Below are 71,653 nucleotides of genomic sequence, written 5' to 3'. Positions count from 1 at the left end.
CTCTATCTGATGTCTGTCTCTATCTAATGTCTGTCTCTATCTAATGTCTGTCTCTATCTAATGTCTGTCTCTATCTAATGTCTGTCTCTGGTGTCTGTCTCTATCTAATGTCTGTCTCTGTCTAATGTCTGTCTGTCTAATGTCTGTCTCCATCTAATGTCTGTCTCTATCTAATGTCTGTCTCTATCTGATGTCTGTCTCTATCTGATGTCTGTCTCTATCTGATGTCTGTCTCTTTCTAATGTCTGTCTCTATCTGATGTCTGTCTCTATCTAATGTCTGTCTCTATCTGATGTCTGTCTCTATCTAATGTCTGTCTCTATCTGATGTCTGTCTCTATCTGATGTCTGTCTCTATCTAATGTCTGTCTCTATCTAATGTCTGTATCTGGTGTCTGTTTCTATCTGATGTCTGTCTCTATCTGATGTCTGTCTCTATCTGATGTCTGTCTCTTTCTAATGTCTGTCTCTATCTAATGTCTCTATCTGGTGTCTGTCTCTATCTGATGTCTGTCTCTATCTGATGTCTGTCTCTTTCTAATGTCTGTCATCTGGTGTCTGTTTCTATCTGATGTCTGTCTCTATCTGATGTCTGTCTCTTTCTAATGTCTGTCTCTATCTAATGTCTGTATCTGGTGTCTGTCTCTATCTGATGTCTGTCTCTATCTAATGTCTGTCTCTATCTGGTGTCTGTCTCTAATGTCTGTCTCTATCTGATGTCTGTCTCTATCTGATGTCTGTCTCTATCTAATGTCTGTCTCTATCTAATGTCTGTCTCTATCTGGTGTCTGTCTCTATCTAATGTCTGTCTCTATCTAATGTCTGTCTCTATCTGATGTCTGTCTCTATCTAATGTCTGTCTCTATCTAATGTCTGTCTCTATCTGGTGTCTGTCTCTATCTAATGTCTGTCTCTATCTAATGTCTGTCTCTGTCTAATGTCTGTCTCTGTCTAATGTCTGTCTGTCTAATGTCTGTCTCTGTCTAATGTCTGTCTCTATCTAATGTCTGTCTCTATCTAATGGCTGTCTCTGTCTAATGTCTGTCTCTATCTAATGTCTGTCTGTCTAATGTCTGTCTCTCTCTAATGTCTGTCTCTATCTAATGTCTGTCTCTATCTAATGTCTGTCTCTATCTGATGTCTGTCTCTATTTAATGTCTGTCTCTATCTAATGTCTGTATCTGTGTCTGTCTCTATCTAATGTCTGTCTGTCTAATGTCTGTCTCTCTCTAATGTCTGTCTCTATCTAATGTCTGTCTCTATCTAATGTCTGTCTGTCTTATGTCTGTCTCTCTCTAATGTCTGTCTCTATCTAATGTCTGTCTCTATCTAATGTCTGTCTCTATCTAATGTCTGTCTCTATCTGATGTCTGTCTCTATTTAATGTCTGTCTCTATCTAATGTCTGTATCTGGTGTCTGTCTCTATCTAATGTCTGTCTATCTAATGTCTGTCTCCATCTAATGTCTGTCTCTATCTAATGTCTGTCTGTCTAATGTCTGTCTCCATCTAATGTCTGTCTCTATCTAATGTCTGTCTCTATCTAATGTCTGTATCTGGTGTCTGTCTCTATCTAATGTCTGTCTCTATCTAATGTCTGTCTCTGTCTAATGTCTGTCTGTCTAATGTCTGTCTCTATCTGATGTCTGTCTCTATCTAATGTCTGTCTCTATCTAATGTCTGTCTCTATCTAATGTCTGTCTCTGTCTAATGTCTGTCTGTCTAATGTCTGTCTCTATCTGATGTCTGTCTCTATCTAATGTCTGTCTCTATCTGATGTCTGTCTATCTAATGTCTGTCTCTATCTAATGTCTGTCTCTATCTGATGTCTGTCTCTATTTAATGTCTGTCTCTATCTAATGTCTGTCTATCTAATGTCTGTCTCTATCTAATGTCTGTCTCTATCTGATGTCTGTCTCTATCTAATGTCTGTCTCTGGTGTCTGTCTCTACCTAATGTCTGTCTATCTAATGTCTGTCTCTATCTAATGTCTGTCTCTATCTGGTGTCTGTCTCTATCTAATGTCTGTCTCTCTCTAATGTCTGTATCTGTCTAATGTCTGTCTCTATCTAATGTCTGTCTGTCTAATGTCTGTCTCTATCTAATGTCTGTCTCTATCTGATGTCTGTCTCTATCTAATGTCTGTCTCTATCTGATGTCTGTCTCTATCTAATGTCTGTCTCTATCTAATGTCTGTCTCTATCTAATGTCTGTCTCTATCTGATGTCTGTCTCTATCTAATGTCTGTCTCTATCTAATGTCTGTCTCTATCTGATGTCTGTCTCTATCTGATGTCTGTCTCTATCTAATGTCTGTCTCTATCTAATGTCTGTCTCTGTCTAATGTCTGTCTCTATCTAATGTCTGTCTCTATCTAATGTCTGTCTCTGTCTAATGTCTGTCTCTATCTAATGTCTGTCTCTATCTAATGTCTGTCTCTATCTAATGTCTGTCTCTATCTAATGTCTGTCTGTCTAATGATGTCTCTATCTAAATGTCTGTCTCTGTCTAATGTCCGTCTCTATCTAATGTCTGTCTCTATCTAAATGTCTGTCTCCATCTGATGTCTGTCTCTATCTAATGTCTGTCTGTCTAATGATGTCTCTATCAAAATGTCTGTCTCTGTCTAATGTCTGTCTCTATCTAATGTCTGTCTCTATCTAATGTCTGTCTCTATCTGGTGTCTGTCTCTATCTGATGTCTGTCTCTATCTAATGTCTGTCTCTATCTAATGTCTGTCTCTGTCTAATGTCTGTCTCTGTCTAATGTCTGTCTGTCTAATGTCTGTCTCTGTCTAATGTCTGTCTCTATCTAATGTCTGTCTCTATCTAATGTCTGTCTCTGTCTAATGTCTGTCTCTATCTAATGTCTGTCTGTCTAATGTCTGTCTCTCTCTAATGTCTGTCTCTATCTAATGTCTGTCTCTATCTAATGTCTGTCTCTATCTGATGTCTGTCTCTATTTAATGTCTGTCTCTATCTAATGTCTGTATCTGGTGTCTGTCTCTATCTAATGTCTGTCTGTCTAATGTCTGTCTCTCTCTAATGTCTGTCTCTATCTAATGTCTGTCTCTATCTAATGTCTGTCTGTCTTATGTCTGTCTCTCTCTAATGTCTGTCTCTATCTAATGTCTGTCTCTATCTAATGTCTGTCTCTATCTAATGTCTGTCTCTATCTGATGTCTGTCTCTATTTAATGTCTGTCTCTATCTAATGTCTGTATCTGGTGTCTGTCTCTATCTAATGTCTGTCTATCTAATGTCTGTCTCCATCTAATGTCTGTCTCTATCTAATGTCTGTCTGTCTAATGTCTGTCTCCATCTAATGTCTGTCTCTATCTAATATCTGTCTCTATCTAATGTCTGTATCTGGTGTCTGTCTCTATCTAATGTCTGTCTCTATCTAATGTCTGTCTCTATCTAATGTCTGTCTGTCTAATGTCTGTCTCTATCTGATGTCTGTCTCTATCTAATGTCTGTCTCTATCTAATGTCTGTCTCTATCTAATGTCTGTCTCTGGTGTCTGTCTCTATCTAATGTCTGTCTCTGTCTAATGTCTGTCTGTCTAATGTCTGTCTCCATCTAATGTCTGTCTCTATCTAATGTCTGTCTCTATCTGATGTCTGTCTCTATCTGATGTCTGTCTCTATCTGATGTCTGTCTCTTTCTAATGTCTGTCTCTATCTGATGTCTGTCTCTATCTAATGTCTGTCTCTATCTGATGTCTGTCTCTATCTAATGTGTGTCTCTATCTGATGTCTGTCTCTATCTGATGTCTGTCTCTTTCTAATGTCTCTCTCTATCTAATGTCTCTATCTGGTGTCTGTCTCTATCTGATGTCTGTCTCTATCTGATGTCTGTCTCTTTCTAATGTCTGTATCTGGTGTCTGTTTCTATCTGATGTCTGTCTCTATCTGATGTCTGTCTCTTTCTAATGTCTGTCTCTATCTAATGTCTGTATCTGGTGTCTGTCTCTATCTGATGTCTGTCTCTATCTAATGTCTGTCTCTATCTGGTGTCTGTCTCTAATGTCTGTCTCTATCTGATGTCTGTCTCTATCTGATGTCTGTCTCTATCTAATGTCTGTCTCTATCTAATGTCTGTCTCTATCTGGTGTCTGTCTCTATCTAATGTCTGTCTCTATCTAATGTCTGTCTCTATCTGGTGTCTGTCTCTATCTGATGTCTGTCTCTATCTAATGTCTGTCTCTATCTAATGTCTGTCTCTGTCTAATGTCTGTCTCTGTCTAATGTCTGTCTGTCTAATGTCTGTCTCTGTCTAATGTCTGTCTCTATCTAATGTCTGTCTCTATCTAATGTCTGTCTCTGTCTAATGTCTGTCTCTATCTAATGTCTGTCTGTCTAATGTCTGTCTCTCTCTAATGTCTGTCTCTATCTAATGTCTGTCTCTATCTAATGTCTGTCTCTATCTGATGTCTGTCTCTATTTAATGTCTGTCTCTATCTAATGTCTGTATCTGGTGTCTGTCTCTATCTAATGTCTGTCTGTCTAATGTCTGTCTCTCTCTAATGTCTGTCTCTATCTAATGTCTGTCTCTATCTAATGTCTGTCTGTCTTATGTCTGTCTCTCTCTAATGTCTGTCTCTATCTAATGTCTGTCTCTATCTAATGTCTGTCTCTATCTAATGTCTGTCTCTATCTGATGTCTGTCTCTATTTAATGTCTGTCTCTATCTAATGTCTGTATCTGGTGTCTGTCTCTATCTAATGTCTGTCTATCTAATGTCTGTCTCCATCTAATGTCTGTCTCTATCTAATGTCTGTCTGTCTAATGTCTGTCTCCATCTAATGTCTGTCTCTATCTAATATCTGTCTCTATCTAATGTCTGTATCTGGTGTCTGTCTCTATCTAATGTCTGTCTCTATCTAATGTCTGTCTCTATCTAATGTCTGTCTGTCTAATGTCTGTCTCTATCTGATGTCTGTCTCTATCTAATGTCTGTCTCTATCTAATGTCTGTCTCTATCTAATGTCTGTCTCTGGTGTCTGTCTCTATCTAATGTCTGTCTCTGTCTAATGTCTGTCTGTCTAATGTCTGTCTCCATCTAATGTCTGTCTCTATCTAATGTCTGTCTCTATCTGATGTCTGTCTCTATCTGATGTCTGTCTCTATCTGATGTCTGTCTCTTTCTAATGTCTGTCTCTATCTGATGTCTGTCTCTATCTAATGTCTGTCTCTATCTGATGTCTGTCTCTATCTAATGTGTGTCTCTATCTGATGTCTGTCTCTATCTGATGTCTGTCTCTTTCTAATGTCTCTCTCTATCTAATGTCTCTATCTGGTGTCTGTCTCTATCTGATGTCTGTCTCTATCTGATGTCTGTCTCTTTCTAATGTCTGTATCTGGTGTCTGTTTCTATCTGATGTCTGTCTCTATCTGATGTCTGTCTCTTTCTAATGTCTGTCTCTATCTAATGTCTGTATCTGGTGTCTGTCTCTATCTGATGTCTGTCTCTATCTAATGTCTGTCTCTATCTGGTGTCTGTCTCTAATGTCTGTCTCTATCTGATGTCTGTCTCTATCTGATGTCTGTCTCTATCTAATGTCTGTCTCTATCTAATGTCTGTCTCTATCTGGTGTCTGTCTCTATCTAATGTCTGTCTCTATCTAATGTCTGTCTCTATCTGGTGTCTGTCTCTATCTGATGTCTGTCTCTATCTAATGTCTGTCTCTGTCTAATGTCTGTCTCTGTCTAATGTCTGTCTGTCTAATGTCTGTCTCTGTCTAATGTCTGTCTCTATCTAATGTCTGTCTCTATCTAATGTCTGTCTCTGTCTAATGTCTGTCTCTATCTAATGTCTGTCTGTCTAATGTCTGTCTCTCTCTAATGTCTGTCTCTATCTAATGTCTGTCTCTATCTAATGTCTGTCTCTATCTGATGTCTGTCTCTATTTAATGTCTGTCTCTATCTAATGTCTGTATCTGGTGTCTGTGTCTATCTAATGTCTGTCTGTCTAATGTCTGTCTCTCTCTAATGTCTGTCTCTATCTAATGTCTGTCTCTATCTAATGTCTGTCTGTCTTATGTCTGTCTCTCTCTAATGTCTGTCTCTATCTAATGTCTGTCTCTATCTAATGTCTGTCTCTATCTAATGTCTGTCTCTATCTGATGTCTGTCTCTATTTAATGTCTGTCTCTATCTAATGTCTGTATCTGGTGTCTGTCTCTATCTAATGTCTGTCTATCTAATGTCTGTCTCCATCTAATGTCTGTCTCTATCTAATGTCTGTCTGTCTAATGTCTGTCTCCATCTAATGTCTGTCTCTATCTAATGTCTGTCTATCTAATGTCTGTATCTGGTGTCTGTCTCTATCTAATGTCTGTCTCTATCTAATGTCTGTCTCTGTCTAATGTCTGTCTGTCTAATGTCTGTCTCTATCTGATGTCTGTCTCTATCTAATGTCTGTCTCTATCTAATGTCTGTCTCTATCTAATGTCTGTCTCTATCTAATGTCTGTCTCTGGTGTCTGTCTCTATCTAATGTCTGTCTCTGTCTAATGTCTGTCTGTCTAATGTCTGTCTCCATCTAATGTCTGTCTCTATCTGATGTCTGTCTCTATCTGATGTCTGTCTCTATCTGATGTCTGTCTCTTTCTAATGTCTGTCTCTATCTGATGTCTGTCTCTATCTAATGTCTGTCTCTATCTGATGTCTGTCTCTATCTGATGTCTGTCTCTTTCTAATGTCTGTCTCTATCTAATGTCTGTATCTGGTGTCTGTCTCTATCTGATGTCTGTCTCTATCTAATGTCTGTCTCTATCTGGTGTCTGTCTCTAATGTCTGTCTCTATCTGATGTCTGTCTCTATCTGATGTCTGTCTCTATCTAATGTCTGTCTCTATCTAATGTCTGTCTCTATCTGGTGTCTGTCTCTATCTAATGTCTGTCTCTATCTGGTGTCTGTCTCTATCTGATGTCTGTCTCTATCTATTGTCTGTCTCTATCTAATGTCTGTCTCTTTCTAATGTCTGTCTCTGTCTAATGTCTGTCTGTCTAATGTCTGTCTCTGTCTAATGTCTGTCTCTATCTAATGTCTGTCTCTATCTAATGTCTGTCTCTGTCTAATGTCTGTCTCTATCTAATGTCTGTCTGTCTAATGTCTGTCTCTCTCTAATGTCTGTCTCTATCTAATGTCTGTCTCTTTCTAATGTCTGTCTCTGTCTAATGTCTGTCTGTCTAATGTCTGTCTCTGTCTAATGTCTGTCTCTATCTAATGTCTGTCTCTATCTAATGTCTGTCTCTGTCTAATGTCTGTCTCTATCTAATGTCTGTCTGTCTAATGTCTGTCTCTCTCTAATGTCTGTCTCTATCTAATGTCTGTCTCTATCTAATGTCTGTCTCTATCTGATGTCTGTCTCTATTTAATGTCTGTCTCTATCTAATGTCTGTATCTGGTGTCTGTCTCTATCTAATGTCTGTCTGTCTAATGTCTGTCTCTCTCTAATGTCTGTCTCTATCTAATGTCTGTCTCTATCTAATGTCTGTCTGTCTTATGTCTGTCTCTCTCTAATGTCTGTCTCTATCTAATGTCTGTCTCTATCTAATGTCTGTCTCTATCTAATGTCTGTCTCTATCTGATGTCTGTCTCTATTTAATGTCTGTCTCTATCTAATGTCTGTCTCTATCTGATGTCTGTCTCTATCTGATGTCTGTCTGTATTTAATGTCTGTCTCTATCTAATGTCTGTATCTGGTGTCTGTCTCTATCTAATGTCTGTCTATCTAATGTCTGTCTCCATCTAATGTCTGTCTCTATCTAATGTCTGTCTGTCTAATGTCTGTCTCCATCTAATGTCTGTCTCTATCTAATGTCTGTCTCTATCTAATGTCTGTATCTGGTGTCTGTCTCTATCTAATGTCTGTCTCTATCTAATGTCTGTCTCTGTCTAATGTCTGTCTGTCTAATGTCTGTCTCTATCTGATGTCTGTCTCTATCTAATGTCTGTCTCTATCTAATGTCTGTCTCTTCCTAATGTCTGTCTCTATCTGATGTCTGTCTCTATCTGATGTCTGTCTCTTTCTAATGTCTGTCTCTATCTGATGTCTGTCTCTGATGTCTGTCTCTATCTGATGTCTGTCTCTATCTAATGTCTGTCTCTATCTAATGTCTGTATCTGGTGTCTGTCTCTATCTGATGTCTGTCTCTATCTGATGTCTGTCTCTTTCTAATGTCTGTCTCTATCTGATGTCTGTCTCTATCTAATGTCTGTCTCTATCTGATGTCTGTCTCTATCTGATGTCTGTCTCTATCTAATGTCTGTCTCTATCTAATGTCTGTATCTGGTGTCTGTCTCTATCTGATGTCTGTCTCTATCTGATGTCTGTCTCTTTCTAATGTCTGTCTCTATCTGATGTCTGTCTCTATCTAATGTCTGTCTCTATCTGATGTCTGTCTCTATCTGATGTCTGTCTCTATCTAATGTCTGTCTCTATCTAATGTCTGTATCTGGTGTCTGTTTCTATCTGATGTCTGTCTCTATCTGATGTCTGTCTCTATCTGATGTCTGTCTCTTTCTAATGTCTGTCTCTATCTGGTGTCTGTCTCTATCTAATGTCTGTCTCTATCTGGTGTCTGTCTCTAATGTCTGTCTCTATCTGATGTCTGTCTCTATCTGATGTCTGTCTCTATCTAATGTCTGTCTCTATCTAATGTCTGTCTCTATCTGGTGTCTGTCTCTATCTGGTGTCTGTCTCTATCTAATGTCTGTCTCTGGTGTCTGTCTCTATCTGATGTCTGTCTCTATATAATGTCTGTCTCTATCTGGTGTCTGTCTCTAATGTCTGTCTCTATCTGATGTCTGTCTCTATCTGATGTCTGTCTCTATCTAATGTCTGTCTCTATCTAATGTCTGTCTCTATCTGGTGTCTGTCTCTATCTGGTGTCTGTCTCTATCTAATGTCTGTCTCTATCTAATGTCTGTCTCTATCTGGTGTCTGTCTCTATCTAATGTCTGTCTGTATCTAATGTCTGTCTGTCTAATGTCTGTCTCTGTCTAATGTCTGTCTCTGTCTAATGTCTCTCTGTCTAATGTCTGTCTCTATCTAATGTCTGTCTCTATCTAATGTCTGTATCTATCTGGTGTCTGTCTCTGTCTAATGTCTGTCTCTATCTAATGTCTGTCTGTCTAATGTCTGTCTCTGTCTAATGTCTGTCTCTGTCTAATGTCTCTCTGTCTAATGTCTGTCTCTATCTAATGTCTGTCTCTATCTAATGTCTGTCTCTATCTGGTGTCTGTCTCTATCTGGTGTCTGTCTCTATCTAATGTCTGTCTCTATCTAATGTCTGTCTCTATCTGGTGTCTGTCTCTGGTGTCTGTCTCTACTGTACATTGTATTATGGCTTACATACCGTGTTAGTGTGCGCTTGTTATTACAGGTCTCGTCCCGTGTATCGTCATTACGGGTCTCGTCCCGTGTATTTATTCTAGGTTTACACCTCGCTCTTTGGTTTGGGTTACAGCCCTGTGTGATTTACAGTACGTGTTTGTACGCTATTTTTGGGTAGTGAAATAAAAACAAATAAAAAATCATATTCCTGCGTCTGTCTCCAATCAGTATACAATGTGACACATGCGTCCGACGAAACATGACCCGGCTAACCGCGCTCCTTAACACCCGCCAGCTTAACCCGGAAGCCAGCCGCACCAATGTGTCGGAGGAAACACAGTTCAACTGGCGACCGGGGTCAGCCTGCAGGCACCCAGCCGGCCACAAGGAGTAGCTAGAGCAAGATGAGCCAAATAAAGCCCCTAACCCGGACAACGCTGGGCCAATTGTGCACCGTCCTATGGGACTCCCGGCCACGGCCGGTTGTGGCACAACACAGGAATAAACCCAGGTCTTTAGTAACACCTCTCACACTGCGATGCAGTGCCTTAGACCGCTGTGCCACTCTGGAGGCCCTGGTTTTTCATTATATCTGATCGTCTTAACAACACACTACTTCGTGCTGCTATTTTCCCACAATGGAAGATAACAAAGAAACGTTCAAAGATTTGGTTAGCCCACGCTATCTAATGTCTGTCTCTATCTAATGTCTGTCTCTGTCAAATGTCTGTCTCTATCTAATGTCTGTCTCTATCTAATGTCTGTCTCTATCTGGTGTCTGTCTCTATCTGGTGTCTGTCTCTATCTGGTGTCTGTCTCTGGTGTCTGTCTCTATCTAATGTCTGTCTCTGTCTAATGTCTGTCTCTGTCTTATGTCTGTCTCTATCTAATGTCTGTCTCTATCTGGTGTCTATCTCTGGTGTCTGTCTCTATCTAATGTCTGTCTCTATCTAATGTCTGTCTCTATCTGGTGTCTGTCTCTGGTGTCTGTCTCTATCTAATGTCTGTCTCTGTCTAATGTCTGTCTCTGTCTAATGTCTGTCTCTATCTAATGTCTGTGTCTATCTATCTAATGTCTGTCTCGATCTAATGTCTGTCTCTGTCTAATGTCTGTATCTGGTGTCTGTCTCTATCTAGTGTGTTTCTCTTTCTAATGTCTGTCTATCTAATGTCTGTCTCTGTCTAATGTCTGTCTCTATCTAATGTATCTCTATCTATCTGATGTCTGTCTCTAACTGTTGTCTGACTCTATTCGTGGTTTTGATTGATGCAAGACATGATGCTGCGTTGGCCCCTTCACTTGTGTCAATTTGTCCCTAGCAAGAGCTATTCATTATACAGTAGCCTACCTTGCCTCTTAACATTGTTCCTCTCTAGATATTTTTTTGAGGAGATCAAATTGCTAATCTGCTCTAAGTCGTTGTGATTCAGATATGCTTATATCTGAGCGGGAATGGTCCCAGAGTAGTAGCCAGCGCAAGGACAATCAATACCCAGTCTGAGGTCATCCTATCTTGGGCAGCCTCTGTAGTGCAGAGGCGTGGGAATGGCTGATTTTACCTCAGCCTCATAGAGCTCCTGTTTACAAAGATACAGCCCTGAAAGAACAAAGGGATCTAATTCAGTTTAATTAAGTGTAAATGTTCACCGTAATGATGTTCTTAATGCATTCAAATATGTTTCAGATTCATTATGCAAAAAGTTCAAAGGAAGATGATGTGATAAAGACACGCCTCTTACCTCACACACAATGCTGCTTTTCATGATTATTATTTTATTTGTTGTTGTTGTAGTTTATCTCCTTTTTCTCCCGAATTTTTGATCTTGTCTCATCGCTGCAACTCCCCAACAGGCTCGGGAGAGGCGAAGGTGGAGTTATGATGTTACGGATTCCCCGAACTGCATCATTACCACAAACCCCGGACTGTCTTGTCTCATTACGCACACCTGGTTCCTATTCTCCCGGATTAGTATGTGTATAATTGTGCCCTCTGTTCCCCATTGTCCTTGTCGATTATTGTTCCATGTCCGTTGGTCTTGTGAGTACCTATGTTTACTGTACATTGTATTATGGCTTACATACCGTGTTAGTGTGCGCTTGTTATTACAGGTCTCGTCCCGTGTATCGTCATTACGGGTCTCGTCCCGTGTATTTATTCTAGGTTTACACCTCGCTCTTTGGTTTGGGTTACAGCCCTGTGTGATTTACAGTACGTGTTTGTACGCTATTTTTGGGTAGTGAAATAAACATTTTTTAAAAATCATATTCCTGCGTCTGTCTCCAATCAGTATACAACGTGACACGTGTCCGACGAAACATGACCCGGCTAACCGCGCTCCTTAACACCCGCCAGCTTAACCCGGAAGCCAGCCGCACCAATGTGTCGGAGGAAACACAATTCAACTGGCGACCGGGGTCAGCCTGCAGGCACCCAGCCGGCCACAAGGAGTCGCTAGAGCAAGATGAGCCAAATAAAGCCCCTAACCCGGACAACGCTCGGCCAATTGTGCACCGTTCTATGGGACTCCCGGCCACGGCCGGTTGTGGCACAACACAGGAATAAACCCAGGTCTTTAGTAACACCTCTCACACTGCGATGCAGTGCCTTAGACCGCTGTGCCACTCTGGAGGCCCTGGTTTTTCATTATATCTGATCGTCTTAACAACACACTGCTTCGTGCTGCTATTTTCCCACAATGGAAGATAACAAAGAAACTTTCAAAGATTCGGTTAGCCCACGCTACAAGGCGAAAGCTAACCTAGTGTAACCGGACTGAAATGGCTAGCTAGTTAGCAGTGCGCTAGTAGATAGGATTAGCCCATGCTGCAAGGCGAAAGCTAACCTAGTATAACCGGAGTGAAATGGCTAGTTAGTTAGCGGTGTGCACTAGTAGATTCAGTTAGCCCACGCTGCAAGACGAAAGGTAACCTAGTGTAACTGGTGTGAAATGGATAGTTAGTTAGCGGTGTGCGCTAGTAGTGTTTCAACTGGTGACGTCAATCACTCTAAGACTTTGAAGTAGTTGTTTCCCTTGCTCTGTAATGGCTGCGGATTTAATGGAGCGATAGGTAACGATGCTTCGTAGGAGGCAGTTGTTGATGTGTTCAGCGTTGTCCCTGGTTGTAGCCCAGGTTGGGGCAAGGAGGGGGACAGAAGCAGAACTGTTACACTAGCTAGCTCACTGTACGTGCGTGCATTACTGCCTCAGTATAATTATCACCACTATTCCAAGAAGAAGAAACATACAAACTACTGTAAAATCTAAATTTTATTTGTGTAACCACCAATGTATATGCAAAAGGGGTAGGCAAGAGAATGGTCGTGGACAGGCAAAAGATCAAAACCAGATCAGAGTCCAGGAGGTACAGAGTGGCAGGCAGGCTGGAGGTCAGGGCAGGCAGAATGGTCAGGCAGGCGGATACGGAGTCCAGAAAACAGGCAAGGGTCAAAAACCGGGAGGACTAGAAAAAAGAGATTAGAAGCAGGAGTACGGGAAAAACACGCTGGTTGACTTGAAAAACATACAAGACGAACTGGCACAGAGAGACTGGAAACACAGGGATATATACACCAGGGAAAATAAGCTACACCTGGAGGGGGTGGAGACAATCACAAGACAGGTGAAACTGATCAGGGTGTGACAAATGTGAACCACAAGTTCTAATTTTACCTCATCAGCCTTCCTCATGAAGGAATTGCAGTCAATTCATCACCAAGGAAAAGATCTGGAGCAAAGCTACGGTAACTGAAAATTATAGTTAACGATAAAGTGACACGGCTATAACCCAGTAGTAACCTGATAAAGGTTAAGATAAGGATTAAGATAAGGGTTAGTAGTAGAAGTCAGGAAAATGGATGGGGTAAGACCTTTGTAGACAATTATGAAGCTGTACTTGGGAGGATTTGACCTTTTCTCTGTGACAGGGCGATGACATTGCTCTTAGGTGTTCAGCAGCACTGTAACCTTCCAAATGCCAGCCCTGATCTCATGCTTGTCTCCAAGGGGAAAGGTTGCAGCAGATTCCCTTTTGCATGTGAGGGCATTACTAATGTCTCATTTAGTTTGGGTAAGAAAAGTATATATCCTCAAAATGCAACCTGGCATGCAGCATTTGTTTTACGTCATCTCAGAATGATTACAATACAATACTGATGAAACGGTATCTATAGATAGAGGGACCTTTATGTTCTGAGTCAAAGCCCTTCCTCTCATTACATGACAAAAACACCCATTTAAAATCATTAGTCTTAAAGCTGAAATCTGCATAAGGTGAAACAGCACCACTGTTAGCCCCAGCACATTTGTTATAGTTTTTTTGTTGATAAAATGGAGGAGAGGAGTATTCAGCATTGTGGTAAAAAAAAATAGCTGTTCTATCACGCGTGCAATGATGTCCAATGATGTTCAATGATGTTCAATGATGTCCAATGATGTTCAATGATGTTCAATGATGTGCAATGATGTCCAATGATGTTCAATGATGTTCAATGATAACCAATGATGTCCAATGATGTCCAATGATGTTCAATGATGTCCAATGATGTTCAATGATGTTCAATGATGTACAATGATGTCCAATGATGTTCAATGATGTGCAATGATGTTCAATGATGTGCAATGATGTCCAATGATGTTCAATGATGTCCAATGATGTCCAATGATGTCCAATGATGTGCAATGATGTCCAATGATGTTCAATGATGTGCAATAATATACGAGTGGGAAAAAACGTGATCATCGTTTGAAGAAACTCCTTTGTCGTTGTAATATTGCAAATGGACATGGCAGTTTCACCATTACGGATTCCAGCTTTAAATGATGTAGATGAGTTTGCCCAGAGATTTGCCATGTTTCTAGCCTCATGCTCTCAATCTCATCTCAGTCTCATACTGTCAATCTCAGCAATTTAACTGACTCCGATTGGGCTCTGTTCAAAAGTAGTGCACTATATAGGGAACAGCGTGACACTTGGGACACAACCTTGTTGATGAGCTCACTCTAAACTTCTCTTTTAGTGTAATCGATCCATGATGTTTACCAATGATCAGCCAATCAGAGACTATACGTCCATAATAGTCTGTGTGGATATAATTTCAAGCAGGGTCTTCAGAAGGGAATGGAGGGGTTGAATGAGAAGATATGGAGGGGTGGAGGGTGGAGGGGTGGGGGAAATGGAGGGGTGGAGGGAATGCCGTGTTGGAGGAGTTGAATGGGAAGATGTGGAGGAAGGAGGGGTGGAGTAATGGAATGAATGGAGGGGTGGCGTGGAGGGATGGAGGGGTGGGTGGTGGAGAGATAGAAAGGGGTGGAGGAAAGAAGGGGGATTTGGAGGAATTTATATAGTCTCAGTATGGAAAGTAGCATCCAGAAGAAAAACAATTCTCTCCTTTCATGTTACAGAATTCCACTGCTTTCATGTTACATAAATCCTCTACTTTCATGTTACAGAAATCCTCTGCTTTCATGTTACAGAATTCCTCTGCTTTCATGTTACAGAATTCCTCTACTTTCATGTTTCTGAATTCCTCTGCTTTCCTGTTTCCGAATTCCTCTGCTTTCATGTTTCCGAATTCCTCTGCTTTCATGTTTCCGAATTCCTCTGCTTTCATGTTACAGAATTCCCCTGCTTTCATGCTACAGAATTCCTCTGTTTTCATGTTACAGAATTCCTCTGCTTTCATGTTTCTGAATTCCTCTGCTTTCATGTTTCCGAATTCCTCTGCTTTCATGTTGAATCAAGACCATTACAGAACAGGTGGTGTAGTAAGAAACTCTGTATAAGAATATCTTCTAAATGTAATGTACAAAATATATATTACCTTACGAGAAATGTTCCCTCTAAGCTGCAGATGAAATATCAGCCTGCGCAGAGAAGCACAACTTGCTAGTTTTCTCCATTAATTAACACTATCAACGTTTCCCGTTCCTGTGGGAATTGTGATCGAATCAATGCAACATTACAAAACAACTAAACAAAACTAACTATGCAAGAGATTTTGTTGTGGGCAGAACGCATCGGAGTAGGATTCTACTGTATTGACAGGTAGGACTTGCAGGATAGTACTCCACACAGACCGGTGCACCATAACCAATCAAAGCTGCAGTAGGTCTACATGCAAATAGACCATTGACATATACAGTTGAAGTGGGACTTCCGGTTTGGAGCGAGCAGTCGCACTACGCTTCGCTCTACAGGTAATATTACAGCCTATGCTACCCTCCAGTCCCTAGACTTCCTGGCGCTGACGGAAACATGGATTACCACAGATAACACTGCTACTCCTACTGCTCTCTCCTCGTCTGCCCACGTGTTCTCGCATACCCCTAGAGCATCGAGCCAGCGGGGTGGTGGCACTGGAATCCTCATCTCTCCCAAGTGGACATTCTCTCTTTCTCCCCTGACCCATCTGTCTATCTCCTCATTTGAATTCCATGCTGTCACAGTTACCAGCCCTTTCAAGCTTAACATCCTTATCATTTATCACCCTCCAGGTTCCCTTGGAGAGTTCATCAATGAGCTTGACGCCTTGATAAGTTCCTTTCCTGAGGATGGCTCACCTCTCCCAGTTCTGGGTGACTTTAACCTCCCCACGTCTACCTTTGACTCATTCCTCTCTGCCGCCTTCTTTCCGCTCCGCTCCTCTCCTCTTTTGACCTCACCCTCTCACCTTCCCCCCCTACTCACAAGGCAGGCAATACGCTTGACCTCATCTTTACTAGATGCTGTTCTTCCACTAATCTCATTGCAACTCCCCTCCAAGTCTCCGACCACTACCTTGTATCCTTTTCCCTCTCGCTCTAATCCAACACTTCTCACTCTGCCCCTACTCGGATGGTATTGCGCCGTCCCAACCTTTGCTCTCTCTCTCCCGCTACTCTCTCCTCTTCCATCCTATCATCTCTTCCCTCTGCTCAAACCTTCTCCAACTTATCTCCTGATTCTGCCTCCTCAACCCTCCTCTCCTCCCTCTCTGCATCCTTTGATTTCCTCTGTCCCCTATCCTCCAGGCTGGCTCGGTCCTCCCCTCCTGCTCCGTGGCTCGACGACTCACTGCGAGCTCACAGAACAGGGCTCCGGGCAGCCGAGCGGAAATGGAGGAAAACTCGCCTCCCTGCGGACCTGGCATCCTTTCACTCCCTCCTCTCTACATTTTCCTCTTCTGTCTCTGCTGCTAAAGCCACTTTCTACCACTCTAAATTCCAAGCATCTGCCTCTAACCCTAGGAAGCTCTTTGCTACCTTCTCCTCCCTCCTGAATCCTCCTACCCCCCCCCTCCCTCTCTGCGGATGACTTCGTCAACCATTTTGAAAAGAAGGTTGACGACATCCAATCCTCGTTTGCTAAGTCAAACGACAACGCTGGTCCTGCTCACACTGCCCTACCCTGTGCTTTGACCTCTTTCTCCCCTCTCTCTCCAGATGAAATCTCGCGTCTTGTGACGGCCGGCCGCCCAACAACCTGCCCACTTGACCCTATCCCCTCCTCTCTTCTCCAGACCATTTCCGGAGACCTTCTCCCCTACCTCACCTCGCTCATCATCTCATCCTTGACCGCTGGCTACGTCCCTTCTGTCTTCAAGAGAGCGAGAGTTGCACCCCTTCTGAAAAAACCTACACTCGATCCCTCCGATGTCAACAACTACAGACCAGTATCCCTTCTTTTTTTTCTCTCCAAAACTCTTGAACGTGCCGTCCTTGGCCAGCTCTCTTGCTATCTCTCTCAGAATGACCTTCTTGATCCTAATCAGTCAGGTTTCAAGACTGGGCATTCAACTGAGACTGCTCTTCTCTGTGTCACGGAGGCTCTCCGCACTGCTAAAGCTAACTCTCTCTCCTCTGCTCTCATCCTTCTAGACCTATCTGCTGCCTTTGATACTGTGAACCATCAGATCCTCCTCTCCACCCTCTCCGAGCTGGGCATCTCCGGCGCGGCCCACGCTTGGATTGCGTCCTACCTGACAGGTCGCTCCTACCAGGTGGCGTGGCGAGAATCTGTCTCCGCACCACGTGCTCTCACCACTGGTGTCCCCCAGGGCTCTGTTCTAGGCCCTCTCCTATTCTCGCTATACACCAAGTCACTTGGCTCTGTCATATCCTCACATGGTCTCTCCTATCATTGCTACGCAGACGACACACAATTAATCTTCTCCTTTCCCCCTTCTGACAACCAGGTGGCGAATCGCATCTCTGCATGTCTGGCAGACATATCAGTGTGGATGACGGATCACCACCTCAAGCAGAACCTCGGCAAGACGGAGCTGCTCTTCCTCCCGGGGAAGGACTGCCCGTTCCATGATCTCGCCATCACGGTTGACATCTCCCTTGTGTCCTCCTCCCAGAGTGCTAAGAGCCTTGGCATGACCCTGGACAACACCCTGTCGTTCTCCACTAACATCAAGGCAGTGACCCGATCCTGTAGGTTCATGCTCTACAACATTCGCAGAGTACGACCCTGCCTCACACAGGAAGCGGCGCAGGTCCTAATCCAGGCACTTGTCATCTCCCGTCTGGATTACTGCAACTCGCTGTTGGCTGGGCTCCCTGCCTGTGCCATTAAACGCCTACAACTCATCCAGAACGTCGCAGCCCGTCTGGTGTTCAACCTTCCCAAGTTCTCTCACGTCACCCCGCTCCTCCGCTCTCTCCACTGGCTTCCAGTTGAAGCTCGCATCCGCTACAAGACCATGGTGCTTGCCTATGGAGCTGTGAGGGGAACGGCACCTCCGTACCTTCAGGCTCTGATCAGGCCCTACACCCAAACAAGGGCACTGCGTTCATCCACCTCTGGCCTGCTCGCCTCCCTACCTCTGAGGAAGCACAGTTCCCGCTCAGCCCAGTCAAAACTGTTCGCTGCTCTGGCACCCCAATGGTGGAACAAGCTCCCTCACGACGCCAGGACAGCGGAGTCAATCACCACCTTCCGGAGACACCTGAAACCCCACCTCTTTAAGGAATACCTGGGATAGGATAAAGTAATCCTTCTAACCCCCCCCCTTAAAAGATTTAGATGCACTATTGTAAAGTGGTTGTTCCACTGGATATTATAAGGTGAATGCACCAATTTGTAAGTCGCTCTGGATAAGAGCGTCTGCTAAATGACTTAAATGTAAATGTGAATGTAAAGTCGGAAGTTTACATACACTTAGGTTGGAGTCATTAAAACTCGTTTTTCATCCACTCCACAAATGTATTGTTAACAAACTATAGTTTTGTACTGTACCACAATTCCAGTGGGTCAGAAGTTTACATACACTAAGTTGACTGTGCCTTTAAACAGCTTAGAAAATTCCAGAAAATGATGTCATGGCTTGAGAAGCTTCTGATAGCCTAATTGACATCATTTGAGTCAATTGGAGCTGTACCTGTGGATGCATTTCAAGGCCTACCTTCAAACGTAGTGCCTCTTTGCTTGACATCATGGGAAAATCAGAAGAAAACAGCCAAGACCTATTTTTTTAGACCTCCACAAGTCTGGTTCATCCTTGGGAGCAATTTCAAAAGCCTGAAGGTCCCAGGGTCATCTGTACAAACAATAGTACGCAAGTATAAACACCATGGGTGTCATGAGGTGAGTGTAGCTGGTGCATCGAAGTCAGGCGCAGGAGAACAGAGATGAGTGGACAAAGCACTTTACTAAGGCAATCATTTGCACAGAACGCCACTGCGTCACAAAACAAATGCCCAACAAACCAGTGAGGCAGCACAAAGTACAAAAACAGTACAAAGTACAGGCTGCCACAAAGCACGGGTAATAAAATAAACTCGGCCAAACCAGCCGGAAGCGTGCCAACCTCAACAATAAAGAATTACACACACAGACATGAGGGGAACAGAGGGTTAAATACATGGCATGTAATGAGGGAATGATGACCAGGTGTGTGAGAAAACAAGACAAAACAAATGGAAAATGAAAGATGGATCGGCGATGGCTAGAAGACCGGTGACGTCGACCGCCGAACGAACAAGGAGAGGGACCGACTTCGGCGGAAGTCGTGACAGTAACCCCCCCAGGACGCACGGCTCCAGCAGCGCGCCGACACCGGCCTCGGGGGTGACCCGGAGGGTGAGGTGCAGGGCGATCTGGACGGAGACGGTGGAACTCCCGCAGCATTGAAGGGTCCAACACGTCCTCCACCGGAACCCTGTATCTCTCCCACTCCACGAGGTACTGAAGGCCCCTCGCCCGACGCCTCGAGTCCAGTATGGAGCGAACGGAATACGCCGGGCCCCCTCGATGTCCAGAGGGGGCGGAGGAACCTCCCGCACCTCAGACTCAGACTCCTCCACCAAAGGCCTGAGGAGAGACACATGGAACGAGGGGTTAAAACGGTAATCGGGGGGGAAGCTGTAACCTGTAACTAACCTCGTTCAATCTCCTCAGGACTTTAAATGGCCCCACAAACCACGGCCCCAGCTTCCGGCAGGGCAGGCAGAGGGGCAGTTTTTGGGTCGAGAGCCAGACCCGGTCCCCCGGTGCGAACACCGGGTCCTAACTGCGGTGACGGTCTGCTCTGGCTTTCTGGCGCAGCACGGCCCGCTGAAGGTGAACATGAGCGGCGTCCCATGTCTCCTCCGTGCGCCTGAACCAGTCATCCACCGCAGGAGCCTCGATCTGAGTCTGATGCCAAGGCGCCAGAACCAGCTGTTACCCCAGTGTGCACTGGAATGGGGAGAGGTTGGTAGAGGAGTGGCGGAGCGAGTTCTGGGCCATCTCTGCCCAGGGCACGAACGCTGCCCACTCCCCCGGTCGGTCCTGGCAATAAGACCTCAGAAACCTACCCACATCCTGGTTCACTCTGTCCACCTGCCCATTACTCTCGGGGTGAAAACCCGAGGTAATGCTGATCGAGACCCCCAGACGTTCCATGAACGCCCTTCAGACCCTCGAAGTGAACTGGGGACCCCGATCAGACACTATATCGTCAGGCACCCCGTTGTGCCGGAAGACGTGTGTAAATAAGGCCTCCGCAGTCTGTAGGGCCGTAGGGAGACCAGGCAGAGGGAGGAGATGGCAGGACTTAGAAAACCGGTCTACAACAACCAGGATCGTGGTGTTACCCTGTGAGGGAGGAAGATCAGTAAGGAAATCCACCGACAGGTGCGACCAAGGCCGTTGTGGAACGGGTAAGGGGTGTAGCTTCCCTCTGGGCAAGTGCCTAGGAGCCTTACACTGGGCACACACCGAACAGGAGGAAACATAAACCCTCACGTCCTTAGCCAAAGTGGGCCACCAGTACTTCCCACTCAGACAACACACCATCCGACCGATGCCTGGATGATCAGAAGAGGGTAACATGTGGGCCCAATAGATCAGCCGGTCACGGACAACAGACGGAACGTACAGATGCCCAGCGGGACACTGGAGGGGAGTGGGCTCTGCACGTAGCACCTGCTCAATGTCCGCGTCCATCTCCCACACTACCAGCACCACCAGGCAGGAGGCCGGGAGTATGGGGGTGGGATCCATGGGCCGCTCCTCTGTGTCATACACCCGGGACAGTGCGTCTGCCTTCACGTTCTGGGAACCTGGTCTGTAAGAAAGGGTGAAAACAAAACGGGTGAAAAACATGGCCCACCTGTGGCTGCCAGGGTGCTGTAACCCCGAATGAAACGGCGGTAGAAGTTAGCAAAGCCTGGGAATCGTTGCAACTGCACCCTGGACGTAGGTTGAGGCCAATCCACCACTGCTTCACCTTTCCAGGATCCATCTGGACATTACCCTCAGCAATGACATATCCCAGAAAGGAGATTGTAGAGCAGTGTAACTCACACTTCTCGGCTTTCACGAACAATTGGTTCTCCAGGAGGCGCTGAAGGACCTGCCTGACATGAAGAAAAAAAAACAGTATGTCGTCAAGGTAGACGAACACAAAGGGTCTTGTCCTTCTTCTCCACAAAGAAAAACCCTGCGCCGGCAGGAGATGCAGACGGAAGGACGGCCCCAGTAGCCAGAGACTCCTCTATGTACTCCTCCATAGCTTTGGTCTCCGGCCCAGATAGAGAATATAGCCGACCCCGAGGTGGTGTGGTGCCTGGGAGAAGATCAATGGCACAATAATAAGGACGGTGCAGGGGAAAGGAAGTAGCACGTGCCTTACTGAAAACTTCAAGGAGGTCATGGTATTCAGTGGGAATGGCAGAAACATCCAAAGCCTTGCTAACGTCCTGAGGAAGACGTCTCGGGGAAGGCTGTGCAGCTTGAAGACAGTGGGAATGGCAAAATGGGCTCCAACCCAGGATGGAGCTCGTGGTCCAGTCAATAACAGGGTTGTGTTTTTGGAGCCATGAAAATCCTAAGACAACCAGAACATGGGGAGATGCAATGAGGAGGAACTGTATGGTCTCACTGTGGTTACCTGAAACCCGTATATGAATGGGCACAGTACTGTGGGTGACTCTATCTATGGAGCTGCCGTCCAGTGCCCTAGCACCCATGGGAACCGAGAGAGGTTGAGTGGGAATCCCAAGCTCAGAAACAATAGTAGCATCCATAAAACTTTCATCAGCCCCAGAGTCAATGAGCACTCGGAGAGACTTAGATTGGTCTCCCCACAGCAAAAGCACAAAAAAGGTGTGCGGGTGATGGGAATTAGGGAACTCCCAATCTGGCTCACCAGAGTACTTGTACCCACCAGAGACAAGGGTTTCCTAAAAGGGCAGGTAGCTATATAATGTCCTGACCCTCCACAGTACAGACAACAGTTTGAACTCAGCCTACGTGAGCGTTCCCCAACCGATAACCTAGCTCTTCCCAACTGCATAGCCTCAGGAGTATCCAACTCACCCGTCGTTGATGATTCATGAGAGTGCTCGGGTGGCTTCAGATCTTCTCGGAAAAACTGCCTTCGGGAACTTTCGGATTCCTTCGAAGGTGAGCGAGCCATAGTGGATGAACGAGTGTGCCTGAGACCAGACCTCCTCTCACTCCTGCGCTCCCTTAGGCGCCCATCAATTCTAATGGTGAAGGTCGATGAGGGAGTCGAGGTCCACCGGTAATTCCCGAGCAACTAGATCATCTTTTACCACCTCAGATAATCCATGAAGAAAGGTATCAAAAAGAGACTCTGGATTCCAGGCACTCTCGGCGGCCAACTTGCGAAAATCAACCGCGTATTCTGCCACACTACAGGAGTTTACTGGCCGCCTCTCTCCCGGATACCGGAGAATTGAATACCTTCCTCACCTCTGCCATGAAATCCTCCAGATGACAACAAATGGCGGATTGTTGCTCCCAAACTGTCGTAGCCCTGGAGAGCGCCCTTCCTGACATTAGCATAATAATATACGCTATCTTTGACCGGTCCGAAGGGAACGAAGATGGCTGCATCTCAAAAATAAGGGAGCATTGAGAAAGAAAACCCCGGCAGGTTCCAGGATCCCCAGAATATCACTCCGGAGGAGGAAAGCGGCGTTTTCGAGAAGCCGATTACTGGATGGTTGGGAGGTCTCGGAGGTGGCAGGCTGCCTATGAGCTAACTCACTGATTCGCTCTATGATAGCCTTGAACCCTTGGTCGTGACGTTCCGTCAGGGAACGAAGCCCTTCCAAAAGGTCCAGCAGTAGCTCCTCATGCTTCCCAATGGTGGCTCCCTGCAGGGAGACAGCTTGGCGGAGCTGGTACAAGTCTGCTGAGTCTGTCATGGCCAGTTCGTACTATAAGGGCACAAGGCGAGACCCAGATGCAGACACGGGAGGCAGATTGTTTGAGTCTTTGATATTTATTATATCCAAAAGGGGTAGGCAAGTGAATGGTCGCGGACAGGCAAAAAGTCAAAACCAGTTCAGAGTCCAGGTGGTACAGTGTGGCAGGCAGGCTCGAGGTCAGGGCAGGCAGAATGGTCAGGCAGGCGGGTACAGAGTCTCAAAAAGAGGCAAGGGTCAAAACCGGGAGGACTAGTAAAAGAGAATAGAAAAGGCAGGAGCACGGGAAAAACACACTGGTTGACTTGAAACATACAAGACGAACTGGCACAGAGAGACAGGAAACACAGGGATAAATACACCAGGGATAACAAGCGACACCTGGAGGGGGTGGAGACAATAACAAGGACAGGTGAAACTGATCAGGGTGTGACAATTTAAAGAATATGCCAGTTCAAGACTTGTGAGGCATCTGTTTCTCAAACTAGACACTCCAATGTACTTGTCCTCTTACTCAGTTGTGCATCGGGGCCTCCCACTCCTCTTTCTATTCTGGTTAGAGCCAGTTTGCGCTGTTCTGTGAAGGGAGTAGTACACAGCGTTGTACCAGATCTTCAGTTTCTTGGCAATTTCTCGCATGGAATAGCCTTCATTTTTTCAGAACAAGAATAGACTGACGAGTTTCAAAAGAAAGTGCTTTGTTTTTGGCCATTTTGAGCTTGTAATCGAACCCACAAATGCTGATGCTGCAGATACTCAACTAGTCTAAAGAAGGCCAGTTTTATTGCTTCTTTAATCAGAACAACCGTTTTCAGCTGTGCTAACATAATTGCAAAAGGGTTTTCTAATGATCAATTAGCCTTTTAAAATTATAAACTTGGATTAGCTAACACAACGTGCCATTGTAACACAGGAGTGATGGTTGCTGATGGTGGCCTCAGTACACCTATGTAGATATTCCATAAAACATCTGCCGTTTCCAGTTACGATAGTCATTTACAACATAAACAATGTCTACACTGTATTTCTGATCAATTTTATGTTATTTTAATGGACAAATTTTTTTGCTTTTCTTTCAAAAACAAGGACATTTCTAAGTGACCCCAAACTTTTGAATGGTAGTGTATGTCAGAGCAGCATTGGACTAAGATACAGTGACATAGTATAGAGTACAGTATATACATATGAGATGAGTGATGCAATATTTACAAACAATTAAAGTGACTAAGATACCGTAGAATAGTATATTTTACACATATGAGATGAGTAATGCATGATACAGAGACATTATTAAAGTGGCTAGTGTTTAATTTCCATAAAGTGGCCAGTGATTCCTAATCTATGTCTATAGGCAGCAGACTCTGATGTGCTGGAGATGGCTGTTTAACAGTCAGTGGTATAGTATAGAATACAATACAGTAAGTATATACATATGAAATAGGTGATGCAATATGTAAACACAATTTAAAAGTGACTAAGATACCATTGAATAGTGTGGAGTGCAGTTTATACATATGAGATGAGTAATGCATGATACGGAGACATTATTAAAGTGGCTAGTGTTTAATTTCCTTAAAGTGGCCAGTGATTCCTAATCTATGTCTATAGGCAGCAGCCTCTGATGTGCTAGTGATGGCTGTTGATGGCCTTGAGATATAAGCTGTATTTCAGTCTCTTGGTCCCAGCTTTGATACACCTGTACTGACTTCGCCTTCTGGAAGATAACGGGGCGAACAGGCAGTGGCTTGGGTGGTAGATGTCCTTGATGATCTTTTTGGCCTTCCTATGGCATCGGGTGCTGTAGGTGTCCAGGAGGGTGGGAAGTTTGCCCCCGGTAATGCATTGGGCAGACTGCACCACCCTCTGGAGAGCTTTGCGGTTGTGGGTGGTGCAGTTGCCGTACCAGGCGGTGATACAGCCCGACGGGATGCTCTCAATTGTGCATCTGTTAAAGTTTGTGAGGGTTTTAGGTGTTAAGCCAAATTTCTTTAGCCTCCTGAGGTTGAAGCTGTTGCGCCTCTTCACCACACTGTCTGTGTGGGTGGACCATTTCAGTTTGTCAGTGATGTGTACTGTACACCAAGGAACTTGAAGCTTTCCACCTCCTCCACTGCAGTCCCATCGGTCTGGATAGGGGGGGTGCTCCCTCTGCTGTTTCCTGAAGTCTACCATCATCTCCTTTGTTTTGTTGACGTTGAATGAGAGGTTATTTTCCTGGCACCACACTCCCAGAGCCCTCACCTCCTCCCTGTAGGCTGTCTCATCGTTGGTAATCAAGACTACTACTGTTGTGTCGTCTACATATTTGATGATTGAGTTGGAGGCGCGCATGGCCACGCAGTCATGGGTAAACAGGGAGTAGAGGAGGGGACTGAGCATGCACCCTTGTGGGGCCCCAGTGTTGAGGATTAGCAAAGAGGTGTTGTTTCCTACCTTCACCACCTGGAAGCGACCCGTCAGGAAGTCCAGGACCCAGTTGCACAGGGCGGTGTAATGGCCGCCAGAGTCGCCCGCCTGACCGGGGCCGCCAGAGTCGCCCGCCTGTCCGGGGCCGCCAGAGTCGCCCGCATGTCCGGATCCGCCAGAGTCGCCCGCCTGTCCGGAGCCGCCAGGGTTGCCCGCCTGTCCGGAGCCGCCAGGGTCGCCCGCCAGCCGGGCGCAGCCAGGGTTGCCCGCCAGCCGGGCGCAGCCAGGTTCACCACCTAAGTGGGCTAAGCCGAGGGTGGAGCGGGGTCCACGTCCCGCACCAGAGCCGCCGCCGTAGGAAGGCCCACCTGGACCCTCCCCTTTAGAGTCAGGTTATGCGGCCGGAGTCCGCACCTTTGGGGGGGGGGGGGGTACTGTAATGCCCTGGCCATAGAGAGGGTTTTTTGTTCTCTATTTTTGGTTAGGCCAGGGTGTGACATGGGTGGGCGTTCTAGGTTTCTTTTTCTATGTTTTCTTTGTTTCGGCCGTGTATGGCTCTCAATCCGGAACAGGTGTAGATCGTTGTTGCTGATTGAGGGTCATACATAGGCAGCCTGTTTTTCCTTTGGGGTTGATGGGTGAATGTTTTCTGTTTAGTTTTACAACCTGACAGAACTGTTGCTGGTCGTTTTTGGTTTATTTTGTAAGTGTTCATTTAGTCCATTAAAGTCTTTCAAGATGAACACATCATCCGCTGCACCTTGGTCTCATTTTGACGACGGCCGTTACAGGCGGGGTTCAGACCCATGGCCTCGAGCTTGATGACGAACTTGGAGAGTACTATGGTGTTGAATGCTGAGCTATAGTCAATGAACAGCATTCTTACATAGGTGTGCCTCTTGTCCAGATGGAACAGGGGGCAGTGTGCAGTGTGGTGGCGATCGCATAGTCTGTGGATCTATTGGGGCGGTAAGCAAATTGAAGTGGGTCTAGGTTGGCAGGTAAGGTGGAGGTGATATGATCCTTGACTAGTCTCTCAAAGCACTTCATCATGACAGAGGTGAGTGCTACGGGGCGATAGTCATTTAGTTCAATTACATTTGCTTTCTTAGGTACATGAACAATGGTGGCCATCTTGAAGCATGTGCGGACAACAGACTGGGATAGGGAGAGATTGAATATATCTGTGAACACACCAGCCAGCTGGTCTGCACATGCTCTGAGGACGCGGCTAGGGATACCCTCTTGGCTGGCAGCCTTGCGAGGGTTAACACACTTAAATGTCTTACCCACATCAGCCACGGAGAAGGAGAGCCCTCAGTCCTTGATAGCGGGCCACGTCGGTGGCACTGTATTATCCTCAAAGCGAGCGAAGAAGGTGTTCAGCCTGTCCAGAAGCAAGACGTCATGTCCGCGACGTGGCTGGTTTTCCTTTTATAATCCGTGATTGTCTGTAGACCCTGCAACATACGTCTCGTGTCTGAGCCGTTGAACTGGGACTCAACTTTGCCCCTATACTGACATTTAGCCTGCTTGATTGCTTTGTGGAGGGAATAACATAAGACAACTACTAGAAGTGGGTATGAAAGCTGATTGAACATTCTCCCTACTCATACACTCACTGAAAGGAATTTTCATTCAGCAAGGTCAGGTTTTGTTGTCTTGTACAAAGTTGGAGAAATCTCTCTCCACAAACTATCATTACTGACAGGAAGAATCTCAGCAATAAAAGAGGGATTCATTTAAGATCCTACATCTGTAGCTGTTCATTCATCAAAACACGAACCTGAGTCACTTCTCACTTGAAATCTACAGGTAACTGCCAAAATAATGGAAACACCAACATAAAGGGTCTTAATAGCGCGTTGGGACACCATAAGCACTTTAGTTTGGCAGGTACCTGTATAATGCTGCAAACGCTGTTACACATTCTTTTCACAACTCTGCTGCTGCTATTTCAAAACAGCCTGTGAACTAAAAGTTTGAAGATTGTTCTCTTCAAGGGAGAATCAATCAACAGAGAGAGGTTTTCCAGCTAGTTATTTCAGGAGATTTTACATCCTCCCTCTATGTTTTGGATGGCATGGATCTCCCCTCGTTGTGAAGTGTAAGCCGCATGTAGAGGCGTTTGATGAAGAAGACTGAAGTCCTGGTGTTATCTGCTGTAATCTCCTAATAGGGTAATGACGGGCTACCTCCAAGCCAGACAGCAGCTAGCACTGGGTCTTGGTCACAGAGGTTGCTTCCAATTGGCACCCTGTATGGGCCCTGGTTACAAGTAGTGCACTATATAGGGAATAGGGTGCAATTTGGGAGGCACATCTACCCTACTCACTCAGTATCACAGGTTGTGGACTGTTTGCATGCGGCTCAGTGAGCTGAGCTGTCCTTCAAACACATTTCAAAAGAATCAGGCTGTGTGTTCCACTCTAAATCAGTCTTTTTTCTCTGTGCTTTCAGCAGTCTGTCTGGTACAAATCTAATTTTACCAAAGGGACTGTGTTGAGGTTGTGTTAATGCCTAGAACACCAAAACACTGATAACACCTGACCCTATTCATCGCTGCAACGGTCTCGGGAGAGGAGAAGATGGAGTCATGCATTCTCCGAAACATGACCCACCTAACCACGCGCCTTAACACCTGCCAGCTGCACCGCATACGCCACCCGCACCAATGTGTCAAAGAAAATACTGTTCAACTGGCGACAGGGGTCAGCCTGCAGGCACCCAGCCCGCCACAAGGAGTTGCTAGGGCACAATGAGCCAAGTAAAGCCCCACCGGCCAAACCCCACCCTAACCTGGACGACGCTGGGCCAATTGTGCAACGTCCCAGGAATAAACCCGGGTCTGTAGTAACGCCTCTCACACTGCAATGCAGTGCCTTAGACCGCTGTGCCACTCAGGAGGCCCTACTTGACCCTATTCATTGTGTTATTCATGTTATTGTGTAGTTGTTCGGTTGGGCCTCACATTATTTTAGGGGAGTGGATGTTGTAGAGGAGGTGTCATGAAACAACTGCTTTTCACCATACAACAACATGGAGCCTTTTACTGCATGAGCATCACTTCACTACCTGGGGTGTATTCATTATGGAAACGATTGACCATTTAACAACCAAATGCTCAATAGTCCTGTGTGGCTCAGTTGGTAGAGCATGGTGTTTGCAATGCCAGGGTTGTGGGTTCAATTCCCATGGGGGACCAGTATGGAAAAAAATGTATGAAATGTATTCATTCACTACTGTAAGTTGCTCTGGATAAGAGTGTCTGCTAAATGACTAAAATGTAAACTGCAAAACAAGAGTCTCTATTGGACAAATTCAGGCAGGTCCCTCCCTGTTCTGTTTGCAGTTATCCAACAGAATGGGCGTAATGAATAGGCCCTTGTAAACATTGCCATGGCCATGGATCTTGTCTTCTGTTTCAACAGGGTCTGAGAAATCCATTAAAAAGGGATCTGGAATGTTGTCAGCTTTATACTTCCTCGAAGAGGCATTATGTTAGCCAGCCACTAATTCTAATGCATTACATTGATTGACTGTGGGACCTCCCATTCAACCTTTGCTGATTTGGAGTGTCCATTTCCCACTGGGCACACACTGGTTGAAACAATGTTGTTTCCATGTCCTTTCAATGAAATTACGTTGAACCAACGTAGAATAGACGTTAAATTGACTGCTATGCCCAGTGTGGTATGAGTAAGACTGGAGCCCTTGACCTGGATTCACAAAAGTCCTGTTTATACCTGGTTCTAACATTCGTCCTTTGTCCTGATCTCATCCACACTCTGATTGTGCCCACATATAATAAGCCATTGCATTTACACATGGTATTAAAATGTCTCTCTTATCTGTCCACATTGTGAAAGGATTTCCTGGTCCCTCCCTGTATGCACATTATTTTATAGAAATTCTGTCAAACAAATATGTATATATTTTTTAAAAGAGACATCAAGTCAATGGTGCCACCTGTCAATGATTTTAGAGAGTGAAATAATGATGATTTAAATGGTTTCATTGTCCAGATCTGTCTAGACTTGTAAGATATCTAGACACAATGAGTCCCTGACTTCCTCCGGAGGTTGGCAGGGAGATCTGATCACAATGTGTCTTTTGATTATCTGCACTTGTCTAAAAATGACAGGCAAAATCAGAATGTGGACAAGATCAGGACAAAGGACATGTTTGAATCAGGTATAAACTGGGCTAGTGTGTCTGAGTGGGAGTGCTGTTCCAGGATCACTTTTGCCTTTTAGATCACAATGAGTAAGATTACATGGACAGGGGGGACCTGATCTTAGATCAGCACTCTTAGTTTAAGACGCTTTGTGGATATGGACCCTGACTTGCACCCTATCTGTTGCCTTGAGGAGAGTGAACAGCTGATGAGCAGTGTTGTAGTGGAGGGTAAACAAGTAACGCACTTTACCCATCTTTTGTGGAAAAATTAATTGTCAGTATAGGGAGCTTTTTTCACTGTGTCCTGCGATTAGTTTACCCAACAATTATTTTGTAACCACTACATCACTGCCGGTGAGGTGCAATACTGGCCAACGGTGGATATCCTGCATTATTTCAAACAAGCCTTCTCAGGAGGGTGCTATTTTGATCAGTTTGGATGGGTTCCAATTAACTAATCAATCCTCAAACGTTCACCCTGGTGACTAGTGTGTGGTAAAGTTTGGTGGTGCATGGCCACTGTGAAGTGGGCATACTGAGTTTTGCATTAGTCAGCTCAGTCAGATCAGTTTCCCAGGAGACCAGCTCTCACCTGACACATTCACAACCTGGAATCCAACTAATGATGGAAGATTCCTGCCAGTCTCTTTATTACTTGGACATCCTGCAAATTATGTTGGAAATGATGGGGCATCGGCGAGCCAGGGAGGGCAGAGCTGCCAATCTGAAGCCCATCATGATGGAATTCATTACAGGTAATACCCAGCATCTCAGAGCTGAACAGCATGTAAATATTGGTTGGGCAAACTCAACAACAACAAAAAATGTGAAGCATGCCAGCTAAGCCATTACACAACACATTAATTGCACTATAACGGTGACAAAAGGTTCCCACAAACTGTTTGGGCCTACATAAAGATGTACCAACAGCAGAGCTCTCTTATCAGCACCATGGAGTGAATCCTTACCACTGCTACACCAGGCTATCAGCGGAGCCTTGTCTGGCAGTGAAACAGTTCATTCAGTCTCATTTACTGCCTTTAAAAAAAAACATAGCTGATATGGCTGACTTGCTTAAACAAATATGGTTTCTACTGTGAATTGAGATGTAAAAACTATGACATAAGGGGACGACGAAGCTGATAAGAGGCAATTCATAATTTCCATTAATGCATTAATGAGCGAGCTTGGACGGACATAGTCAATATAACTATTTGTTCAGCACTTCTGAAATATACAGTGACAGAATTCAGAACATGGGCCGTTCTTACAGTATTCTTCATGTGCATGAAGTCAGAACCGTAGGATAAATAAAGGGGGCATATAAGCAGACAATGAAAGCTCTTACAATATTCGATGACATTTCTCTAAAACGGGCTATAGGCTACATGTGCACCACCAACTGCTAATAGCTTACTACACAACACACACTCAGTATGACTTTCTTAGCTACAGTATATATATATATATATATATATAATCTCCCTGGCATATTACATCATGTATGCAGCAGCATACAAGACATGTTTGGACTCACCTTGTTGTGCTGTGCTCACTTGAACAGGAAGGTGGTGCAGCGGTCCTTCGTGGGCAAATTTTGTCATCAAACTTTGTCATCAAAGTCTAACATTTTCTGGATTTACGGTGCTTTCAAGACAACTGTTCCACTGACGTCAGTGACCGTTAGGTCGGAGCGCTAGAAAGAATCCCGATTTCCCGACTTGGAATTCTGAGTTGGATGACCAACAGTTGTCTTGAACTCACTGAAGTCTGAGATTTCCCAGTTCCGAGTTTCCAGTTGTTTTGAACGCGGCAGAAATCATGCTGGATTGACAGCATGGCCAATGTTGAATGTCTATCCTTTTAAGCTTGGAAAAGAGACCCTTAAACCCAGACCACACATCCACTCCACTGAATAGCAGGCTAGTGATTAATTTGCAACACTTGCAGTTAGCCACGGATTCCTTCCAAACCACTCGTTGAATTAGCGATTTCCAACTTGTGTAATGTTTATGTCCAATGGCCTATGAGCACCGATACGTTTTATCTATAATTTCTCTTCATATGACAAGGATTAAAAAGGATTTGCAGTAGATTGTCGACTTGATTCATGTTGATGACTGCTAGCTTGCTAGCCAAGATTGAATGTATGATGTTGACAGTCCAATCAAAGCTACGGTAGATATAACGTGATTTGACATCATTTTATCTGTGGCCAATCACCTTGAGCCTTCTTGGATGGGCACTTCTAATGTAACTATATGGCAGCACCCAAGGGGCTTTATTTTTCGAGCTCTGCCCGTAGATTTTGCGGTGACGTAGTGTCCCCATGAGTGACAGAACACTGGGACAATCACGGCGCAACTAGAGAACATTACCAACCCCTACGCTCCGTATTTTCTGCTAGCTTCCCCACCACCACAGAAAGCTCTGAGCTAGGCTGAAACACCTCCATTTTGGAGCTGCCTTACTCAAGAAAGCAAAAGAGACCATGTTTGTAAGCGGCTTTATTAACTCAATTATGTTTTTTTTTTACATTGTTTGCAAACTGATGTGACACATATTAAAGCCAAAATAACAGCCACTTTTTTTTGTTGCTAAACAGGGCTCTGCCTCACCTGCCCTGAATTATGGGTCGCCACTGGAGCTGAATCATTAGGTCAGAAACACTGATTTAGCAAATATATTTATCCAGCCAGAATCCCTTTGTTTTACTTTATTCAGCTAAAGAAAACAATTTAACCTTCATACATCATTTGTATTTATTAAAAAAACACTTGCTATAATATAGACACAAGATTGAGAAAGAGGCTACAACAAAACAATGTATTACGACATGACAAAGTACCATAGTATTATGGTGGAAGCTGTTAGCCGGGGGAGGCTAGCATCTCTTCTCTAGCATGACAAAGTACCATAGTATTATAGTGGAAGCTGTTAGCCATGTGAGGCTTGCAACTCTTCTCTAGCACAACAAAGTACCATATTATTATAGTGGACGCTGTTAGCTAGGGGAGGCTAGCATCTCTTCTCTAGCACAACAAAGTACCATAGTATTATAGTGGAAGCTGTTAGCTAGGGGAGGCTAGCATCTCTTCTCTAGCATTGTCTCTTCTCTAGCGTAATCCAAATACCCTTCTCTGGTCGGAGTATGAGGTCACCCAGAGGTCTCAGCTCCTCTCGGCTCTGGCAGGCCCGCACGGAGAAGTGACGCAACACCGAAGACAGCACCACCTTCTCCTCCATCATGGCAAACCGCTGGCCTGGAGACAAAGGACATACAGACATGCATGTGAGGACACAGGCCTTTTCCGAATACCCATACTTGTGTTCTAAATTGTAGGCTTTTTGGGTATGTGATATTTAGAAATTTGAGTATGCTTTAAATGTCATACTAATTTTGTATTTTATCAAGTAGAATTTGCTGCACACTATTGAGGAAGAGAATTGTCTTTTCACCCTCACAGGTGTTTCACAACAGCTGATAATCAAAATAGGGGACGCGCTCTACAAAAATGATGAATGGCGGGGATCAAGCTCACTTGCGCATTCAGATGAAGCCTTCTCAGTATGAGTATGAGTATGAGTGGTATGTTTATATTTGTTGCTTACTGCATACTTTTTTACTGAACAGTATGTTCAAAATAGTATGTAGTATTAGTACACAGTCTGTAGTTTTAGTAAGTAGTAGGCAATAGAGATTCAGACATACAGTAGACAACAATCTGACCGTAAAATCAGACAACTGTTTCCTTTCATTCAGATTTTGTGGGTCTCTCTCTTTGTCACTCTCTCTCTGTCCTATCTACCCCCCCCCCCCCCCCACACTCTATCAACTTGAGGAGAGAGACAATCTGTCTCATTCAGTGTGTGGGAGACAGGGCTGATTGGCGGCAGCGGCTCTCCTCTCAGGAGATGGAGAGTCAGTGCTCCTTTGCTCCTCCTCGCTAAATGGATGATTGATTGAGGAAGAGTGGGCTCTTAAAGAGAATGGGAGCGTAAAAGAGGTAAGTGAGGAAGCAGTTTCATAATAAGTGTTGGCTTTAATTCAATGTGACCCATCAGGGAAGGTGCAGCGCCCTGCTTCTAAATTGAGCTTCTCCTTTCAGTTTCTTTTCCACTTCCTGAAGCCAGACTGTGGGTCAAAATCATTCAGCTGGGTCCTTGACCTGTGTCTGTACCATTGCAATCATTTTGATATATCACGGTTTGTATATTAGACCCATATTAAGAGGAGAGAGGGATATGAATGGTAATACGTCTTGAGCTAACCGATGCAGTTCCTGGGTCCAGCGGAGAAGGGGATGTATGCGTAGGGATGTCGTCCTGTGCTGTTCTCTATCAGGAAACGCTCTGGCCGGAACTCCTCGGGATCCGGGAAGTATCGTGGATCGCGGTGCAGGGCGAAGGGAATGATCAGGGCATTCACTCCTTTAGGAATTTTAAAGCCATCTGCAATGGGAGGATATTAAGTATCAGTCATGGAATTACATTTAATTCATTTCTAACTGTGGGCTCATTGTGCTGACAGTTGCGTTAAACATCATGTCAATATTTTCTACCTGCAGTAAAACACTGACTTGTATTAAGTAAGGGTGTTGCTTGGTCACACAGTGGAATCAAAGCTCAGTTCTTTGGCAAAGAGTGACATGTACCCATACTCAGACTAACAGATGCTTGCCCACCTTGAGAAGGAACACCGGATTACTAACACTGTGATTTCGCCACTGAGTCGACAAACTCCTCTGAAAATGTCGAAATCTGTATTTCCTCTAAAACTACAGTTATGCTTATATTCAGAGATAACAGGAAGTGCATATAATATTCTAATTAGTCTAACAGTGAAATCCATCCATCTGCTTCTGCCTTGGTTTTACGCTATAAGAAAATGCTTTTACTGCAAGCGGAGAGAATGGAGAACAGGCTGCCAGAGCTGACATTGGCAGACGGAAATACAAGTCCTTACAGGTGCTGTTTCAATGAGATGGAGATGACACCCGTGGCTTCAAACAGTGAGGCTCTTAGTCTGCTGCCATTTTACAGGTAAAGGTGCACTTTGGGACAATCTGCTGCCACCTACTGATGTGACAGTCGTCGCTTACGGTGCGCGCGAACATGGGCACGGCGGGGAAGAGGCGAAGGGTCTCCTTGATGACGCATTCAAGGTAACGTAACCTCTTCAGGTCATCGACGGTGACGGACCGGTTGGAGGAACCTGGGTGGGAAAAAGAGGGACATATGGATGGGATTTCATAATACAATGGTCACATGCGAAAAGGAGAGAACAGGAATATGAATGAAAAGGAGTAGTGAGACAGAGAGACACGTGGCTATATGTAATACAACTGTCACATGGGATGAGGAGAGAACAGGAATATGAATGAAAAGGAGTATATTTACCGAACACCACTTGGAGCTCCTCCTGGACCTTGGTCTGGACCTCAGGGTAGGATCCCAGTAGGTGAAGGGTCCAGTTCATAGAGGCTGCTGTGGTGTCATGGCCCTAACAACACACAATCATTCAGAAGAGCGCATTAGGGTTGTGTTGAACAGTGTGCCATTTGGGACGTAACCCATGTGCAGTTGTCTAATGTACATCTAGTAATTTCAAGTACAAAGAGGAACTATCCCACCTACAGTATGAAGTGTTGTTCGATTGCAGAGGGCCTCAGTGGAGTCACATGCTAAATGTGTGATCATATTGGTGGTGGGTTTCGTTACACTACCTCAAACATAAAGGTGTCCACCTCCTCTTGGATATCACTATGGCTCAAGTAATTTCCCTCCTCATCAGTGGCTTTTAACAGCATGTCCAGGAAGGCAAGTCTTCTACTTTTGATGCCATGGTCAGATTCACTGTCAGAACCTGCATTCTCCATGCTTTCTGCTCTCTCCTTGATCACCTGGAGATTACACAAACATTAATACCATACATTTTTATTTCATTTTTGTGCAAAATAAATCTGTGCCAATAGCCATGCTAACAAGATGATTATTACAATATATAAAAGATGATAGTCAGTCAACTGGAATCCTTTCTTATCTGTTATATCCATTTTGTTAGCATGATCATTTTTGGCAGTCCAAACCACAGACACTTGGACATACAATAGGTACTTTAAAGACCTCAGTAGATCTACTCACACTCTGAGTGAATGAATGGAGGATCCTCAGTCTATTGTCATGGTCCTTCCCCTCCCATAACAGACTGTAGATGAAGTCTGACCAATACCAGGGAGCTCTCTGGCGACGACCGATGATGTCACTCATTCTGTAAAGAGAGCTCAGTAAATCTCAGTAAATCTACTCCCCCAAGGAATGTAGACAGGATATAGACAGGATGTAGACAGGATGTAGACAGGATGTAGACAGGATGTAGACAGTGTATAAGACTATGTCATGATAGTTTATTAACATGTTAATACTTACTTGTACACACTGCGGACGTACTCAGACTCACTGTTACTTTGTGCGTAGATGTTCTTTCCCATTGCTGTTTCTGAAACAAAAACAAAAAATAGGAAACAATGTGTCATCATTAGCATTTATTACAAATTACTTTTATCACAGATTTGGAGAGTTGATTTTTATAGTGCCATTCCAAAATCAGTCACTCACCACAAATAATGTCCAAAGCACAGAGTGTGATGTAGCTAAAACAGTTGAATGGATCTCCTCCCGCCTGCTTCTCCAGTTTCTGTGTTAAAACCTCAGACTGCTCATTCATCACCTCCAGAAACTCAGCCAAGATGGAGAAATGGAAGGTCGGGGTCAACATCTTCCTTCTGCCACGCCACTTATCCCCTGTGCTGTTAGAGTCAGGACAGAGAGAGAATCACTTATCCCCTGTGCTGTTAGAGTCAGGACAGAGAGCGAATCACTTATCCCCTGTGCTGTTAGAGGCAGGACAGAGAGAATTACCTCGAGTATGTCCCAAATGACACCCTATTCTTTATACAGCCCTATTCTTTATACAACCCTATTCTTTATAAAGCCCTATTGGCCCTGGTTAAAAGTAGTGCACTATGGCCTGCCGAGTGGTGCAGCGGTCTAAGGCACTGCATCGCAGTGCTAGAGGCATCACTACAGACCCGGGTTTGATCCTGGGCTGTGTCGCAGCCGGCCTTAACCAGGAGAACAATGAGGTGGTGCACAAATGGCCTAGTGTCGTCCGGGTTAGGGGAGGATTTGGCTGGCTGGAATGTCCTTGTCCCATCACGCTCTAGCGACTCCTTGTGGCAGGCTGGGCGCATGTACACTGCCTTCGGTTGCCAGCTAGATGGTGTTTCCTCTGACACATTGGTGTGGCTGGCTTCCGGGTTAAGCAACCAGTGTGTCAAGAAGCAGTGCGGCTTAGCAGGATCGTGTTTGGCTCTCATGGCTCTCGATCTTCGCCTCTCCCGAGTCCGTACGGGAGTTGCAGCGAAAGGACAAGACTAACTACCAATTGGATGCAAAAAAGGGGTAAAAAAGTTCCCATTTTTTTTATTTATAATTTGTGACCATAAAGGGAATAGGGTGCCATTTGGGATGCAACCAACACTGAATCAGAGGGGTGCAGAGGGCTGCCTTAAATCGACAGCGATATATATGTAATCAGTTTAAAGTCCTCTGTGCCAATACTGTTTTTGATAATGGGGGAAGGAAGGAAGGGGAAAATGACCTACCTGGTGAGCAGGCCAGTCCCCAGCCAAGGCTGCATAAACCTATAGAAATAGGCCTTGTCTATGTGTTTGGAACTGTGCAGAATCCCCTTCAAAGAGAACAAATGAAATGAGAACAGATCCAGAAAAACAGACCAGAATTAACAAAAGATTGGAAGACTAGCTGTCGTCAGGATCTGAATTAAGTTTAAACATTAAAATTATGCTCAATGTATAGGTAATGTGCTATATATCTCTGACAGTATCTGATGATTATCCAGTCAGCGTCAGCAGTAATACAGGTAGTAAAAAAGTCCCAGCAGTGTGGCGATTACCTCCACAGTCTCTGCGTGAAATAAGACCACCAATGGCAGGGGTCCAACCCAAACCTTCAGCAATGGTAAATGTCTGAACTCCTTAGTGCCTTCAATAATTTGGTTGAAGAAATCTACCAAAAAAGAAAAATGTACTGCTATTGCATTTTTTACTTGGGAAATATTAGATAGCCTAACCTAAATACAGCACAGAGGAGAGGATCTTACCTCCTGCATTAGTGCTGAACAGAAGTGCATTCCCAATGATTGGATAAGCTCCATCCACTCCAGGGATTGGCCTCAACTCGTTCCAGTCCTGAAAGTATTTCTTCAGTGGATGGTACATGATGCAGGCCAACAGAACAATCAGAAGGACCAGACATATGATCCCCAGCGTGTATGTTCCAGACATAATCACCATCTTGGTTTAATGTAGCAGTCTGCTATGTTGTGAAATCCCTCTGATCTGTATGCGGAGCAGCTTTTGACGGACTTTAGACTAGTTATGCACTTCTCCTTTGGCACAGTTAACCGTACGGGTACTGGAACCTCGACTCTCATGCAGCTACAGTGTGAGAAACTGGGTCATGTTGGCTGCAGCAGTTAAGTGAGGGGTGGACTGATGGGGATGGGTAATATGAAAACAAAGGTTGGCTGTGTAATGATGGCAATTACACAATGTGTGTGTGTGCATTTGGTAGTTAATAGTTGTTTTCTCTTCTCCTCTGACATTGACTCATGGGGTAATTAAACCAGAACTACACTATCATTTGCACACTGATTAGATAAGCTCATTACACTCCAGAAATACAAATGTGGCATGTAACAGAAATAGCCATTTATTGCATAACAAAATTATATTGTTACAATTTCAAAATAATATTTGAATGAATGATCATTCCTTGAAAAACCTAGGGTATTCAAGACACTGACATTTCTGTAGAAAACATACAAGTTGGACCAAGTTCATGTTTTTCCTCCTAACATGGCTCATTTAGCAAATGTATTTAGCCACATTGAATTTAGATGTAGTAATGACCTGTTGTGTTAAGAAGCAGCTAATAATCTGGATAAATGTTATGCATTGCATCGAGAATAATTTAGCCAAATGAAAATCTAATTGGACCTTTCTTCCTGTTGTTTCCATAAATTCCGGTTATGACTACGTAGAATACAGCTACGGATGAGATTTACCATTGAACTACCGCAAGAGTTAGGATTTACGTTTTGAAGCCAGATGATGAGTCTGAGTTGGATATCACCACATGCGCAACATCGCGAGACTTCCGGAAATGCTTGCGAACTAGACCAAGCAGACCAGGCCAGGGTTTGGGGTCCATGAGAGAAGTGAAAAATTATTCCTTCGTTTTCTCGAAATCTAAAGGCACAACTTATATTTGAGACAATGTCTTAAGTAGTTGAACATGTTATTACTCCAACCACGTGAAAGTGACACATTTTCATTTTAGTCAAAAATACTTTGATATTGAAGGAGTCCCTTTGATTTGATGGCATGCACATGCGCAGTTCGGCACGTGACGACCGTTAAAGCTGATGACGTGTTTCTGCAGAGCTTAGCTAGCCAACGTCACCATGACATCGCCTACAACTGTGATCAGGGATTTCTATTGGAGAAGCAGTTTCTGCCTTTTTATTTTCATTTGAATTACTTTTTTTTTTACCCCTTTTTCATGGTAGTCTTGTCCCATCGCTGCAACTCCCGTAGAGACTCGGGAGAGGCAAAGGTCGAGAGCCATACGTCCTCCGAAACACGACCCTGCCAAGCCGCACTGCTTCTTGACCCACTGCTTGCTTAACCCGGAAGCCAGCCGCACCAATGTGTCGGAGGAAACACCGTCCAGCTGGTGACCGAAGTCAGCTTGCAGGTGCCCGGCCTGCCACAAGGAGTCGCTAGAGCGTAATGGGACAAGGTCAACCCGGCTGGCCAAACCCCTAACCCGGACGACGCTAGGGCAATTGTGTGCCCTCATGTGTCTCCCAGTCGTGGCCGGCAGCGACACAGCATGGGATTTAACCTGGGTCTGTAGTGACACCTCAAGCACTGCTATGCAGTGCCTGAGACTGCTGCGCCACTCGGCAGGCCCCATATTGTACTGTATTTGATATCACTTAGATTTTCACAAAGTAACAATCAATATTTCACTGCCGATTGTTTATTTTGGATGAAATATCAGCGTACGGTTGCTTGTATGCATAGACACTGCTTCACAATGCTAGCTAGCTTGCAAAATCACCATCTAGGTAAACAAACAGTAGTGGTCAATGTGTTTAATCACATTTATCCTATCCTGTAATCACTCTTGCCACATAAATAAACTACAATGTATCTAATTAAAATGGCAGATATACAATATAATCAAGCAGATTTGTCCTGCTAAATGCCGTTGCAACCTAAATGTGGTCTTTTCAAATTAAAATCTTGTCCTTATTGTCCACCCGTTATCTGCACATTGCGGTCCTACCTCTAGATAGCCACTGTCAGGGAGGCTAGCTAGCTATCGCCATAGCAATGAAAATTGATCTTCAACTCCGACTCATCATCTGGCCTCAAAACGTAAGTCCAAACTTTTGTGGTAGTTCAATGGTAAATCTCACCGTAGCTGTGCTTCATCTAGTCACACTCATTAACCTCTTAATTCCAAGTGTTGGTGTTCGTGATGCATTCTGGTCTTCCTGTCTGGACTGTGCTGCTATGACAACACCACCTGGAGTCTCTTCTTCACATGACCAGGAAACCGACCAAACACTTTACGTTGATGAGGAACACCTGGATAAGTTTTATACTTCAGTTAAACTACAGTAGAAATGACACATAGTGTACTGCTTCATTTCCTTATCCATTCAATTCACTTTTCTCATCTCCCTCTACTTATCTACCTACTATCAATCTTCCTGTGCACAACAATCTACGAGCAGCCCTGTTCTCTTGCACATTGCACTAAACAGTACTAGTGATGGAGGAAAAAAAATCAATAGTTACATATCGCAATATAGTTTATTATATGGTTACATGAACTTCTTTTTTTTGCTAGGTAGCGTTAGCTAGCTCTAGTTGGCTGTACCTGTGCCAAAACTCTGGTGTTTTTTATCCTATAGCATGTTTTCCATCGCCACTTTTATATTTCCCTGACTGATCAAAACTCATTTTCTCATGGCCCGCTCTTGTCCCTCTGGTGAGCGATATGTCTGGAACATCAAATCGGGAAATAAAAACGCAGTATCGAATCGCAATACATATCGTATCGGCACCTAAGTATGGTGATAATATGATTGAGGTGCCTCAGTATGGTGGTAATATGGTATCGTGAGGTCCCGCAGTATGGTGATAATATGGTATTGTGAGGTCCCGCAGTATGGTGGTAATATGGTATCGTGAGGTCCCGCAGTATGGTGATAATATGGTATCGTGAGGTCCCGCAGTATGGTGGTAATATGGTATCGTGAGGTCCCGCAGTATGGTGGTAATATGGTATCGTGAGGTCCCGCAGTATGGTGATAACATGGTATCGTGAGGTCCCGCAGTATGGTGGTAATATGGTATCGTGAGGTCCCGCAGTATGGTGGTAATATGGTATCGTGAGGTCCCGCAGTATGGTGATAATATGGTATCGTGAGATCCCGCAGTATTGTGGTAATATGGTATCTTGAGGTCCCTCAGTATGGTGGTAATATGGTATCGTGAGGTCCCGCAGTATGGTGATAATATGGTATCGTGAGGTCCCGCAGTATGGTGGTAATATGGTATCGTGAGGTCCCGCAGTATGGTGATAATATGGTATCGTGAGGTCCCGCAGTATGGTGATAATATGGTATCGTGAGGTCCCGCAGTATGGTGGTAATATGGTATCGTGAGGTCCCGCAGTATGGTGGTAATATGGTATCGTGAGGTCCCGCAGTATGGTGATAATATGGTATCGTGAGGTCCCGCAGTATGGTGATAATATGGTATCGTGAGGTCCCGCAGTATGGTGGTAATATGGTATTGTGAGGTCCCGCAGTATGGTGGTAATATGGTATCGTGAGGTCCCTCAGTATGGTGGTAATATGGTATCGTGAGGTCCCGCAGTATGGTGGTAATATGGTATCGTGAGGTCCCGCAGTATGGTGGTAATATGGTATCGTGAGGTCCCTCAGTATGGTGATAATATGGTATTGTGAGGTCCCTAGCAATTCCCAGGCCTATGCAGTACCCTCTCCACTTTCCTCCTAATAACTCCATGTAGTCATTTTCCCTTTATACAGTATTTACCTAAGAGCAGTGGTTCGGTCCCACTCTCTCCTTCCACGGAGGAGGATGGCGGGCGCTGGTGTCTCCTCGTTGCCATGGTGCTCTCGGAGAAGCCGCGAGCAGGTGATACCCACGCCAAAGCCTGTCACTCCAATCAGAGCACAGTCACCTAGGAGACCAGAGGTGACGCATTACGACATGCCCGTCTAACGCTGACACAGGTATTGTCCCAAATGGCACCCTATTCTCTGGCTGCATTCCAAACACTTAAAAAGACACACCCTCGCCCCTCAGCGCTCAAATTAAGTGGACACTTCTGATGATGTATCATGACGTCTGACGAGTACACTTGCAGGGCAAGGGAGGAAGAATTGATTTTTAAATGGACCGCCCTTGGCTGGAAATTCGTTCATCCCGCGATGATTGGGTTTTCAGCCACCGGTAGCTTGTGGATGCTTTATATGCGCTACAGTCAATTATGATCGCATGTCTTATATTAACTATAGAATTATTAATATACGGCTACTGTATGATAGATAGCAAATTAATTAGCTAACTCACGTTAGCCTGCCTAGCTGGAACTTATGAAGGAAAATGTTTTCTACAATTTCCAAAAGCTAAACAAACAAAAACATAATTACTTTTACGAGACGTGTTTGTGCATTAGTAGCACAATTTCTAACTTACTTACATTCGTTTTTTACTTACACTTGTATGTTGACTCCATATTGACGTTGAGGTTTCGGCTGACTTTTCTTAGCGGATGTACAATCATCGCAAATTGAATTATGGGGTGTTTCAGGCCCCAACATAATTGTATACTCGCAAACTCCATTAAAAACAAGGGCTGAAGGGCTTACGTTGCAAACTTCCCTTTCTTGGCTAATCATTTGGACCGACGACAAATATGGCCGTGGGGATTCCCCCAAGGGCATAAGGCGAGGGTAAGTGGACAAGGGTGTCTTTTATGAGTTTGAAACACAGCCTCTGTCTAATGCACTACTTTGAACCGGGCCAATGGGGACGATGACACATTCTGCCTCTGTCTTTAACCTCCACTTTCCTCAGAGGCTGTGAGGCTGTAATAATAAATAATGATTTCCCACACCACGAGCCTACGAACACGCACTGAAAAAAAAACTGTCCTGCTTAGTCAAAACATAAATCTAAAACAATATTTACAATGTACATAATACTTATAGATCCCGCTGCACTGGACACCTGTCCTGTCATTTGTTGGCTAGACGCATGAGTACACAGTACTATAGCGGTCACCTGGCTGAGGTCCTTTCCCAGTCTTCATGTGGCAGGTGAAATCCATGGGAGTGAACAATCGCTTCATGGGTGTGTCTGACTAGAAAACAAAGAGCTGCTTTCAAGTCATATGTTAAAAGAAAAAGGATACTTTATTTGAGCAAACACACCTCGATAAATAGTGGTAATATGTAATATGTACAGTAATCCAAGTTAAAACAAGGATAATAATCTATTATGTTACCATAATTACCATCTCAGTGTACAAAAAGGTAGACAGCTTTTATTTATTTAGCCTTTATTCAACCAGGTAAATGAACCCTCTACAGACTAAGCCTTAATGTAACGAGTGCGCTGAGAGTCGGGAAGCAAGTTCAGGGAGTGAGTGTTTTAATAAATAAAAGAAACAACGCACCGACATGAAAACAGAGTCAATAACACCTGAGGAAAGAACCAAGGGGAGAGACAGATATAGGGAAGATAATCAAGGATGTGATGGAGTTCAGGTGAGGGTCATGAGGCGCAGGTGCGCGAGACGATGGTGACAGGTGTGCGGGATAATCAACAGCCTGATGACCTAGAGGTCAGTGAAGGAGTATACGTGACACTTACTGCTATTAACCCACATAAACACGTTGAATAACATTTTCACTACATGAAACAAAAGATAGTCCCCCCAAAAAATCTGTCCTACTGAAAGATATTAAATCAAATTATTTTACATGTATTTAACCCCTTATTCTTGCCACTAAACTGTCTCCATATATACTTCCATTCATTTTTTAAACTGGTACCGGGGGACCTTCAAACAAGTCTTGTGAGGCCTGTGGGCATCCTAGAGTAAAACAACCGACATGTACGTGTTCGTGAGAGTCTCGTATTTGTGTGTAGCCCAAACTGTTCAGACGCTACAGACATAACTTGGCAGATCGGCTGTACCTCAGAGCAAAACGGAGAACACCATCGTGTTTGTGAGAGTCTCATCTCTCCATAGAGGGGCTATATGCTACATCATGGTCTGACAAACACTGCTCTAGCTCTGCCACCTTTCACCGCAGATGCAGAAGTGAGATATCGGCGGATGTGGTGGATTGAGACGCATCCAATGCAAAAACAGATAACTCTAACTTAAATTGACGGATTTTAATGGGGATTTTTTATTATGCTAATTAGATCTCCACAGGGGCGCAGACATCGACTCCAGGGGGCTTTTCCAATAACGAGTTGACCAAGGTAGAGCAATAAACCACGCAGCAAAGCAGACAGCTCTGTACCCTTTATATAATGATAAGGGCATCTGCTATGCAACAGACAGTAATACAATCTCTTCTACTACCACTCCCACAGACAACCCCACCACGCCACCACTGTGTGTGTGTGTGTCTCGTACCCGGAGTGTGTGTGTGGTGTTGGGACGAGACAGGGACTCCAACAGCAGAGTGGGCTCTCTGAGGGGTGGAAGGATGGAGATTGGTACAGTGGCATGTCCTCCTTGCAGAATCCTCCCCCTGAGCTGTGAGAGAGAGCGAGAGATATAAAGCCATTGAATTGAATTGAGAGACCAAAGTTCACTTGCCCTACACCAGAGCACACACCTGCTCTTTGCACTGGAGATACGCATGTTTGCAAGGTCAGCCAAGCCAACACATATTTGCTTTCCATGTCCATGCAAATACAAGAAGCGGAATCAATATGGTAATTTACGTTCGGTCAGAATGACAAGTAATTTAAAAGACATGTCATCATTACCCATTTATTATGGTATTCAGGCAAATGTAATTTACTATAACCTGCGTTAGAATTGACACATTGATATACTAACTTCCTGTATTGACATTTGAGTACATTGATGAAACAGTAGGTCACCTGGTACCTGCATGGGTGCAGCAGTACACACTGAGGGCTCCAGCTCTGATTGGTCAGCATGCAGGAGGGGGAGGAGCCTCTGGTTCTGTATTGAACTGAGGATTGGGGACGGCTGTCCTTCTGTCACTGTGGTCCTACAGTTCAAACCAGGACAATTACAGCCTTGTTATGATAGTTGGACGGCAGGTAACCTAGCGCTTAGGAGCAATGGGGCCAGTAACCGAAAGGTTGCTGGTTCAAATCCCAGAGTCATGGGTGAAAAATCTCTCGGTATGGCTTTGAGCAAGTCACTTAACCCTAGCTGCTCTGGATAAGAGTGTCTGCTAAATGATGTAAAATGTAATAGTCATTATGGCTAACACGTCTCTAGAACAAAACTGCAATTTCATTATTTGACCTAAAAATGTAAATATTACCATAACCAAGTCCTAATCATTTAATGTAGTTACCAATTATGATTGTGTTGCAATTACTAGCTTATTAATATATACAGTAGATATCTCACAGTCTGGTTCCTCTGATGACCTGGTGTCTGGGGACAGTGTGTCTGGGGCTGAGGCAGCTCCTGGCCCTGCCCCTGGAGCTGGTACTTCTGGAGGTGGAGCTGGGTCTGGAGCAGATATGGAGCCTGGGCAGGGGCAGGCCTCTCTGGGCTGGGCCTGTGGCTCTGTGGGAGGGCGTACTACATGCTCTCCTGGATGGAGACACAGTGGGGGCTGGAGCTCTGCTGGGTCTGTCCTCCAGATCACAACTACAGAGAAGTCCAAAAAGTAGTGATACTAATGACATTACTTAAAGTCATACCAGTGTGCCAATTTCTTTTCTAATCTATTTTAGATGTTGGAGTTCTTATTTGTACTGATCTCAAAGCCTAACTGAAAGGTTGCATCCCAAATGGCACCCTGTCCAGCCCCAAAGACAAACAGGGATGGTTTTGTTTGTTCAGGATCAGGCCCGAGCTTTTAGCTGGGGATTCAGACAGACTTACTGAGACTTCTCTGCAAATCCGTGTTGTCTTTGTTGAAGAGGCTTAGCTTGGATTGTCATAACACCGTTTAAATTAATCTTGAAGGTACTTGATACCTGAGAGGCCTAGAAAAAAATAAAGTAAATAAATATAGCTCAAGGCTTGTTTTAAGGGGGCCTTGGCTCCTCTGTTGAGGCCATTGTTATAAGTGTATTTGAGATAAATGTTAATTCATGTGAATGGTGTTGTTGCCAGAAGTGCAGGAGCTCCTCTAGAGAGCCAATGGCAGCAGCTGACACTGTGTTTTGGTGGCTGGCAGACTTCTCACCTGTGAACTGGGGCAACAGTTGGACCACAGCAGCATGCTACGTGTGTTGGAGCCCCTGGAGAGAGGGACACGCTGACATTTACTGTTGATGTGAGGAGAGGGATCACCCAAGACTCCACCAAGAGCCTCCAACACTCCTCTGTGACCTGCTCCACCTCCGGTAAAAACAAAATACGTTGATTCATAACTAGGACCCAGAGTTTATCCTGGCCAGGCCAGGTGATCAGGTCAAAGTCCTAGCCCAATTCATAACACAGCATAACAAAAAGCATCAGTTATAACAGAGTTGGTGTGCAGTACCATGGTTGCTGTGTATAATAGGCATATCATCATTGGTATTCATGTAGTTCTATGGCAGCTCTGTTATACAGTGGTTTGTAGATAGACAGACCAGTGATTTGTCTCTGCCAGTGTTTGTGGAGGAGCTCCCCCAGAGAGTTCACCACCTCCCTCCACATGTCATCAAAGGCCTCGTCAGCCACGGCATCCCTGATACAGGTGTGGGGAGACACAGGGGGTACTCCGGACCTCCCTGCTGCCCCCACAGATCCCCAGACTCCTCTCTGACCTACCCACTCATCCTCCCTGGGGAGAGAACACTGACGTCAAGACACTGGAGCAATATGGCCCTCGTTCCACCCACAGGCTTGCACACATACACACGCATACAGACAAACACATATACACACGCACACACAGATACGCACACGCTCTCTCTCTCTCCCACAACTCCCACAGGCTGTTACATGCTTGCACATACTCTCAAAATATTAAATGCCATGCTGAGAAAGTAAAGTTCAAATGCCTTACGTGTCTTTGGCATCATAGGCAAGAAATTCCTCCATCCTTCCCTCTGCCTCGTAGATCTCTTCTTGTAGAAGGGAGGAGTGATCACGGAGAGAGTGGGAGAGAGGGGTTGCCCCCTGCAATGTGCAGGGAGTTGGGGAAAGACTGTGACCTTCAACACATAACCTGTAGTCAGGAAAGCAGATTATTTTGAGTACAGTGCCTTGCAAAAGTATTCATCCTGTTTGCGTTTTTCCTATTTTGTTGCATTACAACCTGTAATTTAAATAGATTTTTATTTGGATTTAATGTAATGGACATACACAAAATAGTCCAAATTGGTGAAGTGAAAAAAATTACTTGTTTCAAAAAATAAAAGATAGAAAAAATGGAAAAGTGGTGCGTGCATATGTATTCACCCCCTTTGCTATGAAGCCCCTAAATAGATCTGGTGCAACCAATTACCTTCAGAAGTCACATAATTAGTTAAATAAAGTCCACCTGTGTGCAATCTAAGTGTCACATGATCTGTCACATGATCTTAGTATATATCCACACACCTGTTCTGAAAGGCCCCAGAGTCTGCAACACCACTAAGCAAGGGGTACCACCAAGCAAGTGGCACCATGAAGACCAAGGAGCCCTCCAAACAGGTCAGGGACAAAGTTGTGGAGAAGTACAGATCAGGGTTGGGTTATAAAAAAATATCAGAAACTTTGAACATCCCACGGAGCACCATTAAATCCATTATTTAAAAATGGAAAGAATATGTCACCACAACAAACCTGCCAAGAGAGGGCCGCCCACCAAAACTCACAGACCAGGCATGGAGGACATTAATCAGTGGCAACAAAGAGACCAAAGATAACCCTGAAGGACCTGCAAAGCTCCACACCGGAGATTGGAGTATCTGTCCATAGGACCACTTTAAGCCGTACACTCCATAGAGCTGGGCTTTACAGAAGAGTGGCCAGAAAAAAGCAATTGCTTAAAGAAAAAAATAAGCAAACACGTTTGGTGTTCGCCAAAAGGCATGTGGGAGACTCCCCAAACATATGGAAGAAGGTACTCTGGTCAGATGAGACAAATGTAGCTTTTTGGCCATCAAGGAAAACGCTATGTCTGGTGTAAACCCAACACCTCTCATCACCCCGAGAACACCATCCCCACAGTGAAGCATGGTGGTGGCAGCATCATGCTGTGGGGATGTTTTTCATCGGCAGGGACTGGGAAACTGGTCAGAATTGAAGGAATGATGGATGGCGCTAAATACAGGGAAATTCATGAGGGAAACCTGTTTCAGTCTTCCAGAGATTTGAGACTGGGACAGAGGTTCACCTTCCAGCAGGACAATGACCCTAAGTATAATGCTAAAGCAACACTCAAGTGGTTTAAGGGGAAACAAATGTCTTGGAATGGCCTAGTCAAAGCCCAGACCTCAATCCAATTGAGAATCTGTGGTATGACTTAAAGATTGCTGTACACCAGCGGAACCCATCCAACTTGAAGGAGCTGGAGCAGTTTTGTCTTGAAGAATGGGCAAAAATCACAGTGGCTAGATGTGCCAAGCTTATAGAGACATACCCCAAGAGACTTGCAGCTGTAATTGCTGCAAAAGGTGGCTCTACAAAGTATTGACTTTGGGGGGTGAATAGTTATGCACGCTCAAGTTCTTTTTTCTTGTTTGTTTCACAATCAAAAAATATTTTGCATCTTCAAAGTGGTAGACATGTTGTGTAAATCAAATGATACAAACCCCCCCAAAAATACATTTTAATTCCAGGTTGCAAGGCAACAAAATAGGAAAAATGCCAAGGGGGGTGAATACTTTCACAAGCCACTGCATACCTATTTCAGACAGAATTCATGCTATGTTGTCTGTAAAAAAATATGTCACTGTTTATATACCAAAGGTATTTTTCATTGTAATGACCCCAGCGGAGCCTTCAGAGGGTTACGAAACAATGTGAAGTGCAATACCTCTTCACAGAACATAGGGCCATTTACATTGATGTCAAAATATTTACCCCTGATACTAACCTAGGTCGAGCGTCCTACTGAAAGCTAAATAGCTCCTTGTTAAATAATGATATAGTTAAGTTTGAGGTTAAACATCTGCTCTCACACTTTTGGGAAAGAGATTGTGAAGAAACATTTTATTGCAAGAACTGGGAGCTCCTTAAATTTGAACTGGCAAATACCTTAGAAAATCTGGTAGTAAAAGACCAGAAGAGCTGATAACTTCCCTTTCTCAGAGGTCCCCAGCCAGCCTCTCAGGGGAGTAGAACATGGAACTGATTGAGTTACAAAATAATCTGGGTAATAAATACACACACATATCTATATATATGATTAAATAAACTGGATAATATATATGATTAAATAAACTGGATAATATATATATAGATTAAATAAACTAGATAATATATATAGATTAAAAGCAGAAGGAGCCTTTATTAGATCTAGGAAAAAATGGCTTGATGAGGGAGAACAGAGTTCATCCTATTTCACTCTACAAATATCACTATCCATAATTTAAACATTGATGGTGTTATTACAGATGACCAAACATGACTTGCTAACTACTGCAGCAATTTTTACAGGAAATTATATAGCTCTATGTACTGTTAGGAATCCACAGATATGTTTTTTGACGCACTGAATAATGTTCACTATCAGTGATAAAGAATCTAAACAGTGTGATGAACCCATCATAGTTGAAGAGATTATGGAGTCTATCAAACATTTAAAGAACAATGAATCCCCAGGTATTGATGGAATTACGAATTTCTGAACAAGTAGCTTCCTTCCTACTTGAAGTCTTTTTAAGAGAGTATTAAAAACAATGTCAGGGGTTAATAACACTGATACCAAAGCTGCTCATCGATAACTGGCATCCAATTTGTCTTCTTAATAATGATTATAAGATATTACCCTTACTACTTGCAAAAAGAATTAAAGAAGTCCTGGATGCAATCATTGATGAAACACAGTCTGGCTTTATCAGGAACAGACATATTTATGACAATATCAGACTAGTATTAGACATGCTTGACTACTCAGACCTAATAACCGAGGATAGCTTCATATTATTTTTAGATTTTTATAACGCATTTGACACAGTGGAGCATCAGTTCCTCTTCAACTCCCTTGAGAAATTTGGCTTTGGGGATTTTTTCTGTAAGGCTATTAAGACTCTCTATACGAATGGTAACAGCTCTATCAAATTGAAACATGGCACCTCACCTAGATTTGAGTTAAAGACAGGAATTAGGCAAGGTTGTCCCATCTCACCGTATCGGTTTTTATTAATCATCCAACTGTTTACAAATTCTTTAAATAATAATCCTGTACAAGGTATTTCCATAGCTTGTAAATAAATTATTATAAGCCAGCTGGCTGACGATACTACACTTTTTCTGAAAGACGCTAGTCAGATTCCCATATCGATCAATGTGATAGACCAGATGCTTTGGAAAATGATTCTATGTCTTAACATTAATAAATGTGAACTCATGACTGTCAAATATTGTGTGACACCCTCATATTATGGTATGCCAGTGAAAGAAGCACTTACATATTTAGGCATAACCATTAATAAGGATCAGAAGTCTAGAGGCTTACTAAATGTTAACCTTCTTATTTAAAAACCCAGAAGAAGCTAAATCAATGGCTACAGAGGGATGTATCTTTAAAAGGAAGAGTCCTAATAACCAAGGCTGAAGGTATCTTTATATCTTGGTGGTAAAATAAGCAAAGACATAGACCAGATGCTTTTCTACTTTCTGTGGAGAAACCGTACTGTTGTAATGAACACTTATGAGTATGGCAGGCTGAATTATCTGGACTTTACTAAATAATACTTTTAAAATCAATTGGATAAATTCATTCCTAAGTAGACCCCCTTCTATGTGGAAATGTATTCCTCATCATGTCTTCTCTACTTTTTCACGTTGGTTTGCAATTATATTGACACATTTCCAGTGAAACTCTGCTTTTCATACTGTACCTCCTAACTCAAATGTCCTTTGTATATTCTTTATATATACAGTTGAAGTCGGAAGTTTACATACACCTTAGCCAAATACATTTAAACTCAGTTTTTCACAATTCCTGACATTTAATCCTAGTAAGAATTTCCCTGTCTTAGGTCAGTTAGGGTCACCACTTTATTTTAAGAATGTGAAATGACAGAATAATAGTAGAGAGAATGATTTATTTCAGCTTTTATTTCTTTAATCACATTCCCAGTGGGTCAGATGTTTACATACACTCAATTAGTATTTGATAGCATTGCCTTTAAATTGTTTAATTTGGGTCAAACATTTCAGGTAGCCTTCCACAAGCTTCCCACAATAAATTAGGTGAATTTTGGCCCATTCCTCCTGACAGAGCTGGTGTAATTGAGTCAGGTTTGTAGGCCTCCTTGCTCGCACACGCCTTTTCAGTTCTGCCCACAAATTTTCTATATGATTGAGGTCAGGGCTTTGTAATGGCCACTCCAATACCTTGACTTTGTTGTCCTCAAGCCATTTTGCCACAACTTTGGAAGCATGTTTGGGATCATTGTTCATTTGGAAAACCCATTTGCGACCAAGCTTTAATAGGGATAGGTCATCCCGCTAGCGGGACACCAGCCGACAACATCCAGTGAAATTGGGGGACGCGCAATTCAAATAAATAATCGTAATATAAAACATTCATGAACATACAAGTATCTTATATAATTTAAAAGCTTACATTATTGTTAATCTAACTGCATTGTCCGATTTACAGTAGACTTTACAGCAAAAGCATACCATGCGATTGTCTGAGGACGGCGCCCCACATCAACATATTTTTTAATCAGCACAGGCTTCATAAAATTACAAATAGCGATTAAATAAATCACTTACTTTTGAAGATCTTCCTCTGTTTGCAATCCCAAGGGTCCCAGCTACAACATGAATGGTCGTTTTGTTAGATAAAATCCTTCTTTATATCCCAAAAAGTCAGTTTAGTTGGCGCCATTGATTTCAGTAATCCACTCGTTCAACAGGCAGACAAAGGAATCCAAAAAGCTACCGCTAAAATTCATCCAAACAAGTCAAACGACGTTTCTATTTAATCCTCAGATTCTCTAAAATGTAAATAAACTATAATATTTCATACAGAAAGTAGCATGTTCAATAGCAAAACAAAATTAGTAAGCACGCGCCCTCTCCTTCGCGCGCCGAAAGACTGATATTGTTCAGGTGCTCTCTTCACCAAATCTCTAAATTCTTGCTCGTTTTTCAAAAAACAAGCCTGAAACCTTGATTAAAGACTGTTGACATCTAGTGGAAGCCATAGGAATTGTAATCTGGGAGACGGAATTACATAGGGCCCATAGCTTTCCATTGTAAGTGCCTGGGACCTCAAACCAAGAGTCTTGGTTATTCTTCAGATTTTAATTTGCCATATCAATTCTGTTATAGTCTAAGATATTATTTTAACAGTTTTAGGAACTTCAAAGTGTTTTCTATCCAATGCTACCAATTATATGTATTTTCTGGCTTCTGGGCCTGAGTAACAGGCAGTTTACTTTGGGCATGTCAGTCAGGTGGAAATTCAGGAAACTAAACCCTATCCCTAAGAAGTTCTTCCTGACTGATGTCTTGAGATGTTGCTTCAATATATCCACATAATTTTCCTTCCTCGTGATGCCATCTATTTTGTGAAGTGCACCAGTCCCTCCTGCAGCAGACCAGAGGACATTTCTCCAGAAAGTACGATCTTTGTCCCCATGTGCAGTTGCAAACTGTAGTCTGGCTTTTTTATGGCGGTTTTGGAGCAGTGGCTTCTTCCTTGCTGAGCGGTCTTTCAGGTTATGTTGATATAGGACTCATTTTACTGTGGATATAGATACTTTTGTACCTGTTTCCTCCAGCATCTTCACAAGGTCCTTTGCTGTTGTTCTGGGATTGATTTGCACTTTTCGCACCAAAATACGTTCATCTCTAGGAGACAGAACGCGTCTCCTTCCTGAGCGGTATGACGGCTGCGTGGTCCCATGGTGTTAATGCTTGCGTACTATTTTTTGTACAGATGAACGTGGTACCTTCAGGTTTGGAAATTGCTCCCAAGGATGAACCAGACTTTTTGAGGTCTACAATTGTTTTCTGAGGTCGTGGCTGATTTCTTTTGATTTTCCCATGATGTCAAGCAAAGAGGCATTGCGATTGAAGGTAGGCCTTGAAATACATCCACAGGTACACCTCAAATTTACTCAGATTATGTCAATTAGCCTATCAGAAGCTTCTAAAGCCATGACATCATTTTCTGGAATTTTCCAAGCTGTTTAAAGGCACAGCCAACTTAGTATATGTAAACTTCTGACCCACTGGAATTGTGATACAGTGAATTATAAGTGAAATAATCTGTCGGTCAACAATTGTTGGAAAAATTACTTGTGTCATGCACAAAGTAGATGTCCTAACCGACTTGCCAAACTATAGTTTGTTAACATGAAATTTGTGGAGTGGTTGAAAAACAAGTTTTAATATACTCCAACCTAAGTGTATGTAAACTTCCGACTTCAACTACTGTACCTGTGTTCCCCATGTACTTTTTGTATTGATTTGTTGTTAATAATTTTTTTGTAAATATGCACCAAAAAATGTGCTAAAACAATGAATAAAATAAAAAGCCGGGACAAGTTTTCAGAGGCATCGAATGAATTTTTGTAAGAAAATACCACAACCATGACTGTGTCCCGATGCGGGTTTTCATGTACCACATTTTTTACCCCCTGCCCCTTTCAGATATAAAAAACAGAAGGCACTGTATAAGGCAGACAGTATGGTAAAGAAATGTGGGTTTTGATATAAAAGGGATTTTAGTTAGCTATGGTCTGAAAAAACATCAAGGTTGGTTAAATCTTTCAGAGTTCATCTTGACGTGTACTTGGATTCAGTCTTTTGGCATTTCTCCTTACTAGATCATTTCTAGATCATTGTTTTGGATCACCTTTGAAAGCATACTGTGCTACCACTTGCATTGTATTCATACCATACTACAGTATGTGTATTTATGCAGCCAGACAGTCATTCTCCCACTAGTCTGGCTCCCTCACTGAGTCCTGAACAAACAAGGCTGTAATAGGTGTGTTTAAGTAGGTGTGTTTGTTAAGGTAAGTCCTCGTAGGGAATTGATTAGTAAACAACAACTGTGTTGCCTGGAGACAGACTGCCTGGATGTTATTCCCAGAACCATGGCAGATTGCTCATTATGCCATCTGTCCCTTAGCTGGCCCCTTGCCACAGAGCTCACCTCAACAACACACACCTGAACACACAACCATAATACCGCTCCTCCAAAATTCTCATGTCTGCTCTGTTGCCATGGGAAACCAACTGAAGTACCGTGAGATGTTAGCGTCATGTTGTTGTTGTTTTTGTGTAGTATACACAAGGAGCCAGGCCTTACTCTCCAGAGTCCTCCCTCTTGTCCACACACGGGGGCAGCACTGCACTCCCTCTCCCTCCACTGGCCACCACTCTCCTGTGAACGTACTGAAACCCTTCCTGATTGGGCGACTCCAGCTGATTACCCAGAATTCTGTGAAGGAAAGACAGAAACAATATAAGAAAGTATTGGAAAGAGACACAGAGGGAGAGCCAATTCAATTAAACACTTTCACATGAAGGACTTTGTTTGCATCCCAACTGGCACCCTATTCCCTATGTAGTGCACTACACTTGACAAGGGCCCATAGGGTAAAGAAGTGTAGTATAGGTAGGCATTTGGGACATGGCCATGCTGTTGGTGTACCTGAGGTGTGGGGAGTGTCCGTTCCACTCCTGACACTCCTCCTGCAGTCCCAGGGAGCTGCTGTTCACCCTCCCTTCATACAGCAGCTCGTCCACATCACTGAATAGCTGACGCACACGCTGGGTGTTCACTCTGTCAAACTCCTGAACACACCACAGGAGGCACACACTCACAAGACCTTATTTACTGCAAAGGGCTCTCTGTGTGTGTGTGTGTGTGTGTGTGTGTGTGTGTGTGTGTGTGTGTGTGTGTGTGTGTGTGTGCTCGTACATCGTATCTCCATGAGTAGAGGGAGCTCTGTCCAGTAGAGAGGCCTGTAGCACAGCTCTGAGTCTCAGACCAGCAGGTGAGGCATCTCTCAGGGGTTACTCCTCCACAGGAAGACTGGTACGAAGACAACTCACTGGAGGAATACATTAGCATCAGAGAAGACCTCACCCACACTGGTTGCATCCCAAATGGCACTCTATTCCCTATAGCACAACTTTTGACCAAGGGCTCTGGTCAAAAGTAGTGGCCAAAGGTAGTGCACTATAGAGGGAATAGGGTGCCATTAGAGAAGCAAACCTGGTTTTCCATTAAGAAACAAGTCAATATATAAAATATTACTTCTTGCTATCTGTTAAAACTACTGTTAAAACATTTACTACCCATTTCTATCATTGGAAAATTACAATGTATCACATGATTGATTTGAAGCACAGTACCTTAGCTGACTTGCAATGGCTCCTCCTTGACTGCCTCGGGTGAAGAGGGAAGGGTTTGAGAAAATGCTCCTCTCGCTGACCAGCTTTTTCCTGGAACAAATGCAAAGAAAAGCTGGCAATGTTTAAACGTTTTTGCTTCGTGGGGAAGAATAGTAGGTAGGTAGATGGAAGGCAGATGAGGAAGTTCCATACCTATGTGATTATCTTGCATACATTATTGTGGAAGGACCCCCAGAGGGCAGGCTGGGCTCACGGATAGTAGCCCAACAAGGCATGTGAGACAAGGTAACCAGAGTCAATTAAGCACAGCTGACGGTACTAATGAGATATTCTCTTTCCCCTACAAGAGAGAGGATGGAAACAGCAAGAAGAGGGGAAGATAAACTATCTCTGGAGAATGGCTACAGAGTAGAGAGGTGCTATCCAAGAAGATCCATTAAGACGGTGACGAATATGTGATTGTTGTTATAGTTTGAAGATAATCGTAATGTGATCCTGGGTCATCTAAAGAAGATGTATGTTGTTCCTTTGGAGATTCTCATTGACTGTTTTGGAGTGTTTGTATTGTCAGAAATCCCTCAATAGAGAACTGTGTTGAATCAAGAAAACCTACTCTTGACTCGTTTATTCCACCTTTCCGCTTTAGAGTGACACCAAATGACTTGGTCCGCTCACATTGGTGGAGAATGCGGGCACTAGGTGGACGAGTGACACAAGGATAATGAGTAAATCAAGATTCTTCCAGTAGACACAGAGGAACCATTCAAGAACGATGGACAACACCCTACTACAACAGTTGACTACTACAACACCCTACTACTCTAGGTTTCTTCCTAGGTTTTGGCCTTTCTAGGGAGTTTTTCCTAGCCACCGTGCTTCTACACCTGCATTGCTTGCTGTTTGGGGTTTTAGGCTGGGTTTCTGTACAGCACTTTGTGATATCAGCTGATGTAAGAAGGGCTATATAAATAAATTTGATTTGATCACGGCACAGCAGACAACCATAGAACTCCTGCAACGACAGCTGAGTGGGCGAGAAGAACCTAGAGTGAAGCCTAGAGCGGCTGCTCACGCCATCTTACCTCGTCTCTCCAAGGAGGATGATATCGAGGCCTTCCTCATGACCTTCGAAAGGACGGCCACCTTGGAAGAGTGGCCGCCCACAGAATGGGCGAGCGCATTAGCCCCTCTTTTGACCGGGGTGGCCCAGGAAGCCTATTTTGACCTGGATTCCCGCGAAGCTGCGGACTATTGGTGACTAAAATCCGAGATCCTGTCCTGGTACCAGCTGACTGCCAGAGATAGAGCTGTAAAGTTCCATCAGTGGACCTATATGGCTGACCAACCCGTCCGTGCCCAGATCTTCGCTTTAATACGACTGATGAAACAGTGGATGGAACCCGGAAAGGGAGTAGGACATGTAATACAGACCCTCGTTGTGGACAAGATATTGAGGGAATTACCCAGTGACTTAAAAAGGGTTTTGGGTCAAACCAACCCGTTGTCAGCCGACAACATAGCCCAGGCGGTGGAAACATACCGATCTACAGGGGAGTTGTTAAAAGGGGACAAGAAGGAACGGAAGGATTCTGCAAATCCCGTGCCACGACTCGCCCCGGCACGTCCGCCACCGAAACCTCCGGAGGTGGGAGAAGTCATCCCCCACACAGCAGGGTCGGTGTTATAAATGTCAGTCTCCAGACCATTATGCCTCACAATGTCCTAGCAAGGACGAGTCCATGGTCACGGAGTCATCGCTGCCCATCCCCATGCATCCCGGTTCGAGAGGGCATGATCAACACTGTTGGTTAACAGAAATAGCCCCAGCCCCAGAGATTCCGGTTCGAGTAGAAGGACAAGATGTGGTAGCCATTCTCGACTCGGGAAGTATGGTTACGTTAGTAGAGGAGCGGATGGTGACCTCAGCAACACTGCTACCAGACAAAGTAGCCGTGTCCTGTATCCATGGAGACACCGACTATTACCCCACCGTGAATCTGTCTATTCTCACTCCGAAAGGAAGATGTACAGTCAGGGCAGGGAAAGTACCCCAGCTGAAGGTGCCATTATTGATCGGGAGAGACTGTCCTCTATATAAAGAGCTGCAGCAGATGACGTTAAGCATGGGAAGAAGGACAGGAAAGAAGAAAAAAACAAAATCCAAGCCCGAGGTAGTAGTCCTACAAGGAGACGTAGCCTTGTCCTTGTCCTCTGGAGCAGAGGAAGAAATAGAGACCCAACGTTTACGACAGATATTCCAGGAAACCACCGATGAAGACACCTGCGAAGGGTTATACACGACGCAGGAAGGAAGGAGCAACCAGGCGCTAAGGGATATATTTGAAGCCCCATCCGAGGAGGGAACCTGGAAGGGATTCTCCTCGGTCACCCCTGGAGGGGATGGGGAACAACCTCCACACCCCTCTACCGAGGTCAACCTGCCCCAGGAATTAAAGGGACAGTTCGGCACCTCGCAGCATAGAGACCCAGACCTAAGGGAGGCCATGAGGAAGGTGAAGGTGATCGACGGGAGGAACTTCGACGGATCAGGTGAGCCCCCTCTTCCTTACTATGCAATCAGGCGGGGTCTCTTATATTGGGTCGTGCAACGAAGGGGGGAAATCCAGGAATTACTAATGGTGCCTTGACCATACAGGGATACAGTCCTACAGTTAGCCCATTCCCACGTCCTAGGAGTACACCTGGCACGGGACAAGACTATCGACAGAATCATGCAGAGATTCTATTGGCCCCGTGTCACCCGGGATGTGGCCAGGTATTGTAGGACGTGTGATCAATGTCAGCGTACAGCTCCACGGCCACACCTACGTAACCCTTTGATTCCTCTCCCCATCATAGAGACTCCCTTTGAACGCATAGCTATGGACCTCGTGGGACCCCTCCCAAAATCTGCCAGAGGACACGAGTACATCCTAGTGGTCGTAGATTACGCTACCAAGTTCCCAGAGGCCATACCCCTGCGTAACATGTCGTCCAAGGGAATTGTCAAGGAATTGTTCATGATGTTCTCTCGGGTAGGCCTTCCCAAGATGATCCTAACCGATCAGGGAACCCCGTTCATGTCCCGGTTGATGAAGGACTTGTGTCGGTTATATCAGGTTCAACAGATACGTACAAGCATATTCCACCCTCAAACAGACGGGTTGTGCGAACACTTGAACAAAACGATTAAAAGCATGTTGAGAAGAGTGGTGTCCAGAGATGGGAAAAACTGGGACATGCTTCTCCCACACTTAATGTTTGCCCTGCGAGAAGTACCCCAGGCGTCCACTGGATACTCCCCGTTTGAATTGCTCTACGGCAGACCCTGTCGAGGGATCCTCGACTTAGCCAAGGAGACCTGGGAGACCCAACTATGTCCCTTTCGATCCACAATAGAACATGTTACCCTGATGAGAGACCGCCTGTCGGCAGTGTGACCCATAGTAAAGGAGCATATGGAGAAGGCGCAAAGGACCCAAGGCTGGGCCTACGATAAGTCCGCGACATCCCGTGAGTTCTCCGTAGGAGAGAAAGTGATGGTGCTCGTGCCCACAGCTGAACACCGCTTGCTGGCGCAGTGGAGGGGGCCCTACGAGGTAATGAAAAGGGTCTCACCGGTCAATTACCTCATCAAACAACCCGACAGGAGGAAGAAGGTCCAACTCTATCACATAAACCTGTTGAAGAAGTACCATGGAAGAGAGGAGGAGGTGGCTTTGATGGCCATGGAGGGCCAAGGAAAAGAGGAGGTTCTACCACAGGTGCGCCATGGCCAAACTCTCCTGCCGGAACAGTCGAGACAGCTAGACAAGCTGATTATGAACTTCGGCCGGGTATTCTCTCCATTCCCAGGACAAACAGATGTCTTGTTCCACCATATCCACACTGAACCCGGCAAGAAGGTGCATATCCGTCCTTACAGGATTCCTGAGGCCCGCTGAGTCATCGCCAAGAACGAGGTAAGGGAGATGCTGAGGATGGGTGTGATCGAGCCATCGACGAGTGAGTGGTCCAGTCCCATATTCCTGGTCCCCAAACCCGATGGTAGTATGAGACTCTGCAACAACTTTAGGAGCGTGAATGCAATCTCTACATTCGACACGTATCCCATGCCCCGCGTGGATGAACTCTTGGAGCGTTTAGGAAAGTCAAGTTCATCACCAGCCTTGATTTGACGAAAGGATATTGGCAAGTGCCGGTGGCTCCAGAGGACCGCCCAAAGACTGCCTTTCGCCACACCGGAGGGGCTTTTTCAGTATGTGAGGATGCCCTTCGGGCTGCATGGTGCTGCTGCAACTTTCCAACGCCTCATGGATGCCATTCTACGGCCCCATCAAGAGTACGCAGCGGCGTACATAGACGATGTGGTCATCCACAGCGAGGACTGGGATAGTCACCTCCTACGACTACGGGCGGTGCTCATGAGTCTGGAAGCCACAGGGTTGACGGCCAATCCAAAAAAATGCTGCCTGGGTCTGTCCGAAGCGGAATACCTGGGGTACACCGTGGGGAATGGGAAAATACGCCCACAGGCAGAGAAGACCAGGGCAATTCGGGACTGGCCTCGACCCCAGACCAAGCGGGACGTTCGGGCCTTCTTAGGGATAACGGGATATTATCGCCGTTTTATCCCTGGATATGCAACCATTGCCAACCCCCCTCACAAACCTCATCAAGAAAAACTTGCCAAACCGGGTAGAGTGGAAAGATGAGGCGGAAGAGGCCTTTCAATTGCTAAAAGAGGGCCTGTGTTCTGATCCCGTCCTACAGGCTCCTGACTTCTCACAAGAGTTCATTGTACAGGTAGACGCCTCGGATACGGGGCTCGGGGCCGTACTAGCTCAGGGTGAAGGCGAAGCAGAGAGGCCGATTCTCTTTTATAAGTAGAAAGCTCAGCGATCGGGAACAGAGATATGCTACCGTAGAGAAAGAGGCCCTAGCCATTAAGTGGGCCCTCGATTATCTCGGGTACTACCTACTGGGTCGGAGGTTTGCATTAGTTACGGACCATGCGCCCCTCACGTGGATGGCTGGTAAGAGAAACAATAACAACCGAATAGCCAGATGGTTTCTTGCTTTACAACCGTTCTCTTTCCATGTCATCCACAGGGCCGGATCGAGGAACTGGAATGCAGACGCGCTGTCCCGACGCGACCAAGACGGTGCGTCTGGCGCCCGACCGTCCGGTCCTGAGGGGGGAGGTATGTGGAAGGACCCCCAGAGGGCAGGCTGGGCTCACGGATAGTAGCCCAACAAGGCATGTGAGACAAGGTAACCCGAGTCAATTAAGCACAGCTGACGGTACTAATGAGATATTCTCTTTCCCCTACAAGAGAGAGGATGGAAACAGCAAGAAGAGGGGAAGATAAACTATCTCTGGAGAATGGCTACAGAGTAGAGAGGTGCTATCCAAGAAGATCCATTAAGACGGTGACGAATATGTGATTGTTGTTATAGTTTGAAGATAATCGTAATGTGATCCTGGGTCATCTAAAGAAGAAGATGTATGTTGTTCCTTTGGAGATTCTCATTGACTGTTTTGGAGTGTTTGTATTGTCAGAAATCCCTCAATAGAGAACTGTGTTGAATCAAGAAAACCTACTCTTGACTCGTTTATTCCACCTTTCCGCTTTAGAGTGACACCAAATGACTTGGTCCGCTCACATTATACATACCACATGCACCACAAAACAGTCAAGTCACACCTGATACGTCACCTCCATGCTTACCTGATGAGTGACAGTGCCAAACAGATGTCCCGTTCAAAAGGACACCAGCAACATTAGCACGCTGATGGTAACAAACCCTCACCCAGCCCGTACAGCAGCACCCCAGCCAGCTTTCTTCCACTGACTGACTGCCCCCCTAATCCTCCTGCTAGTTATGACATTAATAATTCAACCAGAACAAGGCACGGTAATAAATATGCCGACAATTACATGCCTGAATGAGTTAGTCTACTACTTCATCTTTTGTTGTTTGTTTGAAATAAAAATGGATAGACAGAATTAGACTTAAAAACATTTAAATATATATTTGAAATTCATATTCACTTGTCATATTGTTTCAATTTCTTGCATAATATGTCCCTGGATTTCCATTTAAATGTCTCTTGTACACAATAATCTAAGGAGAGAACAGCACAAACTGGTGTATGAGGTAAATGTACACTGTCTGATAATGCCATTTCTTGTCCCTGCTGAGTTTTGGGCTGGGATAATGAACAACGTGTCCGGACACTATTGCAACATACACAGCATGCTACAAATATTACAATTAACTATGTCATAGAGCAATGGAACTGTTAAACCGCTGAAAAGTCATTACAAAATGGAAACTGAAACCAAATCAGTGCTCGACTTGGACTGAAATAGGTGCCGGTACTCATTCTGGGTGCTGGTACTATTTATATTTAGGTGCAGGAGCTACACAATACTTTGAGCTAATATTCTATAAAGAGGAACAGGAGCTCAAGCTGTGGAAAATGTGAGGTGCCAGTTCTCAACTACGGTGAGCTCCTGCCCAAGTCAAGCACGGAAACAAATGTCATTGAAACTAGACGCCATCAGGCGATACAGATGAATGGAGTGGAGATAAATGTCTCAAATGTATTTTTTATAATGAATTAACTATAGCTTCCTTACAAAAAAACACAACTTGACTTACCCTATGACAATGAGTGCCCTGCCCCTGCTGTGTTCCCCTAGCCTACAGTAGTCCGTGTGGAGCGGCTGGACCAGCAGTGGGAGGCTGGAGCCAGGCAGGGCCCCCAGGTTGAGGGGAACACCCTGGGTAACAGCAGCCGCAGGCATCTACTCTCCCTCCCTAGAGGTGCCTGGAGCCAAAGAGCCAGGGGTTGTCCACTGCCTCCTCCTCAGCTGTCTGACCTGGCTGTCCACCCCAGCACTCTGCCCTGCACACCTCAGCCCACACTCACGCATCTCCAGCCAAGGGTTCCTCCTCCCCCGCCTCCTCTCCTGCCTCCTTTCTGGCTGGTACAGTAAAGGTCAGAGCAAACCCCAGGGTGCTGGCCACGCACAAGGTGGCGGTCTTCTCATCTTCCCCCCCCTGCCTCCGACGCCCCCTCTTCAGATCACCAGATGGCTCTGATACCTTCTTACAGTCTGACCATGGTTGAAACTCCCCGCTGACGTCACTCCTCTCTTTCTCTATCCCTCCCCTCCCTCTCCTGTCTATCCCTCTCCTCCCTCCCGTCTATCCCCCTCCTCCTGTCTATCCCTCCCCTTCTTCTCCTGTCTATCCCTCTCCTCCCTCCTGTCTATCCCTCCCCTCCCTCTCCTGTCTATCCTTCTCCTCCCTCCCGTCTATCCCCCTCCTCCCGTCTATCCCTCCCCTCCCTCCCCTCCCTCTCCTGTCTATCCCTCTCCTCCCTCCTGTCTATCCCCCTCCTCCCGTCTATCCCTCCCCTCCCTCCCCTGTCTATCCCTCTCCTCCCTCCCCTGTCTATCCCTCTCCTCCCTCCTGTCTATCCCTCCCCTGTCTATCCCTCTCCTCCCTCCTGTCTATCCCCCTCTCCCGTCTATCCCTCCCCTCCCTCCCCTCCCTCTCCTGTCTATCCCTCCCCTCCTCCTGTCTATCCCTCTCCTCCCTCCCGTCTATCCCCCTCCTCCCTCCCGTCTATCCCTCCCATCTATCCCTCCCCCTCCTATCCCTCCTCCCGTCTATCCCTCCCCTCCCCCGTCTATCCCTCCCCTCCCCACGTCTATCCCTCCCCCTCCCGCCTATCCCCTCCCTCCCATCTATCCCTCCCCTCCCGTCTATCCCTCCCCCTCCCATCTATCCCTCTCCTCCAGTCTATCCCTCCCCCTCCCATCTATCCCTCCCCCTCCCATCTATCCCTCCCCCTCCCATCTATCCCTCCCCTCCCATCTATCCCTCCCTCCCATCTATCCCTCTCCTCCAGTCTATCCCTCCCCCTCCCATCTATCCCTCTCCTGCAGTCTATCCCTCCCCCTCCCATCTATCCCTCCCTCCCATCTATCCCTCTCCTGCAGTCTATCCCTCCCCCTCCCATCTATCCCTCCCCTCCCGCCTATCCCCTCCCTCCCATCTATCCCTCTCCTCCAGTCTATCCCTCCCCCTCCCGTCTATCCTTCCCCTACCGCCTATCCCCTCCCTCCCGTCTATCCCTCCCCTCCCGTCTATCCCTCCCCTCCCGTCTATCCCTTCCCCTCCCGTCTATCCCTCTCCTCCCGTCTATCTCTCTCCTCCCTCCCCTCCTGTTTATCCCCCCTTCTCTCCCATCTATCCTCCCCCCTTCTTCCGTTCTCTCCCCCTTCCTGCTCTGTCTCTTCTATGTCTATTGGTCTGCTGGGGATAGGCAGCTCAGTGATTCATTAGTTGCATGCGCGTTCACAGACACACACACACACACTTACGAGTACACTGTATCACTGCTGTGTCTCCTGTCTGGCATCCAGGGACTGTCTTCATCTCTCTTCCTGCCCTTTCCTGTTCTGTTTCCACTCATCTCTCTCATTCTTTCTTCCTGAATCATTCTCCATCCCATAGCAACAAATGCTATCCATACATATTTCTCTCCATTTCCTTGGCTCCCACAGCAACAGTTGAGCCCCAGTGAGTGGAAGACCGGTCGGTCCCACCTGTGGTTCAGTAGAGCGTCATGTGGAAAAACCACACCTTGCTATCTTTGTCATTCTCTCCCCCTGGGCAGAGAGTCTTGCATCACAATGAAACTACTGTCCTCATCATTTTTCTATAGCTCATTCATTAAAATAATAAATGCACAGAGTAAAAGATGCATGTGGGGGAAATGCTTCATTTCCGCAAAAGGAATCAAACTTAACTTGAATGTGAGGGGGATCCTGTATACTTCCTGTAAACACCACACACTACCACCCCCTAGTAAACAAGAACAAAAACCCTCCCATGTGGTATGGATGGCAAAGGAAAACTAATTAGCGAGAGAGTGATGCAGGCGGCTTAACGGTTGGTGGAGGTCAAAGAGGAGGGTGGACGTCCCAGACAGACAGCTCACATTTCCCTCACAGAGCAAATGCCAAACCACCCGAACACCACCCAGCCAACACATGCTCATCAAACTTTCAGCAACAGCACGGGTACAGAAAGGCCCAGCTAATTGAAATGGAGTCGTTTTCTCCCAGGCCTTTGTGCGAGGCAACAATAGTACAGTGATTTCATAGGGCTTGAGCAACCATCCCTGTGAGATCTCTGCTGCTCCATATCTGCTTTTCTGTAAATTGAGTGACCACCAAGGTTATTATAGTAAATGAAAACGAAAAGTAAATCATGAAGAAACTATTTAGTAAACTGAAATAAAATGATTAACAAACCTGTTTGAAAAACAAACTATACTGAAACTATTATCTTTGACTCTAAAACCATTAAAATAAAATAAAAACCAAAATGAAGTATGTTCAGTTTTTTTAGGGGGCAAAAATCAAATGGGGTTTTCAAGGTTTTTTTTCTGATTGGGTTTTCAAACTTCTTAATCTGGCGGGTCACATTGACACTGACTTTATAATTTAAAAGGTAGACTCAGCAAGATGGAGTCGAAATAAACATGTATCTGACCCCCATATCACACACTCACAAACTGAAATTATAATAATATGTTTGTACATTGTACAATCAATTAGTGAGAGAGCGCCTGAAATATTACATTTATTTGTATATATCCACTGTCCACATAAATCCCTACAAATCTGTTCTTGTTTCAGTCATGTCGTTGGTCACGTTCGCATGGTTATACAAAGACTCCCTAATGCTTGACAATAGAGCCTCCCACAGTGCAGGCGACGGCTGCATGGTGCAGCTGGTGAGAAGCAACTGCAGAAACTTGCAGTCAAAACGTCATGACCTTTGACTGCATGATATTTGTAAAGTACATGTAGGTGTAAAGGATGTCACGCTGCTTGCTTAGTGAGTACCACTTCCTCATGATTCGGCTCACACCGAGGCTCGACCCCAGGACCTCTGCCTTGCTAGCACTAGTGACCGGCCTTCTGAAGTGTGTTACCAGTCTGCGCCGGGCTAAAAGCTAGCAATTCTCTGGCAGGGACACTTCAGGCTGTGGAGTACGTTTTACACATCCCCATGTGCTACGTAGTCCTCAGCCTGACAATTGTTATCCCCAGAATGCAACACTTCTTGAAAAGCGGTGACCGACGATGGTCATCGACTTGACAAAAAGGATCCGCTCGAAAGCGGCCATTGAGATGAGCACGATGCAAGGCTTTCATCTCACACAGTCAGAAAGAATACCTGGGATATGTGCATATACCAGTGGAGGCTGCTGAGTGGAGAACGGCTCATAATAAGTGTCTGGAATGGAGTAAATGGAATGGTATCAAAAACATGGTCTTCATATGTTTGATACCATTCCATTACACTGCATTCCAGCCATTATTATGAGCCGTCCTCCCCTCAGCAGCCTCCACTGCACAGCACACTGTTACAAATTAGTAGCTACAGGACCAAAACAGCTGAGAAGTTTAGCCTCGCGCTTCAGCGCTCCTGGTTTTTCAGGAAACGTATCCACTACTACTAGTTTACTTGGTGCATCTACATCTCGTGTCATTTCTCTGAGCCTACCTTTAAAGATAACGTAACCTATGACCTGACCCATCACCTTATGCATTACTGTCCAGGTAGCTTGGCGGTTAGAAGCGGTGAGCCATTAACCGAAAGGTTGCCGATTTGAATCCCTGAGCCGGCAAGGTGGAAAAATCTGCCGTTCTGCCGTTGAGCAAGGCAACTAACCCCCTGCAACAACATACTGCTTTCCAATCGACGTCGATTAAGGCAGCGGAAGACACATTTCGGTTGAATGCATTCAGTTGTGCAACTGACTAGATATCCTTCCCTTCACAGTGGCAAAACGTGACATCACAAAAACTATACAACACATAAATGGCTCCTAGCCTCTCACCCATAGGTTACTTTCTGTTAATGTGCATCATGTGATTTTAACCAATTATGAGTAGGCATTGCCTAATAATTTCCTTCTAATTGTCTACTAATTGGTTGTTGATGTCATTGGAAACACTTATCTTCCTCTGTTTTTGACTGGGGTGTTGCTGGAAATGATGAATATGAACATTTTTGAAATTTCCCTTTAAAAGTTCAGAACCCTCATTCTTTATTCTTTTCACCAGAGGTCACTAAAATACCATTTATCAAATTGCTGGAGCGTCACGTTGCCTAACCCCTATGCATTACGTTACCACACAAAATATAGCAGACATTCTACTGCCGTGATTTCCTTTAAATCCATTTCATGCAATGGTTACAACTGAGAGATTATTTAACAACAATTATAAACTGGATGGTTCGAGCCCTGAATGCTGATTGGCTGACAGCAGTGGTATATCAAACCGTATACCACAGGTATGACAAAACATTTAGTTTTACTGCTCTAATTAGGTTGGTAACCCGTTTATAATACGTAGCAATATGGCACCTCTGGTGTTTGTGTATATGGCCAATATACAACGGCTAAGGGCTGTATCCAGGCACTTCGCGTTGCGTCGTGCATAATAATAATAATAATATCCCTTAGCAAGGTATATTGGCCTTATACCACACACCCTCGGGCCTTATTGCTTAAAAATATAGCCCCACATTAACGTTCTTTTCAAATCAAATTAAGTGAATACAATAGCAGTCCCTCATCTCATTATCTGAGACAGAAAGCTACTCTGGGGGTATTTAAGCCGTAACTATGCCTTAATCATGCTATCAGGGTAGATGGAGCAATTAGATATAGCTGTGGCAAAGGAAAGACTACACCTTGATTCTCTGACATTTGCCCTGTATTAATTAGTCATATCAAGATGCCATTGAGGGAGAAAATAAATTAAATATTGAGAGCTGTAGTTTTAGACTTGGTCAGTGGCTTACTAATGAACCATGGTCAACTCTCCCTTATTTTTTCTTTGTCCAAAGGAATAAAACAAATCTGTAGAATTTAAAGAGTGCTTCTGCTTCTATTCCGATATGTGTAAAACAACTCAAACCTGAATAGATGGAGCAGACCAGATGATGAGGAAATGAATAAAGGGGTCAGAAGACATCTGCAACGTATACGTTTTTTTCATTAACCTCCATAGGCGGCAGTGCTTGACTTAGAACGGAACGTGTCTGGCGAACGTGAAGAAGTTCCATCAACTTTACATTAAACAACAAATACTTACACAGTGGAAGATGCGTATCACAACATTTTAAATAATTCCACAAATTAAAAGCATTTCCAACTTTTGGTTGTGATAAATCAGAAAAAAAATGCTTAAAATGATGCATTTAGGGAATCTTACTTTGAACTGTCATCCTTCTGTTGCATCGGTTGCAGTCTGCTTGTGCTCGGCCTCTTCCATTGATACTGATCTCTGTCAAGCAGCAACCATTTCTCGGAGTTAAGATACATTATTTCTAACAAAGACTCCATGGGCTATGGAGCCTGCAGATCCTTTATCTGCGTTGTCTGTGCCTGGACCGTCATGAAAAAAGCCTAAACTCGTCCTAGTCCCTACTTTCAACTGATCCCAGATCGGCTCGGTTTCGGAGACGTAAACTATGAATGGGAATGCGACAGCAGCCTAGCATCCTAAATGAACCGAGCCTGGCAGCACGTGTGCCAGCTGCAGGTGGTTGCTACGCCAAACAAATGTGGGGAATCTGATTGGACCAAGGAACTTCGCTACTGTATCAGGCTTTGATCTAGCCTACTACTTCAAAGACTTTCAATGAATGTATTGCATTCCTGCATTGCATTCAATATGTTAGTTGTAACAAAGGTTATATAGGACCATGTTGGTAGGCGATAAAACAGACGAGTTACAGTGCCTTCGGAAAGTACTCAGACCCCTTGAGTTTTGTTACCTTAGTTTTATTCTAAAATTGATTAAAAATAAATAAATCCTCAGCAATCTACACAAAATACCGCATAATCACAAAGCACAAACAGGTTTTTAGACATTTTTGCAAATGTATTAAAAATAAAAAATGTTAAATAGCTTATTTTTATAAGTATTCAGACACTCGAAATTGAGATGGATCCTGTTTCCATTTATAAATGTTGAGATGTTTCTACAACTTGATTGGAGTCCACCTGTGAAATTCAATTTATTGAACATGATTTGGAAAGGCACACACCTGTCTATATATATATATATATATATATATATATATATATATATATATATATATATATATATATATATATATATATATATATATATATATATATAAAAGGTCCCACAGTTGACAGTGCAGGTCAGAGCAAAAACCAAGACATGAGGTTGAAGGAATTGTCTGTAGAGCTCCGAGACAGGATTGTGTCACGGTACAGATCTGGGGAAGGGTACCAAAAAATGTATGCAGCATTGAAGGTCCCCAAGAACACAATGGCCACCAACATTCTTAAATGGAAGAAGTTTGGAACCACCAAGACTCTTCCTAGAACTGGCCACCCGGCCAAACTGAGCAATCGGGGGAGAAGGGCCTTGGTTAGGGAGGTGACCTAACGAACCCGATGGTCACTCTGACAGAGCTCCAGAGTTCCTCTGTGGAGTTGGGAGAACCTTCCAGAAGGACAACCATCTCTGCAGCACTCCACCAATCAGGCCTTTATGGTAGAGTGGCCAGACGGAAGCCACTCCTCAGTAAAAGGCATATGACAGCCCGCTTGGAGTTTGCCAAATGACACAGACTCTCAGATCATGAGAAACAAGATTCTCTGGTCTGATGAAACCAAGATTGAACTATTTGGCCTGAATACCAAGCGTCACGTCTGGAGAAAACCTGGCACCATCCCTATGGTGAAGCATGGTGGTGGCAGCATCATACTGTGGGGATGTCTTTCAGCGGCAGGGACTGGAAGACTAGTCAGGATGGAGGCAAAGAATGAACGGAGCAAAGTACAGAGAGATTCTTAATGAAAACCTGCTCCAGAGCGCTCAGGACCTCAGACTGGACCGAAGGTTGACCTTCCAACAGGACAACAACCCTGAGCACACAGCCAAGACAACACAGGAGTGGCTTCAGGACAAGTCTCTGAATGTCCTGAGTGGCCCAGCCAGCGCCTGGACTTGAACCCGATAAAACATCTCTAGAGACATGAAAATAGCTGTGCAGCAATGCTCCCCATCCAGCCTGACAGAGCTTGAGAGGATCTGCAGAGAACAATGGGAGAAACTCCTCAAATACAGGTGTGCCAAGCTTGTAGTGTCATACCTAAGAAGACTCGAGGCTGTAATCGCTGCCAAAGGTGCTTCAACAAGTTACTGAGTAAAGGGTCTGAATACTTATGTAAATGCCATATTTCAGCTTTATTTTTAATACATTTGCAAAATGTTATAAACCTGTTTTTGTTTTGTCTTTATGGGGTATTGTGTGTAGATTAGACAAAAGCAATTTAATCCGTTTTAGAATAGGGCTGTAACCTAACAAAATGTGGAAATAGTCAAGGGGTCTGAATACTTTCCGAAGGCACTGTATGTATTATACCTTTTAGGGTAGGCCTATGTATAGTCTGAATTATATCATTTTATTTTTTATTTTAGCCAATGTGGAAGAATATAAGGCAGACCCGAAACCAAACAACCTCTGCATTTGCTGCTGATGGTTCAAACAGTAGCCTACCTAAAATGATATGCAGCCCTCTGACCACCAGGGCGAGCTATAGAGCTTTTTGTGTTTGCAAACATTGCAGCAAGTTGGTGGCAGAACAAGGTGGGGTTCTTCTGGAATCCCAGCAAAAAAAAGCCTCTATTTACATGTTGCTTATGAGTGCATTTCACGCTACTTTTGGATTATAATCGGATTTTAAGGCTCTTGTGAATGTCCTGCTTAATATAATGTTTGTGTCATCGTCGCAAATATACTTAAAAAACACTTCAACCAGTAAAATGTCTCTTTGGCTAGCTTTTGCTACAGCCTATGTCAATGAGCGTTAGCATTCTAGCTAACAACTGTTGCATCCAAAATAGTTATTTTGCTAAGATCACAAACAAATATAATCTTAGCGACTGTTCAAGCAAGAATCAAAACATCATTGTAAGCGTATGAGGCCCCCCCCCCCCAAAAAAGTAATTTTGTTTAGAAGTAATAAAAAATACAATCTAGGCTCTTGAATGGGTGCAGATGGCCAGACCATCATACTACCACCATGCCTGATAGTTGGTCTGAGGTTCTTACTCTGGAATGCTGTGTTTGGATTTGCCAGACATAATTGGACCCATCTCGTCCAAAAAGTTGACTCAAGATTGCCAAAAAGCTGGATGATCATCAAGACTCTTGGAAGAATGTTCTATGGACGGATAGAAGTATAACTATTTGGACGACTTGGGTACCATTATGCCTGGCAAAAACCAAACACTGCATTCCGCGGTAAGAACCTTATACCAATGGTCAAGCATGGTGGTGGTATTGTGATGGTTTGGTGATGCTTTACTGCTTCAGGACCTGGATGACTTGCCTTAATAGAAGGAACTATGAATTATGCTCGGTATCAGAGAATTCTATAGGTAAATGTCAGGCCATACATCTGTGAGCTGAAGCGCAGCTGGGTCATGCAGCAAGACAATGATCCGAAACACACAATCAAGTCTACATGAAAATGTCTAAAAAGCAACACATTTGAAGTTTTGGAACGGCCTAGTCAAAGTCCAGACCTAATCCCAATTGAGATGTGGCAAGACATGAAACGAGCAGTTAATGCTTGAAAACCCACAAATGTCGCTGAGTTAAAGCAGTTCTGCGTGGAAGAGTGGGACAAAATTCCTCCACAGTGATGTGAGAGACTGATCAACAACTACAGAAAGTGTTTGGTTGTGGTCATTGCAGCTAAAGGTGGTACAACCAGTTATTGAGTGTAATGGGGCAATTACCTTTTCACACAGGGGCATTGGGTGTTGCATAACTTTGATTATGAAATACATTGAATAAGTAGGTCATTGTTGTGTTATTTGTTAACTCACGTTCCCTTTATCTAATATTAGGTTTTGGTTGAAGATCTGATAACATTCAGTATAAAAAATGTGCAAAAGTAGAGAACATTAAAAAGGAGGCAAATACTTTCTCACAGCACTATATCCTTGACTCAGGTAGGATCCCCTAGAGGGAGGTGCAGCAGTGGGAGAGAGACCCCCTCCCCCTCCCTGGTCCTTCAGAGTGCC

At 44.5% G+C, this 71,653-nt stretch overlaps 2 protein-coding genes across 6 annotated transcripts; both read right to left on the bottom strand.

Annotated features, from left to right (window-relative positions):
• Window positions 1-32,057: 32,057 nt before the first annotated feature.
• cyp4v2b (cytochrome P450, family 4, subfamily V, member 2b) lies at window positions 32,058-38,099 on the bottom strand. 2 transcript variants are annotated; one of them, XM_014212814.2, is made up of 11 exons: window positions 37,753-38,099; window positions 37,546-37,658; window positions 37,235-37,320; window positions 36,186-36,376; window positions 35,997-36,060; window positions 35,712-35,838; window positions 35,294-35,470; window positions 34,968-35,070; window positions 34,648-34,782; window positions 33,840-34,019; window positions 32,058-32,830 (listed from the first exon to the last, which is right to left on the bottom strand). In XM_014212814.2, the coding sequence occupies exons 1-11, from the start codon at window positions 37,943-37,945 to the stop codon at window positions 32,667-32,669; spliced, it is 1,533 nt and encodes a 510-aa protein (XP_014068289.1). In that variant the 5' UTR covers window positions 37,946-38,099; the 3' UTR covers window positions 32,058-32,666. The 2 variants fall into 2 exon arrangements, with proteins under 2 accessions (XP_014068289.1, XP_014068288.1); XM_014212813.2 differs by having other exon boundaries at window positions 35,997-36,066; window positions 37,753-38,094.
• Window positions 38,100-38,343: 244 nt separating this feature from the next.
• Window positions 38,344-68,082, bottom strand: fam149a (family with sequence similarity 149 member A). Of its 4 annotated transcripts, none has more exons than XR_001330213.2 (15): window positions 62,142-62,567; window positions 55,473-55,562; window positions 55,036-55,168; window positions 54,766-54,908; window positions 54,421-54,552; window positions 46,999-47,160; window positions 46,580-46,773; window positions 46,189-46,343; window positions 45,882-45,985; window positions 45,399-45,644; window positions 44,894-45,027; window positions 44,418-44,540; window positions 43,049-43,127; window positions 41,795-41,942; window positions 38,344-40,312 (listed from the first exon to the last, which is right to left on the bottom strand). XR_001330213.2 is itself a non-coding variant. In XM_014212811.2 (15 exons), exons 1-15 carry the CDS (start codon window positions 67,921-67,923, stop codon window positions 40,294-40,296), a joined length of 1,986 nt encoding a protein of 661 aa, XP_014068286.2. In that variant the 5' UTR covers window positions 67,924-68,082; the 3' UTR covers window positions 38,344-40,293. The 4 variants fall into 4 exon arrangements, 3 of the variants coding, with proteins under 3 accessions (XP_014068286.2, XP_014068285.2, XP_045580045.1); XM_014212811.2 differs by lacking the exon at window positions 62,142-62,567 and adding an exon at window positions 67,793-68,082 and having other exon boundaries at window positions 44,901-45,027; XM_014212810.2 differs by having other exon boundaries at window positions 44,901-45,027.
• Window positions 68,083-71,653: the final 3,571 nt, after the last annotated feature.

This window comes from Salmo salar, chromosome ssa09 (genome assembly GCF_905237065.1).
Source record: "Salmo salar chromosome ssa09, Ssal_v3.1, whole genome shotgun sequence".
NCBI lineage: Eukaryota > Metazoa > Chordata > Actinopteri > Salmoniformes > Salmonidae > Salmo > Salmo salar.
Note: the sequence above shows the minus strand (reverse complement) of the source record. Positions and strands in the feature narration are given on the sequence as shown.

Excerpts from the sequence above, each read along its gene's own strand:
- cyp4v2b (XM_014212813.2), bottom strand. The coding sequence starts at position 37,945 with ATGGTGATTATGTCTGGAACATACACGCTGGGGATCATATGTCTGGTC. Across the intron at positions 36,377-37,234 it reads GGGACTGGCCTGCTCACCAG|CACAGGGGATAAGTGGCGTG; the intron begins GTAGGTCATTTT and ends TGACTCTAACAG. Across the intron at positions 34,783-34,967 it reads GGAGCTCCAAGTGGTGTTCG|GTTCCTCCAACCGGTCCGTC; the intron begins GTAAATATACTC and ends TTTCCCACCCAG.
- fam149a (XM_014212810.2), bottom strand. The coding sequence starts at position 62,287 with ATGCCTGCGGCTGCTGTTACCCAGGGTGTTCCCCTCAACCTGGGGGCC. Across the intron at positions 55,169-55,472 it reads GCCATTGCAAGTCAGCTAAG|TGAGTTGTCTTCGTACCAGT; the intron begins GTACTGTGCTTC and ends GTATTCCTCCAG. Across the intron at positions 54,553-54,765 it reads GGACACTCCCCACACCTCAG|AATTCTGGGTAATCAGCTGG; the intron begins GTACACCAACAG and ends TTTCCTTCACAG.